General features: G+C 51.2%; 1 pseudogene; it reads left to right on the plus strand.

Moving 5' to 3' along the window:
- Positions 1-6,544: 6,544 nt before the first annotated feature.
- Positions 6,545-49,577, plus strand: LOC148137578 (uncharacterized; annotated as a pseudogene).
- Positions 49,578-71,370: the final 21,793 nt, after the last annotated feature.

Below are 71,370 nucleotides of genomic sequence, written 5' to 3' on the forward strand. Positions count from 1 at the left end.
GGAAGGAGGGGGCAGAAGGGGAGAAAGAGAAGGAGGTAAGTGGGGGAAAGGAGGGGGCAAGGAGAGGGGGGAAAGGAGAAGGGGGAAGGATAGGGGAAGGAGAAGGGGGGAGGAGGGGAGAAGGAGGGAAGAAGGGGAGGGAGAAGGAGAGGGGGAAGGAGAAGGGGTGGAAGGAGAAGGTGTAAGGAGAAGGGGGAAGGAGTGGGGGCGGAAAGGGGGGGGGAAGGACCTGGGGGGAAGGAGAATGGAGAAGGGGCAGGAAGGCGGGGGAAGTGGGGACGGAGGGGGAAGGAGGGGGAAGGAGAGAATGGATGGAGGGGGAAGAAGGGGAGAAATAGAAGGGGGGCAAGAGGGGGAAAGGAGGGGAGAAGGAGAGGGGGGAAGGAGGGGGGAGGAGAGGGGGGTGGAGGGGGGAGGAGGGGGGAAGGAGAGGGGAAATGGGGGAAGGGGGGAGGGCAGGGGGAAGTGGGGGTAGGAGATGGGTAGGAGAGGGGGTTGGACAGGGGTTAGGAGACGGGAGGAAGGAGGGGGGAAGAGGAAAGGGAGGAAGGAGGGAGAAGAAGGGGAGAAAGAGAAGGGGGTAAGAGGGGGAAGGAGAGGGGATAAATGAGAGGGGGAAAGGAGATACGGAGGGAGGGAGGGGGGAAGGAGGGGGGCAGGTGATAGAGAGGGAGGGAAGGAGAGGGGGAGGGAAGGAGAGAGGCGGTAAGGAGAGAGGGAGGAGAGGGGGATGGTGAATGGGGAAGGAGACTGGGGAAGGAGAAGGGGAAAGGAGAAGGGTGAAGGAGGGGGGAAGGAAAGGTGGGGAGGAGAGGGGGGAAGGATGGGGGGGAATGGGAGGAGGGAAGGGGGAAGGAGAAGGGTGGAAGGGGAAGGGGTTAAGGGGGGGTGGAGAGGGGGGAGGAGGGGGAGGAAGGAGAGGAAGGAGCGAAGGAGAGTGGGAGGAAAGGAGAGGGGGGAAGGTGAAGGAGGGGAGACAGAGAGAGCGGGAAGGAGAGGGGGGAAGTGGAGGTGAGAAGGAGTGGGGGGGAAGTAGGGGGAAGAAGGGGAGAATGAGAAGAGGGTAAGAGGGGGATGGAGGAGGGCAATGAGAGGGGGTAGGAGGAAGGAGAGGGGGAAGGGGAGGGAGTAGGGGAAGGAGACGGGGATGGGGAAGGGGAAGGGGAAGGAGGGGGAGGGGAGAAGTAGAGGGGTGTAAGCAGGGGGAAGGAGAAGGGTGGAAGGAGATGGGGGAAGGAGCGAGGGGAAGGAGAGAGGGGATGGAGGGGGGGAAGGAGGGGGGAAGGAGGGCAGGAAGATGTAGGGGAGGAGGGGGGAAAGTTGGGGAAAGGAGAGGGGAGGAAGAACAGAGGGAGGGAAGAACAGAGGGGGTAGGAGAGGGGGGTAGGTGAAGGAGAGGGGGAAGGAGAGAGGGGAAGGGGAGTGAGTGAGGGAAGGAGATGGGGAAGGGGGAAGGAGAAGGGGAAAGGAGAGGGGGGAATGAGAAGGGGGAAGGATAGGGGGAAAGGGGAAGGAGGAAGGGGAGGGGGAAGAAGCAGAGAAAGAGAAGAAGGTAAGAGGGGGAAAGGAGGTAGGCAAGGAGAGGGTGGGGGAAGGAGGGGGGCTGAAGGAGAGGGGGAAGGGAAGGAGGGGGCTAGAAGAGGGGGGTAAGTAGGGCGAAAGAGAAGGGGGAAGGTGAGAGTGGAAGGAGAGAGGAGAAGGGGGGAAGGGGGGAAGAGAGGGAGGAAGGAGGGTGCAGAAGGGGAGAAAGAGAAGGAGGTAAGTGGGGGAAAGGAGGGGGCAAGGAGAGGGGGGAAAGGAGAGAGAGTAAGAAGGGGAAGAAGGGGAGAAAGAGAAGGGAGGTAAGAGGGGGAAAGGAGGGGGTAGGAGGGGGAGGAAGGAGAGGGGGTGAAGAAGAGAGGGGGGAAGGAGAGGTGAGAAAGGAGAAGGGGGAAGGATGGGGGGAAGGAGAAGGGGGGAAGGTGGGGGGAGGAAAGGGGGGAGGAGGGGGGCTGAAGGAGAGGGGGAAGGGAAGGAGGGGGCTAGAAGAGTGGAGTAAGGAGGGCGAAAGAGAAGGGGGAAGGTGAGAGGGGGAAGGAAGGGGATGGAGAAATGGAGGAGAGGGGTGAAGGAGGGGGGAGAAGGGGGAAAGGAGAGAAAGAGATGGGGGTAAAAGGGGGAAGGAGGGGGGAGGGGATGGGAGGCAGGAGGGAGGGAGGGAGGGAAGGAGAGAGGGAGGGAAGGAGAGGGGTGGAAGGAGAGAGGGGGAGGAGGGGTCGAAGGAGAAGGAGGAAGGAGAAGGGGAAGGATGGGGAGAAGGAGAAGGGGGGAAAGTGGGAGGTGTGATGGAGAGGGAAAGGAGAGGGGGGAAGGAGAGCAGGGAGGAGGGCAGACGGAGAGGGGGGAGTACAGGGGGAAGGCGAGGGGGTAGGACAGTGGGAAGGGGGGGAAGATGGGGCGAAGGAGTGGTAAGAAGGGGAAAAAGATAAGGGGGTAACAGGGGGAAGGAGAAGGGGGAAGGAGACGGGGCAGGAGTGGAGGGAAGGAGAGGGGAAGAAGGGGAGGAAGGATAGAGGGAGGGAAGGAGACGGGGAAGGATGGGGGAAGGTGAAGGAGAGGGGGCAAGGAGAGGAGGAGTTAGAGAGGGGGAAGGAGAGGGGGAAGGGGAGGGGAGTAAGGAGAAGGGGAATGAGAAGGGGAAGGAGTGGGGGGCGTTGGAAAGGGGTGCAAAAGGAGAGGGGGGAAAGCGGGGGGAGAAGGAAGGAGGGGAAGAGGAAGGAGGGGAAGGAGACGGAGGGAAGGAGAGGGGAGAAGGGGAGGAAGGAGGGGGGAAGGGGGGGCAAGGAGAGGGTGGAAGGGGGCGAGAAGGAGAAGGGGGTAAGAAAGGGAAAGGAGGGGGCAAGGAAAGGAGGGGGAAGGAGAGGGGAAAGGTGAGGGCGGAAAGAGTGGGAAGGAGAGGGGGAGGAGTGGGGGATGGAGAGGGGGAGGAGGGGTTGAAGGAGAAGGGGGAAGACGGGGGAAGGTGAGGGGGTGGAGAGGGGGAAGGGGGAAGGAGAGCGTGGAGGACAGGGGGAAAGAGGGGGGATGGAGAGTGGGAAGGAGAGAGGAAAGGAGGGGGAAGAAGTGTAGAAAGAGAAGGGGGTAAGAGTGTGAAAGGAGGAGGACAGGGAGAGGGGGGATGGGGAAGGAGAGGGGGAAGGAGAGGGGGAAGGAGAGGGAGAGGAGGGGTAGAAGGGGGGAAGGAGAGGGGATAAGGAGGGGGAAGGAGAAGGGTAGAAGGAGAAGGGGGAAAGGAGAGAGGGGAAGTAGGGGAAGGAGGGGGAAAGGAGAGGGAGGAAGGAGGGGGAGGAGGCGGGAAGGAGAGGGAGGAAGGAGGGGGAAAAAGGGGAGAAAGAGAAGGGCGTAGGAGGCAGGAAGGAGAGGGGAGGAAGGAGAGACGGAGGGAAGGAGACGGGGGAAGGAGAGAGGGAGGGAAGGAGAGGGGGAAGGAATGGGGGATTGTAGAGGGGTGCGAAAGGAGATGGGGAAGGGGTAGGAAGTGGGGGGGTAGGAGGGGGGAAGGAGAGGGGAGAAGGAGGGGGAGAAGGAGGGGGGAAGATGGAGGGAAGGAGAGGGGAGAAGGGGGAGGAAGTGGGGAAAGAGAGGGGGTGAGTGGGGGGAAGAACAGGGGGACGGAGGGGGAAGAAATGTAGAAAGAGAAGGGGTTAAGAGGGTGAAAGGAGGAGGGCAAGGAGAGGAGGGATGGGGTAGTAGGGGGGTAGGAGAGGGGTGTAAGGAGGGGGAAGGAGAAGGGTGGATGGAGAAGGGGAAAGGAGAGAGAGGAAGGAGGGGGGAAGGAATGGGGGCTTGTTAAGGGGTGCGAAAGGAGAGGGGGAAGGGGCAGGAAGTAGAGAGGGGAAGGAGGGGGGAGAAAGTGGGGAAAGGAAATGGAGGGAAGGAGAGGGAAGAAGGGAGAGGAAGGAGGGTGGAAGGAGAGGGGGAAGGAGAGGGGGGATTGGGGGGAGGAGGGGAGAAGGAGGGGTAAGAAGGGGAGAAAGAGAAGGGGGTAAGAAGGGGAAAGGATGGGGAAGGAGAGGGAGAGGGGGAAGGTGAGGGGGGATGGAGGGGGGTAAGGAGAGGGCGTGGAGAGGGGGGAAGGAGAGGGGGAAGGAGAGGGGGAAGGAGAGGGAGAGGAGGGGTAGAAGGGGGGAAGGAGAGGGGAGAAGGAGGGGGAGAAGGAGGGGGGAAGATGGAGGGAAGGAGAGGGGAGAAGGGGGAGGAAGTGGGGAAAGAGAGGGGGTGAGTGGGGGGAAGAACAGGGGGACGGAGGGGGAAGAAATGTAGAAAGAGAAGGGGTTAAGAGGGTGAAAGGAGGAGGGCAAGGAGAGGAGGGATGGGGTAGTAGGGGGGTAGGAGAGGGGTGTAAGGAGGGGGAAGGAGAAGGGTGGATGGAGAAGGGGAAAGGAGAGAGAGGAAGGAGGGGGGAAGGAATGGGGGCTTGTTAAGGGGTGCGAAAGGAGAGGGGGAAGGGGCAGGAAGTAGAGAGGGGAAGGAGGGGGGAGAAAGTGGGGAAAGGAAATGGAGGGAAGGAGAGGGAAGAAGGGAGAGGAAGGAGGGTGGAAGGAGAGGGGGAAGGAGAGGGGGGATTGGGGGGAGGAGGGGAGAAGGAGGGGTAAGAAGGGGAGAAAGAGAAGGGGGTAAGAAGGGGAAAGGATGGGGAAGGAGAGGGAGAGGGGGAAGGTGAGGGGGGATGGAGGGGGGTAAGGAGAGGGCGTGGAGAGGGGGGAAGGAGAGGGGGAGGAGAGGGGAAGGAGAGCAGGGAGGAGGGGGGAGGGAGAGGGGGACGACGCAGGAAGGAGGGGAAAAGAGAGGGGGAGGACAGTGGGAAGGAGGGGGAAGGTGAGGGGAAGAAGGGGAGAAAGAGAAGGGGGTAAGGGGGAATGGAGGAGGGGAGGGGGTAGTAGAGGGGGTAAGGGGAGGCGGGAAGGAGAAGGGGAAGGTGTACGAGAGGGGGAAGGAGAGGGTGGAACGGGAATGATGGGGAAGGAGAAGGGAGAAGAGGAAGGAGAGGAGGGAAACAGAGAGGGGGGGAATGATGGGGGTAGGGGAAGGGTGGCAGGAGAGGGGGGATTGAGAGAGAAGGAAGAAGAAGAATGATAGAGGGAGGGAAGGAGAGGGGGGAAGGAGAAGGGAGAAGAGGAAGGAGAGGGGTAGGAGAGGGGGAAGGAGACGGGGAAGAGGAAGGAGAGGAGGGAAGGTGAGGATGGGAGGAGAGGAGGGAAGGAGAGAGGAGGAAGAAGAAGGTGGATAGAGGGAGGGGGAGGGGGGGAAGGAGATGGGAGGAGAGGGGGGAGGAGAGGGGTAAGGAAAGGGGAGGAAGAAGAAGGATAAAGGGAGGGAAGGAGAGAGGTGGGAAGGAGGGGAGAAAGTGAAGGAGAGGGGGGAGGTAGAGAGGGAGGGAAGGAGAAAGGGGGGAAGGTGAGAGGGGGAAGGAGAGGAGGGAAGGAGGGGGGAGGGGGGAAGGGGAGGGGGGAAGGGGAGGGGGAAGGGGAGGGGGAAGGGGAGGGGGGAGGGGAGGGGGGAAGGAGATGGGGAAGGGGAAGGGGGAAGGGGAGGGGGGAAGGAGAGGGGGAAGGAGAGGAGGGAAGGAGGGGGGAATGGGAGGGGGGGAAGGGGAGGGGGAAGGGAGAAGGAGAGGGGGAAAGGGAGGGGGGAAGGAGATGGGGAAGGGGAAGGGGGAAGGGGAGGGGCGAAGGAGAGGGGGGGAATGAGAGGGGGAAGGAGAAGTGGGAAGGGGAGGGGTGAAGGAGAGGGGGAGTAGGAGAGGTGGGAAGGGGGAAGGAGGAGGGAAGGATAGAGGGGGTAGGAGGGGGGAATGGGAGCGTGGAAGGGGAGGGGGAAGGAAAGGGGGGTAGGAGAGGTGGGAAGGGGGAAGGAGGGGGGAAGGAGAGGGGGGGTAGGAGAGGGGGAATGGGAGTGTGGAAGGGGAGGGGGAAGGAGAGAGGGGTAAAGAGAAGGGAGAAGGAAAGGGGGAAGGAGTGGGGGGATTGGAAAGGGGTGCGAAAGAAGAGAGGGAAGGAGGGGGGAGAAGGAAGGGGGGAAGGAGACGGAGGGCAGGAGAGGGGAGAAGGGGCAGTCAGGAGGCGGGAAGGAGTGGGGGAGGAGACAGGGAAGAGGAAGGAGAGGAGGGAAGAAGAGGGTGGGAGGAGGAGGGAAGGAGAGAGGAGGAAGAAGAAGAAGGATAGAGGGAGGGAAGGAGAGAGGTGGGAAGGAGGGGGGGAGGTGAAGGAGGGGGGAAGTAGAGAGGGAGGGAAGAAGAGGGTGGAAGGAGATGGGAGAAGGAGAGTGGGGAAGGTGAGGTGGGAAGGGGAGCGTGGAAGGGGAGGGGGAAGGATAGGGGGGTAAAGAGAAGGGGGAAGGAAAGGGGGAAGGAGGGGGAGATTGGAAAGGGGTGTGAAAGGAGAGAGGGAAGGAGGGGGGAGAAGGAAGGGGGGAAGGAGAGGGAGGGCAGGAGAGGGGAGAAGGGGCAGTAAGGAGGCGGGAAGGAGAGGGGGAAGGAGAGGAGGAGAAGGTGTAAAAAGAGGGGGGGAAGGAGGGTGAAGAAGGGGAGAAAGAGAAGGAGGTAAGAGGGGGAAAGGAGGGGGGGAGGGGGGAAGGTGAGGGGGGGCGTGGCCAGAGGGGGATGTGGAAGGAGGGGGAGAAGGAGAGGGGGAGGAAAGGAAAGGGGGGGAAGGAGAAGAAGTGGAAGGAGAACGAGCTGGGGGAAGGAAAGGGGGAATAGGGGAAGGAGGGGAAGGAGGGAAGGAGAGGGGGGAAGGAGAGGGGAGAAGGGGGAGGGACGGGTGAAGAGAGGGGGTGCGAAGGAGAGGAGGAACGGGGGAAGGAGAGGGGGAAGGGGGAATGAGAGGTAGAGGGGTAGGGAGGAAGGAGAGGGGGAAGCAGGGGGGAGGAGATGGGGAAGGAGGGGAAGGAGAAGGGGAAGGAGAGGGGAGAAAGAGAAGGGAGTAAGAGGGGAAAAGAGGGGTGAAGGAGAGGGGGAGGGGGAAGGACAGGGGGAAGGGGGAAAGGAGAGGTAGAGGGGTAGGGAGGAAGGAGAGGGGAAGGAAGGGGGGAGGAGATGGGGAAGGAGGGGGAAGGAGAGGGGAGAAAGAGAAGGGAGTAAGAGGGGAAAAGAGGGGTGAAAGAGAGGGGGAGGGGGAAGGAGAGGGAGAAGGGGAAAGGAGAGGTAGAGGGGTAGGGAGGAAGGAGAGGGGAAGGAAGGGGGGAGGAGATGGGGGAGGAGGGGGAAGGAGAGGGGAGAAAGAGAAGGGAGTAAGAGGGGGAAAGGAGGGGTGAAGGAGAGGGGGAGGGGGAAGGAGAGGTAGAGGGGTAGAGAGGAAGGAGAGGGGGAAGCAGGGGGGAGGAGACGGGGAAAGAGGGGTGAGGAGAGGGGAAGGAGAAGGGGGAAGGAGAGGGGAGAAAGAGAAGGGAGTAAGAGGGGGAAAGGAGGGGTGAAGGAGAGGGGGGAGGGGTGAAGGAGAAGGGGGGGGGAAGGACAGGGGGAAGGGGGAAAGGAGATGTAGAGGGGTAGAGATGAAGGAGAGGGGGAGGTGGGGAGGGGGAAGGAGAGGGGGAAGGAGTAGGAGAGGGGGGAAGGAGGGGCGGAAGGAGGGGGGAAGCAGAGGAGAGGAACGAGAGAGGGAGGGAAGGAGGGGGAGGAAGGTGAACGAAAGGGGGAAGGAGAGAGGGAGAGAAGGAGAGAGGGGGAAAGGAGAAGGGGAAAGGGGGGGAGGAGAGAGAGGTAGGGGGGAAGCAGAAGGGGTAGTGATGGAGGGAAGGAGACGGGGGAAGAAAGGGGAAAGGAGTGGGGGTGTTGGAGAGGGGTGCAAAAGGAGAGGAGGGAAAGGAGAGGGGTAGGGGGGGAAGGAGATGGAGTGAAGGAGGGGGGAGAAGGGGGAGGAAGGAGTGGAGGAGGAGAGGGGGAAGGAGAGAGGTGAGGAGAGGACGAAGGAGAGGGAGGGGGAGGGGGAGGGGGAAGGAGGGAAGGAGAGGGGACGGGTGGAATGAGAGGGGGGGAAGGAGGGAGGGAAGGAGAGGGGGCTTGTAGAGGGGTTCAAAAGGAGAGGGGGAAGGGGAAGGAAGTAGGGGGCGAAGGAGGGGGAAGGAGACGGAGGGAAGGAGAGGGGAGAAAGGGGAGGAAGGAGGGTGGATGAGAGGTGGCGGCGAGGGTGGAGTGTTGGGTAAGGGGGGGGCAGGAGAGGGGGAGGGAAGGAGAGGGGGGAAGGAGAAGAGGTTGAAGAAAACAGGGGGAAGGAGAGGGGGAGGGAGTTAGAGAGGGGAGGAGTGAAGGAGAAGGGGGTGGAGAGGGGGGAAGGAGAGGGGAGGGGAATGAGGGAAGGAGAGGCGAGGGGGTGGAAGGAGAGGGAGTTGGGGCTGGAGGGGGAAAGGGGAAGGATAGAGGGGGAAGGAGAGGGGAGGGAAGGAGAGGGGAGGGAAGGGAAAGAGAGGGGGGAAGGAAAGGGAGAGGTGTAGGGGGGAAGGAGAGGGGCACAGAGTAAGGAGGGAGGAAAGGTGGAGAAGGGGAAAGGAGAGGGGGAAGGGGAAGGGGAAGGAGGGGGTAGGGGAAAGGAGAGGGGGAAGGGGAAGGGGAAGGAGGGGGTAGGGGAAAGGAGAGGGGGAAAGGGGATGGGGAGGGCGAACGAGAGGGGGAAGGGGAAGGAGAGGGGGGTAGGAGCAGGAAGGAGAGGGGGAAGGGGGAAGCAGAGGGGAGGAAGAAGAGGAAGGAGAGAGTGAGGGAAGGAGATGGGAGGAATGTGAACGAGAGGGGGAAGGAGAGGGGGAGGGGGGAAGGAGAGGGAAAGGGGTAGGGAGAAGGAGAGGGAGAGGTGGAGAAGGAGAGGGGGATGGGGAAAGAGGGGGGATAGGTGGGGGAGTGGTACAGGGAAGAAGAGGGGGGAAGGGGATGGAGGGGGAGGGGGAAGGAGAGGGGGAAAAGTGGAAGGAGAGGGGTGAAGGAGGGGGAAGGAGAGGGGGGGAGGAGAGGGGGAAGGAGAAGGGGGAAGGAGAGGGGGAAGGAGAAGGGGGAAGGAGAGGGGGCCAAGGAGGGATGAGGAGAGGGAGAGGGGTAAGGAGAGGGAAAAGGGTAGGGGGAAGGAGAGGGAGAGGTGGGGGAGGGAGGTGGAGGAATGTGAACGAGACGGGGAATGAGAGGGGCGGAAGGAGAGGGGGAAGGAGAAGGGGGAAGGAGAAGAGGGTAGGGATTGGGGAAGGAGAAGAGGGAAGGAGAGGGGGTAGGGATGGGGGGAAAGAGAGGGGGAAGGAGAGGGGGCGAAGGAGGGGTGAGGAGTGGGGGAGGGGGGAAGAAGAGGGAGAGGGGTGGGGGGGAGGTGGGGAAGGAGAGGGATCGGGGAAAAGAGATGGAGGGGAGGGGGAAGGGGAAGAGGAAGGAGAGGGGCGAAGGAGGAGAAACGGGGAAGGAGAGGGGAGGTCAGAGAGGAAGGAGAGAGGGAGGGAAGGGTGGGATGGAGGGGGGAAGGAGAAGGGGGAAGGAGAGGGGGAAGGAGAAGGGGAAGGAATGGGGAAGGTGTGGGGGCATGGAGAGGGGTGCGGAAGGAGAGGGTGGAATGGAGAGGGAGAAGGAGATGGAGGAAAGGCGAAGGGGAGGGAGAGAGGGAGGGAAGGAGCGGGGGAAAGGAGAAAAGGTGGAAGAAGACGGGGAAGGAGAGGGGGAGGGAGTTGGAGAGGGGAGGGGGTGAAGGAGAAGGGGAAGGAGAGGGGGGAAGGAGAGGGGGAGGGGGGAAGGAGCGGGGGGAAGGAGCGGGCAAAGGAGAAAAGACGGGGAAGGAGAGGGGGAGGGAGTTGGAGAGGGGAGGGGGTGAAGGAGAGGGGGAAGGAGAGGGGGGAAGGAGAGGGGGAGGGGGGAAGGAGCGGGGGAAAGGAGAAAAGGTGGAAGAAGACGGGGAAGGAGAGGGGGAGGGAGTTGGAGAGCGGAGGGGGTGAAGGAGAGGGGGGAGGGGGGAAGGAGAGGGGGGAAGGAGCGGGGGGAAGGAGCGGGGGAAAGGAGAAAAGGTGGAAGAAGACGGGGAAGGAGAGGGGGAGGGAGTTGGAAAGGGGAGGGGGTGAAGGAGGGTGGAAAGGAGGGTGGGAAGGAGAGGGGGAGGGGAAGGAGAGGGGGGATGGAGAGGGGGAGAGGGGAAAGGAGAGGGGGAGGGAGTTGGAGGGGGGGAGAGGGGGAAGGAGGGTGGGAAGGAGAGGGGGAGAGGGGGAAGGAGCGGGGGGAAGGAGCGGGAGAAAGGAGAAAAGGTGGAAGAAGACGGGGAAGGAGAGGGGGAGGGAGTTGGAGAGGGGAGGGGGTGAAGGAGGGGGGGAGGAGGGGGGAAGGAGAGGGGGAGGGGGGAAGGAAGGGGGGAAGGAGAGGGGGAGAGGGGAAAGGAGAGGGGGAGGGAGAGGGGGAAGGAGGGTGGGAAGGAGAGGGGGAGAGGGGGAAGGAGAGGGGGAGAGGGGAAAGGAGAGGGGGAGGGGGAAGAAGAGGGGGAGGGGGAGGGGGGGAAGGAGAGGGGGAGGGAGTTGGAGGGGGCAGGGGGTGAAGGAGAGGGGGAAGGAGAGGGGGGAAGGAGAGGGGGAGAGGGGGAAGGAGAGGGGGAGAGGGAAGGAGAGTGGGAGGGGAAGGGGGGGAAGGAGAGGGGGCGAAGCAGAGGAGGGGAAGCAGAAGGAGAGGGGTGAAGGAGAAGGGGTGGTAGGAGATGGGAGAAGGGGGGGAGGGAAGGGAGAAGAAGCAGAGAGGGGGAAGGTGAAGGAGATGGTGAAGGAGAGAGAGGGATGGAAGAAGAGGGGTGAAGGGCGAAGGAGAGGGGGCGAAGGAGAGGGCGAGGAGGTGTGGAAGGAGAGGAGGAGGAGAGGGGTAGGAAAGGGGGGAAGGAGAGGAAGGAGAGGGGAGGACAGTGGGAAGGAGAGGGTGAAGGAGACAGGGAAGGAGGGGGAAGAAGGGGAGAAAGAGAAGGGGGTAAGGGGGAAAGGAGGGTGAAGGAGAGGGGTAGAAGGAGAAGGGGAAGGAAAGGGGAGAAGGAGAGGGGGAAGGAGAGGAGAGGAAGGAGAGGGCGGAAGAGAGGGGGAGGTGAAAGGGAAAGGGGGGGGAAGTAGAAGGGTGATGGAGAACGGGGAAGGAGAGGGGGGAAAGAGTGCGGGAGGAAGGAGAGGGGGAAGGAGAGGAAGGAGAGAGGGAGGGAATGAGAGAGGGGGGAATGGGGGGATGGAGGACGGGGAAGGAGAGGGGGAGGAGGAGTGGGGGGAGGAGTGGAGGTGTGGAAATGGGGGGAAAGGACAAGGCGGAAGGATTGGGGGGAGGAGTGAGGGGAAGGAGAGGGGGGAAGGAGAGGGGGGAAGTAGTGGGAGGAAGGAGACGGGGGAGGAGTTGGGACAGAATGAGAGAGGGGAGAAGGAGAGAGGGGAGGAGAGAGGGGAGGAAGGAGAGGAAGGAGAGAGGGTGGGAATGAGAGCGGGGGGATGGAGGGGGGATGCAGGAGGGGAGGCAGGGGAAGGAGAGGGGGGAAGGAGAAGGGGGAAGGAGAAGGGAGAAGGAGAGGGAGGGGAGGAGTGGGGGGGAAGGAGGGGGGAAGGATAGGGGAAGGAGGGGGAGGGGGAGGAGTGGGGGGGAGGATGGGTGAAGGATAGGGGAAGGAGACGGAGGGAAGGAGAGGGGGAAGGATGGGGGAAAGAGATGGAGGGAAGGAGAAGGTGGAAGGAGTTGGGGGGAGGAGTGGGGGTTTGGAGAGGGGTGCGAAAGGACAGGGTGGAATGGAGAGGGGGAAGGAGAAGGGGAAGGAGAGGAGGGAAGGAGAGGGAGATGGTGGGGGGTAGAAAAGGAGGAAGGAGACGGAGGGAACGAGAGGGGGAAGGTAAGGGGGAAGGAGAGAGGGGGAGGAGAGGGGAGAGGAGAGGGGGAAGGAGATGGAGGGAAGGAGAGGGGGAAGGAGAGGGGGAAGGAGACGGAGGGAAGGAGAGGGGGAGGAGAGGGGGAAGGAGATGGAGGGAAGGAGAAGGGGGGAAGGAGACAGGGAAAGGAGAGGGGGAAGGAAAGGGGGAAGGAGAGGGGGAAGGAGACGGAGGGAAGGAGAGGGGGAAGGAGATGGAGGGAAGGAGGAGGGAAGGAGGGGGGAAGGAGGATGGGAGGAGAGGAGGAAGGAGAGGGCCAAGGAGAGGGGGAGGAGGGGGTGAAGGAGAGGGGGGAAGGGGGGAAGCAGAGGGGGCAAGCGGAAGGATGGGGGAAGGAGAGGGGGAAGGAGAGGGGGAGAAGGAGACGGGGGAAGAAGACAGGGGGAAGAAGAAAGGGAGTGCAGAGGAGAGGGAGACAGGGGGAAGGAGGGGGATGGGGAGGAGAGGGGGAATAGGGAAGGAGGGGGATGGGGAGGAGAGGTGGAATGGGGAAGGAGGGGGATGGGGAGGAGAGGGGGAATGGGGAAGGAGGGGGAGGGGAGGAGAGGTGGAATGGGGAAGGAGGGGGAGGGGAGGAGAGGTGGAATGGGGAAGGAGGGGGAGGGGAGGAGAGGTGGACGGGGAAGGAGGGGCAAAAGGTGTGGGAAAAAAGAGGGGGAGGGGAGGAGAGGTGGAATGGGGAAGGAGAGGGGGAGGGTGTAAGGAGAGGGGAAGGAGAGTGGGAGGGGGCGGAGAGGGGATTGGGGAAGGAGGGGGGAAGGTGGGGAGGGGGTAGGGGGAAGGAGAGGAGGGCAGAAGGCGAGGGGGGAAGGAGGGGGGAAAGGAGAAGGGGGAAGGAAAGGGGGAAGGTGTGGGGGTGTTGGAGAGGCGTGCGAAAGGTGAGGGGGAAAGGAGAGGGGTAGGGGAGAGAAGGGGGAGGAAGGAGAGGGGAAGGAGATGTGGAAGGAGAGGGGGAGGGGGGAAGGTGAGGGAGGGGGGTTAGGGAGTGGAGGGGGAAGGAGACGGAGGGAAGGAGAGGGGGAAGGATAGGGGGAAGGAGAGGGGGAAGGAGAGGGGGAAGGAGAGGGGAAGGAGACGGAGGGAAGGAGAAGGGGGGAGGAGTTGGGGGGAGGAGTGGGGGTTTGGAGAGGGGTGCGAAAGGAGAGGGTGGAATGGAGAGGGGGAAGGAGAAGGGGAAGGAGAGGAGGGAAGGAAAGGGACATGGTGAGGGGGTAGAAAAGGAGAAGGAGACGGAGGGAACGAGAGGGGGAAGGTGAGGGGGAAGGAGAGAGGGGGAAGGAGAGGGGAGAGGAGAGGGGGAAGGAGACGGAGGGAAGGAGAGGGGGAAGGATAGGGGGAAGGAGAGGGGGAAGGAGAGGGGGAAGGAGAGGGGAAGGAGACGGAGGGAAGGAGAGGGGGAAGGATGGGGGAAGGAGACGGAGGGAAGGAGAAGGGGGGAGGAGTTGGGGGGAGGAGTGGGGGTTTGGAGAGGGGTGCGAAAGGAGAGGGTGGAATGGAGAGGGGGAAGGAGAAGGGGAAGGAGAGGAGGGAAGGAAAGGGACATGGTGAGGGGGTAGAAAAGGAGAAGGAGACAGAGGGAACGAGAGGGGGAAGGTGAGGGGGAAGGAGAGAGGGGGAGGAGAGGGGAGAGGAGAGGGGGAAGGAGACGGAGGGAAAGAGAAGGGGAAGGAGACGGAGGGAAGGAGAAGGGGAAGGAGAGGGGGAAGGAGACGGAGGGAAGGAGAGGGGGAAGGAGGGGGGAAGGAGACGGAGGGAAGGAGAAGGGGAAGGAGAGGGGGAAGGAGACGGAGGGAAGGAGAGGGGGAAGGAGGGGGGAAGGAGACGGAGGGAAGGAGAAGGGGGAAGGAGACAGGGAAAGGAGAGGGGGAAGGATGGGGGAGGAGAGTGGGAAGGAGATGGAGGGAAGGAGAAGGGGGAAGGAGACAGGGAAAGGAGAGGGGGAAGGATAGGGGGAGGAGAGGGGGAAGGAGATGGAGGGAAGGAGAAGGGGTGGAAGGAGAGGGGGAAGGAGAGGGGAAAGGAGAGGGGGAAGGAGAGGGGGAAGGAGACGGAGGGAAGGAGAGGGGGAAGGAGATGGAGGGAAGGAGAGGGGGAAGGAGGGAGGAAGGAGGATGGGAGGAGAGGAGGAAGGAGAGGGGCAAGGAGAGGGGGGGTGAAGGAGAGGGGGGAAGGGGGGAAGCAGAGGGGGCAAGCAGAAGGATGGGGGAAGGAGAAGGGGTGGTAGGAGTCGGGGAGAAGGAGACGGGGAGAAGGAGACGGGGAGAAGGAGACAGGGGGAAGAAGAGAGGGAGTGCAGAGGAGAGGGAGAGGGGGGGGAAGGAGGGGTGGAGAAGAGGGAAGGAAAGGGGGAAGGTGTGGGGTTGTTGGAGAGGCGTGCGAAAGGAGAGGGGGAAAGGAGAGGGGGAAGGGGGAGAAGGGGGAGGAAGGAGAGGGGAGGAGAGGTGGAAGGAGAGGGGGAGGGGGGAAGGTGAGGGAGGCAAGGAGTGGGAAGAAGGGGAGAAAGAGAAGGGAGTAAGATGGGGAAAGGAGGGGGGAAGGAGAGGGAGAGGGGGAAGGTGAGGGGGGAGGGTCCGGGAGGGGGAAGGAGAAAGGGGAATTAGAGAGGCAGAAAAGGAGAGGAGGCAAGGAGAAGAGGTGGAAGGAGACGGGTGGAAGGAGAGGGGGAGGGGGGAAGGAGGAGGGAAGGAGAGGGGTTTGGGGTGAAGGATGGGTGGGAGGAGAGGGGGGAAGGTGAGGGGGAGGGAGGAAGGAGGGGGAAAGGTGAGGGGGAGAGGGGAAGGAGGGGAAAGGTGAGGGGGAGGGGGGAAGGGGGAAGGGGAGGATGAAGGAGGGGGAGGGGGAAGGAGGGAAGGAGGGGGCAAGGAGAGGGGGTCAGCAGAGGGGGGAAGTGGAAGGAGAGGGGGAAGGAGAGGGAGGAAGGAGAAGGGGTGGAAGGAAACAGGGAGAAGGAGACAGGGAGGGGGTGAAGGAGTGGGGAAGTGGAAGGAGGGGGCAAAAGACAGGGAGTAGGGGAAGGAGGGGGTAGGGGGAAGGAGGTTGGGGGAAGAGGTGGGGGAAAAGAGGTTTGGGGAAGGAGATGGGGGAAGGAGATGGGGGAAGGAGATGGGGGAAGGAGATGGGGGAAGGGGAAGGAGGGGAGGGGGGAAGGGGAAGGGAAGGAGACGGGGATGGAGGGGGGAAATAGAAGGGGAAGGGGGATGGAAGGGGTAGGAGGGGGGAAGGAGTGGTGGGGCAGAAGGGGAAATGGAGAGGGGGAAAGGAGAAGAGGGAAAAAGAGGAGTGAAGGAGAAGGGGAAGGAAAGGGGGAAGGGGTGGGTGGAAGGAGTGGGGGAGTTGGAGAGGGGTGCGAAAGGAGAGGGGGAGGAAAGGGGGAAGAAGGGGAGAGAAGGAAGGGGGAAGGAGATGGAGGGTAGGAGAAGGGAGAAGGGAGAGGAAGGAGGGGATACGAGAGGGGAATGAGAGGGGGTCGGAGAGTGGGGAGGGGGTGGAAGGAGAGGGGGGAAGGAGAGGGAAGAAAGGGAGAAAGAGAAGGGCGTAAGGGGGGAAAGGAGGGTGTAAGGAGCGGGAGAGGGGGGAAGGTCAGTGGGGAGGAAGGGCCAGAGGGGGGAGGGGGAAGGAGAGGGGCAGGGGAGGAGGAGGGTGAGCAGGAAGGAGGGAAGGAGAGGGGGAAGCAGGGTAGATGCAGAAGGAGAGGGGGAAGGGGGGGAGGAGAGGGGAGGGAGAGGGGAGAAAGAGAAGGGAGTAATATGGGGAAGGAGGGGTGAAGGAGAGCGGAAGGGGAAGGAGTGGGGGAGTGGGGAGGAGAGGGGGAGGGGGGAGGAGGGGAGGGGAAGGAGGGAAGAAGAGGGGGAAGCAGGGGGGATGCAGAAGGAGAGGGGGAGGAGGGGGGAGGAGAGGGGAAGGAAAAGGGGGAAGGAGTGAGGAGAAAGAGAAGGGAGTAAGAGGGGAAAGGAGGGGTGAAGGAGAGGGGGAGGGTGAAGGAGAGTGGAGGGGGAAGGAGAGGGGGGAGGGGAAGGAGAGGGGGGCAGGAGAGAGGGAGGGAAGGAGATGGGGAAAGAGGGGGGATGGAGAAGGGGTGGAAGGAAACAGGGAGAAGGAGACAGGGAGGGGGTGAAGGAGTGGGGAAGCGGAAGGAGGGGGCGAAAGACGGGGGTAGGGGAAGGAGGGGGTAGGGGGAAGGAGGTTGGGGAAGAGGTGGGGGAAAAGAGGTTTGGGGAAGGAGATGGGGGAAGGAGATGGGGGAAGTAGATGGGGGAAGGAGATGGGGGAAGGAGGTTGGGGGAAGGAGATGGGGAAGGAGATGGGGAAGGAGATGGGGAAGGAGATGGGGAAGGAGATGGGGGAAAGAGATGGGGGAAGGAGATGGGGGAAGGAGATGGGGGAAGGAGATGGGGGAAGGAGATGGGGGAAGGAGATGGGGGAAGGAGATGGGGGAAGGAGATGGGGGAAGGAGATGGGGGAAGGAGATGGGGGAAGGAGATGGGGGAAGGAGATGGGGGAAGGAGATGGGGGAAGGAGATGGGGGTAGGAGATGGGGAAGGAGATGGGGGAAGGAGATGGGGGAAGGAGATGGGGGAAGGAGATGGGGGAAGGAGATGGGGGAAGGAGATGAGGGAAGGAGATGGGGGAAGGAGATGGGGGAAGGAGATGGGGGAAGGAGATGGGGGAAGGAGATGGGGAAGGAGGTGGGGGAAGGAGATGGGGGAAGGAGATGGGGGAAGGAGATGGGGGAAGGAGATGAGGGAAGGAGATGGGGGAAGGAGATGGGGGAAGGAGATGGGGGTAGGAGATGGGGGAAGGAGATGGGGGAAGGAGATGGGGGAAGGAGATGGGGGTAGGAGATGGGGGAAGGAGTTGGGGGAAGGAGATGGGGGAAGGAGACGGGGGAAGGAGACGGGGGAAGGAGACGGGGGAAGGAGACGGGGGAAGGAGACGGGGGAAGGAGACGGGGGTAGGAGACGGGGGAAGGAGTTGGGGGAAGGAGACGGGGGAAGGAGACGGGGGCCGATGGAGATGGTGATGTGGGGAAAGGAAATGGAAATGGGGAAAGGTGAAGTGGGAGAATTGGTGCAGGACAACAATAAGGTAATTTGGAGATTTGATGCGGGGCAGGCCATAATTCGAGAATACTGGTCGTGGAAGCCGACATGGGGGAATTGTTGCAGGGAAACACTAAATGGAAGAAGTGGTGCACAGTGGAACGAAATGAGAGAATTGAGAGACATTGCAGCAGGAAATGGGAGAATTAGAGTATGGCACCCCGAAATGGGGGGAGAATTGGTGGACGTCAGGAAATGAGAGGTTTGGTACACAATGCCATTACATTAGAAAATTGGGGTGGATTGCCAATGGGAGAATAGGGGCAGGGAATCAGTAAAAAGGAGAAATGTTGCAAGCATCAGGAAATAGGAGTTTCAGTTCAGCGCACCCCAAAATGACCAAATGTGAGGAGGGAACCAATCCGTGTAAGAAGTCTATCAGAGAACAGTTACATGGGCATCAATACTTGGAGACTTGCTCGAGAGAGTGTACACGTGAGAGAGGGATTGCGAGTGAGGGTGTGTGTATGAGTGAGAGTGTACACGTGAGAGAGGGATTGCGAGTGTGTGAGTGAGGGGGTGTGTGTGTGCGTGTATGAGAGAGAGTGTACATGTGCGAGTGAGAGAGAGTGTGCACATGCAGGACGTACACAGTTAATGGTAGTGCCCTGGGGAATGTTGTTGAACAGAGAGACCTCGGGGGGCAGGTACATAGTTCCTTGAATGTGGTGCCACAGGTAGGCAGGGTCACAGGGTGGTGAAGGAGGCATTTGGCAGGCTTGCCTTTATCGGGCAGAGCACTGAGCCCAGGAGTTGGGACGCCATGTTACAGCTGTACAAGACATTGGTGAGGCCACATTTGGAGGACTGCATACCATCCTGTTCACCCTGCTGTAGGAAGGAGGTTATTAAACTGCAAAGGGTGGGAAACAGATTGACAAGGATGTTCCCCCAACTGGAAGGCCTGAGTTATAAGGAGAGGCTGGGACATTTTCCCCTGGAGCACTGGAGGCTGAGGGGTGACTGTACAGAGGGTTATAAAATCATAAAGGGGATAGGTTTAAGGTGAGATGGGAAAGATTTAAAAGGGACCTGAGAGGCAACTTTTTAACTCAGTGTGGTGGTTATATGGAAGGAGAGGAAGTGATAGAGGTGAGTACAATTCCAACATTTAAAAGACATTAGTATAGGGGTGAGGGTAGGAAAAGTGAAAATGGGCCTGGCTCAGCTTAGGAAAACTGGTCAGCATGGACCAGTTAGGCCGAATGGCCTGTTTCCTTGCTGTGCTAATGATCTAGATGAAAGAAATGAGGACATTCTGACTAAGTTTGCAGATGATACAAAGATAGGTAGAGGGACAGGTAGCATTGAGGAGGTGGGGAGGCTGCAGAAGGATTTGGACAGGTTAGGAGAGTGGGCAAAGAAGTGGCAGATAGACGACAATGTGGGAAAGTGTGAGGTGGAGGAATAGAGGCAGAGAGGCATGGACTGTTTTCGAAATGGGGAGAAAATTCAGGAATCTGAAGTGCAGAGAGACTTGGGAGTTCCCGTCCAGGATTCTCTCAAGGTAAACCTGCAGGTTGAGTCAGTAGTTAGGAAGGCAAATGCAATGATGGCATTTATTTTGAGAGCGCTTCATTATAAAAGCAGGGATGTATTTCTGAGGCTCTATAAAGCTCGGGTCAGACCACATTTGGAGTATTTACACAGTTTTGGGCCCCATATCTCAGGAAGGATGTACTGACCCTGGAACGTGTTCAGGGGAGGTTCACGAGAACGGTCCCAGCGATGAAAAGCTTAACACATGAGGAATGTGTGAGGACTCTGGGTCTATACTCAATGGAGTTCAGAAGGATGAGGGGGTGGAGGATCTAATAGAAACTTACAGAATACTGAATGGCCTGGACAGAGCGGATGTTGGGAAGATGTTTCCATTTGGTCGGAGACTCTGGGACCCAATGGCACAGCCTTAGAGTAAAGGGAAGAGCTCTTAGTACAGAGATAAGGAGAAACTTGTTGAGCCAGAGAGTGGGGACTCTGTGGGATTCATTCCCACTGAAGGCTGGGAGGCCCAGCTCACTGAGTATATTTAAGACTGAGATCGATAGGTTCTTCATTGTCAATTCCAGAACCTGTTTACAGTGAAAGCCTGAGATAATGTCCCATTCCAGCAGTGTAAGGAGCGATTTACTCTGTATCTAACTCCATTCGCTACCCGCCCTGGAGATTTAAATGGGGACAGTTTAATGGGAGCTTTATTTTGTATGGAACCCTGTGCTCCCTCTGCCCTGGGAGTGTTTGCTGGGAACACTGTATAACCTCTGTGATATGGATCCTATGAAGATTGATGGGAGACAGTGTAAATGGAATTGTCAGGGTCCAATTCCTTCACGTGGATGAGAGAAGGTCTCCAATTGGAATTGTGAGAAAAATTGGTGCCCGTGGGACTGAAGGGTCAGTAACAGAATGAAGACACCATTGGCTCAGGGACAGGAGACAGGATAGAGGGTAATGAGGGTTTCAGACTGGAGGGAGCTACAGGCACATACAAGCTGGGAACTGTTTTCAGTAAAAGGCAATTGGTCCCAGGTCACTGCGGAGTGTAATAATCTGATGCCTTTCCCTCACTATCCCCCTCCAATCCCTGGGAAGATCTGCTCCCACACCATGTTCCATCCTAACTGCAGAGTGTGTTTACACGTTGATACATCGGAACTGGGCAGGGGTGCTTTTAAACCTGGGATCTTGCTGTGTAACTTATCTCCATTATGCTCTCGCTCCCCCTTTTAACTCATCTTTTCTCTCTTTTATCCCAAGGAACTTTTGTTTGGAAATCTGCAACGTGAAGATCCAAAATGTTCGAGGCCAGGAAAGAACAACCTCCAGAGGGGGAGCACGGGCCTGAGGCCTGAGGCCTGGTCAACAGGCTGCACCCCCTGGGGGTCCACGTGAGTTGTGTGTTTATTTACCCCGAGGTTTAATCTCCTCTGGGGGACTCTGAGTTTTAAGGGCCTCTGGGTAACTGGCTCCTGTCAGATTGTGGCCCTGTCATTTTTAAAACAGGTTTGAAGCCTGGGGCGAAAGTATGTCAATTCCCAGGATCTGAGAGGCAGGACTGCCCCAGGGGGGAATTAAAACCCAAATGATGTGACCCTCTCAAAAGATTTGTCATAGAGTCAGAGTAATGTGGGTTATCGAGAGGGCAGGATGAGAAAATTTGGCAGTGAGAGAAAGAGAGTGAGAGAAAGGTTTAAAAAATTGAGAGAACTGGGGAAACAGAAGGGGAGAGAGAGGGAGAGGCATTTTGAGATTGTGAAATCGCTGCAATGTTTGATTCTGGGGTGACAGGAAATAATTAAACTGAAGCAGCATCACAGAGGGGAGAAATGGTCAGAGTAATTAGCTGCTGCTGCATTGTTGCATGTGGGATCTTGCTGTGCACCAACTGCCCCAATACTACCATTGCAGGCAGTGAGTGTTTTAATCAGCTAACCCGTCATTTCAAAGTTTTTCCAAGGGTTTAGCATAAAAATGCAGCTCATTGCCCGATATATTTGTGTTTGGATGTTGCTGAGAGATTGTGTCACTGAGAGAGGAAAACCTGGCATCTTGCTGTGCACTCATTCTGTAATGATTTTCCTCCTTTCAACTAATGCTGTCTCTTTCCTCCCACGGGCCATTTGAAGATTCAAAGAGAGAAACTTTAGGATCAGGAGACCTTGGAACAACAGCTATCTCCAGAGGAGACACGGTCTGAGGCCTGAGGCCTGGTCGATAGGTTGCACTGTGTGGGCAGGATTCTGTGTTTATTTACCTCAAAGATTAATCTCCTTTTGTGGACACTTGGTTTTAGGGACCTCTGGTTAACTGGCTCCTGTCAGATTGTGGGCCTGTTGGTTTTAAAACAGCACCTGGACCATATCTCTCCAAACCCTTCGTATTCATCTACCCATCCAGATGCTTTAAAATGTTGCAATTGTACCAGCCTCTACCACTTCCTCTGTCAGCTCATTCCATACACGTACTACTCTGTGCGTGAAAAAGTTGCCCCTTAGATCTCTTTTATGTCTTTCCCCTCTCACCCTAAACCTATGCCTCTCATTCTGGACTCCCCCACCGCAGGGAAAAGACTTTGTCTATTTATCCTTTCCATACTCCTAATGGATGGGGGAAGGAGGGGCGAAAGGTGTGGGAAAGGATGGTAAAGGCTCCTTTACTCGAGGTCCCTGATCAAATCCGGTTCGTTGCACAACACCAGATCCAGAATTGCCTTCTCCCTGGTAGGCTCCAGTACAAGCTGTTCTAAGAATCCATCTCGGAGGCACTCCACAAACTCTCTTTCTTGGGGTCCAGTACCATCCTGATTCTCCCAGTCTACCTGCATGTTGAAATCCCCCATAACAACTGCAGTAATATCTTTGTGACAGGCCAATTTCAGCTCCTTATTCAACCTACACACTACATCGAGGCTACTGTTTGGGGGCCTGTAGATAACTCCCAACAGGGTATTTTTACCCTTAGAATTTCTCAGCTCTATCCATACTGACTCTACATCCCCTGATTCTAGGTCCCCCTGCGCAACGGACTGAATATCATTCCTTACCAACAGGGCCACCCCATCGCCTCTGCCAGTCAGTCTGTCCTTACGATGTACAGCACAGAAACAGACCCTTCAGTCCAACACATCTACACAGACCAGATATCCCAACCCAATCTAGTCCCACCTGCCAGCACCTGGACCATATCTCTCCAAACCCTTCGTATTCATCTACCCATCCAGATGCCTTTAAAATGTTGCAATTGTACCAGCCTCTACCACTTCCTCTGTCAGCTCATTCCATACACGTACCACTCTGTGCGTGAAAAAGTTGCCCCTTAGATCTCTTTTATATCTTTCCCCTCTCACCCTAAACCTATGCCTCTCATTCTGGACTCCCCCACCGCAGGGAAAAGACTTTGTCTATTTATCCTTTCCATACTCCTAATGATTTTGTAAACCTCTATAAGGTCACCCCATAATCTCCGACGCTCCAAGCAAAACAGCCCCAGCCTGTTCAGCCTCTCCCTATAGCTCAAATTCTCCAACCCTGACAACATCCTTGTAAATCTTTTCTGAACCATTTCAAGTTTCACAACATCTTTCCGATAGGAAGGAGACCAGAATTGCATGCGATATTCTAACAGTGGCCTAACCAATGTCCTGTACAACCGCAACATGACCTCCCAACTCCTGTACTCAATACTCTGACCAATAAAGGAAAGCATATCAAACGCCTTCTTCACTAGCCTAGCTACCTGCGACTCCACTTTCAAGGAGCTATGAACCTGCACTCCAAGGTCTCTTTGTTCAGCAACACTCCCTAGGACCTTACCATTAAGTGTATTAGTCCTGTTAAGATTTGCTTTCCCAAAATGCAGCACCTCACATTTATCTAAATAAAACTCCATCTGCCACTTCTCCGCCCATTGGCCTATCTGGTCCAGATCCTGTTGTAATCGGAGGTAACCCTCTTCGCTGTCCACTACACCTCCAATTTTGGTGTCATCTGCAAACTTACTAACTGTGCCTCACATCCAAATCAAATCAGAAAGTGCTGGAGGAAGTCAGTAGGTCTGGCAGGAGATGTGGACAGAAAAACAGTCCTGTGTGCATCTCCTTCAGAACCCATTGCCCGGGTGGTACAGTGTCCTGGGTGATAGCTTTATAACAGCTTCACCCCCAGGTGATCTTTGAAACAAACAGCAGTCTACTTGAATCCCTGGATTTTTCTGCAGGTGACATTTTTAACCAACCTGTTCAGACGTGTCATGTCCCACTTGTGAAGCAGGTGGGCCTTGAGAAGCCAGGCCTTGTTAGTTCAAGGGGAGTTCCTCAGGGTGGAGTCTCAGGGTCAACCATCTTCAGCTGCTTTGTCAATCACTTTCCCTTCAGAAGTGGGGTTGTTGGTTGACAATTGGACAATATTCAGCATCATTTTCAACTGCTCCGATACTGATGTAGCTCATATCCATATGTTCAGGTTGTAAGTTTGCTCACTGAGCTGGTAGGTTTGTTCTCATTGAGAACAATCTTACAACCTGAACCTCACCGTAGCTAAAACACCATATATCCATATGTAGCAAGACCTGGCCAGCATCTAAAATCTGTACAAGTGGCAAGTAACAGTCGTATCTGGCGAAGACCATGTTCAACAAGAGAATATCCGAGTATCCCTTGTTGGCATTCCACAGCAACATCATTGTTGAATCCTCCATGAGCAGCATTCCAGGGGTGTAATATTGACCAGAAACTGAACAGGACTAACCATATAACGACAGTTGATACAAGACGCAAAAAATCTTACAGCGCTCAACTCCCCTCCTGCCTGCCCACCTTACACGATGTAAGTCAGGTCTGTTACTGAATCCTCTCCACGTGCCTGGTTGAATGCTGCTTCAACAACACAAGAAGCTCATCAACATGTGGGACAAAACAGCTCTCTTGATTGCCAACGACCTTCCCCATTCCCTTTCTTCCCCATTGATGTACAGTAGCAGCAAAGGGGATCATCTCTTGTGTAACATCCTTCTGGATAGGGGGCTGTGCTGTCCACCAGTTGGCGAGGTACATCCCACAACAGGATTGCACCTCAGGACACACAATGTCTCAGAGATGTTGGGGAAAACAACCTGATGTATTCAGGAACATTCCTTTTTGCTTGTGATGGGACTTTTTGCATCTTTTGATGTGATTGGATCATTTGTTTGGGAGGAGGTGTAGAATAGAGGGAGGATATCTTTCTGAAATTGGATTTATTTGTTCTGAGATTTTACCCTGTATGCACAATGATAATATTTGAAAATCTTTTCACAGAGAAATAGACTGAAAGAATTGAAGATGAGTGAGTCAAATCAGACATGATATAAAGATCCAACAGAGTCACTAAATTCATTTGGACATAAAGGGAACATGTTTATCTGGTATGGCTGGAAGCAAAGATTTCAAAAAAACATTGTGAGTGGTAAAGACACACACACACACAGACGTACACACAGACGCACACACACAGACGCACACACAGACGCACGCACACACACACAGACGCACACACACACACACAGACGCACACACCCACACACACACATTCGCACGCACACACAGACGCACACACACACACACACAGACGCACACACAGACACACACAGACGCACACAGACACACACACACACAGACGCACACACCCACACACACACATTCGCACGCACACACACAGACGCACACACACACACACACAGACGCACACACAGACACACACAGACGCACACAGACACAGACACACACAGGCACACACGCAAACACACACACAGACACGCACAACAGTGTGAATGTTCCACTGAACTGACTGCAGAAATTATTTAACATTATCGAGTTAACATTCTTTAAAAATCCACAGACAGAGAAGCCATAACTATATTGTGTTTATGGGAAAGGATTCAACAGATTATCCAACTTGGAGATATGTGAGGAGATCAGCACCATGGAAATGTCTGGATTGTGAGAAGGATTGCAAATCCCCAGACCAGCTGGAGACTCACCGACACAGACATTCTGGGGAGAGACTGTTCCCCTGCTCTATGTGTGGGAAGGGATTTACTCTGTCATCCAGCTTCATGTAACACCAGTGGGTTCACACTGACAAGAGACCTTTCCCCTGACTGTGGGAGGTAAAAACTTTAAGATGTGTAAAGGTCTTAAATTCAATGGTCATAATTTAACACCTTAACCTCCCTCCACCTATTGCATTCCCAACGCCCCTCCCCCAAGTCCCTCCTCCCTACCTTTTATCTTATCCTGCTTTGCACACCCTCCTCATTCCTGAAGAAATGCTTATGACTGAAACGTCGATTCTCCTGCTCCTTTGATGCTGCCTGACCTGCTGCGCTTTTCCAGCAACACATTTTTCAGCTCTGATCTCCAGGCTCTGCAGTCCTCACTTTCTGCTAGTTGAATTTAATCTACTGCGAATCCTCTTGCAAAGATGCCTACCTTGAAGAAGCTCTCCTCCTCCCTCTACAAGGATCTCAGTGAGTCCCTCCTCTAACTGCACCCCCCCAGGTCATCTCCTCTGCCCTGAAGCTCTTCAGCCACGTCCTCAAACAGCAACACGATGCCTGGAGGAAGAGCGCTTCATCTTCCGCCTAGGAACCCTCCAACCACAAGGGATGAATGCAGATTTCTCCTGCTTCCTCATTTCCCCTCCCCCCACCTTATCTCAGTCCCAACCCTCAGACTCAGCACTGCCTTCTTGACCTGCAATCTTCTTCCCGACCTCTCCACTCCCACACCCTCTCTGGCCTATCACCATCACCTTAACCTCCTTCCACCTATCGCATTCCCAAAGCCCCTCCCCCAAGTCCCTCCTCCCTACCTTTTATCTTAGCCTGCTTGGCACACCCTCCTCATTCCTGAAGAAGGGCTTATGCCCGAAACGTCGATTCTCCTGTTCCTTGGATGCTGCCTGTCCTGCTGCGCTTTTCTAGCAACACATTTTTTAGCCATAATTTAACATCAACCTATGCCCATGGGGGAGAAGGTATTCAGCTGTTCCATGTGTGGGAAGGTATTCACTTGGGGATCCAGCCTAATGTCAGACAAACGTCTTCATCATCGGGAGAGAAGCGTTGTCTGCTCTGTTTGGGAAGGAATAAACTTCCCAGTTCAGCCTAATGTCAACCGTTGAATTGACACTGAAGAGAGACCAATCATCTGCTCTGTGTGTGAGAAGGGATTTATTAAATCAGCAAAGTTCAAATACACGAGCGTGGCCATACTAGAGAGAGAGAGAGAGACTGTACGCCTGCACTGAGTGTAGGAAGGGACTCACTTCGTCATCTGTACTCAGTGAGCACCAGCACATTCACACCTTTTCCCTGCTCCTTGTGTGGGAAGGGGTTCACTCGGTTCTCCAACCTCAGCAGCTATGGCTTTGTTCACATCAATGAGAGAACATGTCAATGCTCTGACTGTGAGAAGAGCTTTATGAGTAGCAATGATTTGATGAAACACCAACAAACACATTGTGGGGAGAGGCCGTTCACCTGCACTGTGTGTAGCAAGGGATTCAGTTATTCATCCCCACATGTGACGCCCTAGTTAAGGGGAATCAGTTTAGCTGAGTTGGCTGTATTGTTGGTTTACAGAGCAGTGTGATGTGAACAGCGTGGGTTCAATTCCCATTACCAGTTTGAGGTTACCATGAAGGACTCTTGTACTCAAATTCTTTCCTTGCCTCAGGTCTGAGGTCCCTCTGGTCAAATCGCCATGAGTCGCTTCTCTCTGTAATGAAGAGAGCAGCCCCTGTGGTCTGGGAAGACTATGGTGACACACACATTCCAGTGGGGTAACGTGACTGTATTCTGCTGTTATTGCATCCAGAACTGGACTGTGTTTATTCGGTCAGCAATAGTTTACTTCATTGGATGTGAATTATCTCTTTAATTGAACTGGTGTTTAATTGATCAGGTATTAATCACATCAAAAACACAGTTTTTCCCTCTGATTTCTCTCCGGTGAGATGAGACCGATAGATTACCATTTCCTGCCCTGTTCTTGGGTCTTTTATTCATTGCAAAGGCTTGATTTGTATTTATAAATGTATTTTCACACATTCAGGATTTCTGAATGTGCTTCATAACAACTGAAGTCCTTGTGAGGTGTAGTCACATTGGCCCAGTCCTCCCACTTAGAATTTAATGGCACCTGCACGAATTCTCCAATTATTGTTGCCCTGCATCAATTCCTTCCATTTAGTTGTTCCTTGATACACATCTTCAACGCACGGGTGCCCTGCTGAATTTCTTTTCATTCAGTAATGCACTGAACTGAATCTCCAATTTACCGATGCTTGTGACATTTCTTCTTTTTATTGATTCCCTGGCCCCGATTCCCCAATTTAGACATGCTGTGCTCCAATTTTCCAATATATTGGCACTCCCACCAATTTTCTAATGTAACGGCACTGTGCACCAGATCTCCCATTTATTGTTTCCACCAAATCTCCCATTTGCTCCTATCCCTGTACTAATTCTTCCATTTACTGATGCTCGAGCCCAATACCACGATTTCAGGGTGCGCTACTCTAATGCTCCCATTTCCTGTTACCATGCACCAATTCTCTAATTTAGCTCCACTGTGCACCAGCTCTCTCATTTACTGATGGCCCGCACCAATTCTCCAATTCAGTGTTGCTGAGCACCATTTCCCCCAATTACTGACGTCCTGAACAAGTTATACACTCCGTTTTGCCTTACACCAATCCTCACCCTGACTGATGCTCTCGCCCAGTTTGGAGGTGCCCTACTTTAAATCTCCCAAAAGATATGGCCCTGCCCCAATTCTCCCATTTAGTGCAACACAGCACAACTCACCCATTCAGTGCTGAACTGCAATCATTCACCCATTATCTGATGCCCTGTTGCAAATTCTCTCATTTCCATAAGCACTTTCCCAGTTTTTTCCATTTAGTAGTTTCTTGCAATGATTCTCCAATTTAGTGGAGAGCTGCCAGAATTCTTAAATTTAGGCATGGACATGTTGGACTGAAGGGTCTGTTTCCGTGCTGTACATCTCTAAGGCTGTAATTAGTGCTCCGCTTCCCTGCACCAATTCTCCCATTTACCAATCCTGCACTAATTCGGGAATTTCACCAACTCACCCATTGAGGATATCCTGCCCCAGTCCTCCCACTTAGAATTTAATGGCACCTGCATGAATTCTCCAATTATTGATGCCCTGGATCAATTCCTTCCATTCCACTTCTTCCACGTACAGATGACCTGCTGGGTTTGTTCTTCTTTTAGTGATGCACTGAACTGAATCTCCAATTTCCCGACGCTTGCAACATTTCTTCTTTTGATTGATTCCCTGCCCCTTATTCCGAATTTAGACATGCTCTGCTCCAATTTTCTAATATATTGGCACTCACACCAGTTTTCCAATGTAACGGTACTGTGCACTAGATCTCCCATTTGTTTTTTTCCCACCGAATCTCCCATTTATTGATTCCCACCAAATCTCCCATTTACTCATATCCCTGTACTAATCCTTCCATTTACTGATGCCCGAGCCCGATTTTACCATTTAAAGGTGCGCTACGCTAATTCTCCCATTTCCTGGTGCCACGCACCCATTCTCTAATTTAGCTCCACTGTGCACCAGGTCTTCCATTCAGTATTTCCCTGCAACAATTCTCCCATTTGTAGTCTGCTGCCAGAATTCTCTAATCTTGCTCTGCTCCAGGTATATTCCAAGTGTAAACAGCACCGGTGGCAAACTGACCCGCCTGTTGTCATCAGGAATAGATTCTTGTTGTACGTTTGAGACTGGTGTCATATTGTCACATTTGTATGTTGGGGCAGGAGAATTACCCTTTGGGTAGAGAACTGGCTCGAAGGTAGAAGACAGAGGGTGGTGGGGGAGGGTTGCTTTTCAGACTGGAGGCCTGTGACCAGCGGTGTGCCACAAGGATCGGTGCTGGGTCCACTGTTGTTTTGTCATTTATATAAATGATTTGGATGTGACCATAGGATGAATGGTTAGTAAGTTTGCAGATGACAGTAAAATTGGAGGTGTGGAGGACAGTGAAGATGGTAACCTCAGAGGACAACGGGATCTTGATCAGATGAGCCAATGGGCTGAGGAGTGGCAGATGGAGATTAATTTAGATAAATGTGAGGTGCTGCATTTTGGAAAGGCAAAAGAGAGCAGGACTTATACACTGAATGGTAAGGTACTAGGGGTGTTGCTGAACAAATAGACCTGAAGTGCAGCTTCATAGATCGTTGAAGGTGGACAGATATTTCGAGAGGAGAGTGAAGAAGGTGTTTGTCATTTTTGTCTTTATTGCTCAGTTAACTGTGTAAAGGAATTTGGAGGTCATGTTGCGGTATTGGTTCGGCCACAGTGTGCAATTCTGGACTCCCTCCTATTAGAATGGTGTTGTGAAACTTGAAAGGGTTTAGAAAAGATTTACAAGGATGTTGCCAAGGTTGGAGGGTTTGTGCTTTGAGTGCGAGCAGCAGCTAAGGTAAGACAGTTTGTTTTAAAATTACTTACCGGTAGCGGGCAGCGATGTTTTTTTTTCTCTCTCTTTTACAGAAAGAGCGGGAGCAGCAGGGGGAAGTGACGAAGACCGGAGGGGCAGCCGGGTAGGTTTTTTCCTATAAAAGCGCGCAGGAGAAGAACCCGAGGCACTACGAAGGTAGTGCCTCCCACCCGCCCTCCTCCTCTAACCTAAATAATAAGACCCGTTGTGGTAAGTAGGTAAGTGCTGCATTTTGCTTGTTGTATTCTTTAGACCCAGTTTTTTTTATATAAAAGGTTACTTTCAGAGGGATGGCAGTGAAGGCAGTGCAATGTTCCTCTTGCAACATGTTTGAGGTGAGGGATGCCATGGACGTCCCTGCTGATTACACTTGCAGGAAGTGCACCCATCTCCAGCTCCTCCAAGACCGCGTTAGGGAACTGGAGCTGGAGTTGGATGAACTTAGGATCATTCGGGAGGCAGAGGGGGTCATAGATCAGAGCTTTAGGGAAGTAGTAACTCCAAAGATGGCAGACAGATGGGTGACAGTGAGGGGGACTGGGAGGAAGCAGCCAGTGCAGGGACCCCCTGCGGCCGTTCCCCTCAAGAACAAGTATACCGTTTTGGATACTTGTGGGGGGGACGACTTACCAGAGGTAAGTAACGGGGCTCAGGCCTCTGGCACGGAGCCTGTCCCCGTTACTCAGAAGGGAAGGGTGGAGAAGAGCAGAGCAATAGTAATTGGGGCCTCAATAGTTCGGGGCACAGATAGGCGGTTTTGTGGGAACGAGAGAGACTCACGTTTGGTATGTTGCCTCCCAGGTGCAAGGGTACGTGACGTCTCTGATCGTGTTTTCCAGGTCCTTAAGGGGCAGGGGGAGCAGCCTGAAGTCGTGGTCCATATTGGCACCAATGACATAGGTAGGAGGAGCGCTGAGGATGTTAGGCAGGCTTTCAGGGAGCTAGGTTGGAAGCTCAGAGTTAGAACGAACAGAGTTGTTGTCTCCGGTTTGTTACCCGTGCCACGTGATAGAGAGTCAAGGAATAGGGAGAGAGAACAGTTAAATGTGTGGCTACAGGGATGGTGCAGGAGGGAGGGATTCCGGTATTTGGATAACTGGGGTTCTTTCTGGGGAAGGTGGGACCTCTATAAACAGGATGGTCTGCACCTGAACCAGAGGGGCACCAGTATCCTTGGTGGGAGGTTTGCTAGTGCTCTTGGGGGGGGTTTAAACTAACTCGGCAGGGGCATGGGAACCCAGATTGTAGCTTCAGGGTGCAGGGCCTGGAGTGTAGGGAGGTTAGGAACATGGCATCAAGTGTGTATACTTCAATGCAAGAAGTATACGAAATAAGGTAGGTGAACTTGCAGCGTGGGTTGGTACCTGGGACTTCGATGTTGTGGCTATTACGGAGACATGTGTTAGAATTAGAGGTAGGTGAGCACTTTGGGGACAGTGACCACAATTCGGTGACTTTTACTCTAGTGATGGAGAGGGATAAGTGTGCACTACTGGGCAAGAGTTATAGCTGGGGGCAGGGAAATTATGATGCGGTGAGGCATGACTTAGGATGTGTGGCCTGGAAAAGTAAGCTTCAAGGCAAGGGTGTAATTGATATGTGGAGCTTGTTCAAGGAGCAACTATTGAGTGTCCTTGATAAGTATGTACCCGTCAGGCAGGAAGGAAAGGGTCGTGTGAGGGAGCCGTGGTTTAATAAGGAATTGGAATCCCTTGTTAAATGGAAGAGGGCGGCCTATGTAAAGATGAGGCGTGAAGGTTCAATTGGGGCGATTGAGAGTTATAAGGTAGCCAGGAAGGACCTGAAGGGAGAGCTAAGAGCAGCAAGGAGGGGACATGAAAGGTCCTTAGTTGGTAGGATTAGGGAAAACCCTAAGGCTTTCTATAGGTATGTTAGGAATAGGTAGGGTAGGGTAGGAATAGGTCCAGTCAAGGATAGTAGTGGGAAGTTGCGTGTGGAGGCTGAAGAGATTGGGGAGACACTGAATGAATACTTTTCGTCAGTATTCACTCAGGAACAGGACATTGTTGTCGATGTGAGTACCGAGTCACAATTAAGTAGAATGGATGGCTTTGAGGTATGTCGAGAAGAGGTGTTGGAAATCCTGGAGAGGGTGAAAATAGATAAGTCCCCTGGGCCTGATGGCATTTATCCTAGGATTCTCTGGGAAGCAAGGGAGGAGATTGCAGAGCCATTGGCCTTGATTTTTATGTCCTCGTTGTCTACAGGAATAGTGCCAGAAGACTGGAGGATAGCAAATGTGGTTCCCTTGTTCAAGAAGGGGAGTAGGGATAACCCTAGTAACTATAGGCCGGTGAGTCTCACTTCTGTTGTGGGCAAAGTCTTAGAGAGAATTGTAAGGGATAGGATTTATGAACATCTGGATAGGAATAATGTGATCAAGGATAGTCAGCATGGTTTTGTGAAGGGCAGGTCGTGCCTCACAAAACTTATTGAATTCTTTGAGAAGGTGACTAAGGAGGTGGACGAGGGGAAAGCAGTAGATGTGGTGTATATGGATTTTAGTAAGGCGTTTGATAAGGTTCCCCATGGTAGGCTACTGCAAAAAATACGGAGGTATGGCATTGAGGGTGAGTTGGAGGTTTGGATTAGGAGTTGGCTGGCTGGAAGAAGACAGAGGGTAGTAGTTGATGGCAAAGGTTCATCTTGGAGTGCTGTCACTAGCGGTGTTCCGCAAGGATCTGTTTTGGGACCATTGCTGTTTGTCATTTTTATAAATGACCTGGAGGAGGGGTTAGAAGGTTGGGTGAGCAAGTTTGCAGATGATACGAAAGTCGGAGGAGTGGTAGACAGTGAGGAAGGATGTGGCAGGTTACAGCGGGATATTGATAAGCTGCAGAACTGGGCAGAAAGGTGGCAAATGGAGTTCAATGTAGCTAAATATGAGGTGATTCATTTTGGTAAGAGTAATAAAAAGATAGGGTACTGGGCTAATGGTCGGATACTTGGTAGAGTGGATGAGCAGAAAGATCTTGGTGTCCATGTACACAAATCTTTGAAAGTTGCCACCCAGGTAAACAGTGCGGTGAAGAAGGCATATGGCGTACTGGCTTTTATTGGTAGAGGAATTGAGTTCCGGAGTACTGAGGTAATGTTGCAGTTGTATAAGACTCTGGTGCGGCCGCATCTGCAGTATTGTGTGCAGTTTTGGTCGCCATACTATAGGAAGGATGTGAAGGCACTGGAACGGGTGCAGAGGAGGTTTACCAGGATGTTGCCTGGTATGGTAGGAAGATCGTATGAGGAAAGGCTGAGGCACTTGGGGCTGTTTTCATTGGAGAAAAGAAGGTTTAGGGGTGACTTGATAGAGGTGTACAAGATGATTAGGGGTTTAGATAGGGTCGACAGTGAGAATCTTTTTCCACGTATGGAGTCAGCTATTACAAGGGGGCATAGCTTTAAATTAAGGGGGGGTAGGTATAGGACAGATGTTAGGGGTAGATTCTTTACTCAGCGAGTCGTGAGTTCATGGAATGCCCTGCCAGTAGCAGTGGTGGACTCTCCGTCATTATGGGCATTTAAACGGGCATTGGATAGGCATATGGAGGGTAGTGGGCTAGTGTAGGTTAGGTGGGCTTGGATCGGCGCAACATCGAGGGCCAAAGGGCCTGTACTGCGCTGTATTCTTCTATGTTCTATGTTCTCTGTGCTGGAGGGTAACACTATGTAAGTTGAGCGTCAGTGGCTGAGGGGTAACCTCATAGAGGTTCACAAAATCATGACGGGCCTCAATAGGGTAAAAAGGCAAGGTGATTTTCCTGTGGTGGGGGAGTCCAGAAGCAGGTGGCATATGTTAAAGTTGAGAGGGGAAACATAAAAGGGACCGAAGGGGAACATTTTTCACGCAGAGGGCACTATGTGCATGAGCTGCCAGAGGAAGTAGTGGGGGCTGGTACAATTACAACATTTAAAAGGTGTCTGGGTGGGTGTAGGAATTAAAAAGGGTTCAGAGGAACATGGGCCAAATTCTGACAAATAGGATGAGATTTACATCGGATATCAGTTCGGCATGGATGTGTTGGACTGAATGATTTGTTTCTGAGCTTATATTGCTCTGAGTGGGTTGAGCTCCGGATTGTAGATTTATGAAGCAGAAAATAAAGTATGGTACAGAGTTAGACCGAGAAATCCTGCTGATCTCATCAGCTTTATCCTGTTTCCCTGATCCTCCTCCTTCAATCAATGCATTTTTCAGATCCTCATTCAGAATTCCTGGAGCTCTGTAACTGCCCTGGAACAATGTGTGGAAAGTCCTATTGCAGTCCACACGAGGTACCTTTCCCACTGCCCTGCTCCCACGGCCTGCAATGCTGCAGACTGAGCAGCCAACCCGAAGCACAATGATGAGCTCCTTCCGGCCCACGGCCCTCCTTCTCACTGAATGAAGACAATCACCAGAAGCAGAATCCAGCTCTTGTTGGAGCCTTGAATACCTGACTCTGTCTCACTGAGTGAAGATTGGACTCAGAAACAGAAATGAAATCAACTTCCTATCTGCATTGTGTCACTCTTTAAGATCTCTGTGTGTCTGAGTTCAGGTCATTTGATTGGAGACTGTGGATGGCGGGTCCCCAGTGAAATGGAAAGAATGGTGGAGGAACTCACTGAGGGACATCTCTCACAGTGAGAATCAGAAAGATGCTATTCCACATTGGAAGGGTTTAAGGTGAATTGATGGCTCAGAATAATGTTATACGGATGTTTGTAAAACTTAGGAACTCTGACTGTTTTGTGGCTGGAGTTTATTTTATCCTTGTGTAGATTTGACACATTAATCCTCCCTCCCCACTGTGGTGAAACGGTTAAAAATTATGTCCCAATACATGTGTGAATCTAACCGGAATGGAGGTGTTGCTTAGTCCCGTGTGAATCTTATTACACACCTCCCCGTGTGAATCTTCTTATCTGTATGTAACCAGAATGGAATGTGTTTTTTAGCCTTGCTCTGCTGTTCACATGAATGTTTACATCTGGAAAAGAGTATATCAGCTGGAAAAGTCTCCAGTTCGGTGAGTCTGCTCCGGGGTTACGTTTAACCGCCGAGCGTGGGTTGTTGGCAACCGCTCTACGAGAACTGACGGCTCCCAGTTCCGGTAACATGTAGAGTGAGTATAAGCCAGACCCGTTGTAAGTATGAGACCTGGTTGTGGCGACGCTGCGGGGAATAAAATGCTCATATTCTAGCAGACTCGCCTCTTGGTCGTTTGTTCTGTGTCAGACTACTCTCCTACGAACCTGACCTTGAGAATTTTTTAAAACACCCACCACTACAGAAGCTGTTGGAACTGTTCAGTGTTTACAGCGGCTTCTGTAATTATTTCAGTTTCCTGACGGGAGCAGTCTCTCACTTTTCGAACAAAACAAACCCATCCTTGTGCTGCAACCAATATTTCAATAAGAAATGGGAAGCAGCAGAGGGGAAAGCTTCCGAGATGCCGAGCAATGCTGCCCGGTTCCACACTGCAATTCACAGGAACCATCGCCAGGAAAAGCAAGGAGCAATCTGACAGACCCGTTTTACCGCAGAATGAAAGATTTATTTCCTTAATTTATCCCAGTGCTTTTCCTTTAGAAGGGAATTTACAAACCACAACCCTGCGATGGCCGGGAATCGAACCTGGGTCAACTGCTTGGAAGGCAGCTATGCTCCCCACTATCCCACCATCACCCTGCTAGCAGCTCCCTCCCCATTCCCAAACACACTTAACAAGGCCGTGATCATCACCAACTGGATTGGGGCTGAAATCCAAACAAGAAATTGCTGGGGAAGCTCAGCAGGTCTGACAGCACCAGAATCAGAAGCCTTCAGTTCTGAAGAACAATCCCTGGATCTGAAAGGTTCCCTCCCCACAGATGCTGCCAGACCTGCTGAGTTTCCCCAGCAATTTCTGTGCTGTCTCTCAGATCTGCAGCATCTTCAGCTCTTTGTTGGAAACAAAGCAAACGTTGAGCCACCGAAGGGGATATTGGGTCAGGTGATAGTCTCCCTCATCCATAGAGACAAATAGAGTCATCGGGATGAACAGCACTTAAACAGACCCTTCAGTCCGACTCATCCATGCCAACCAGATATCCTACACTAACCTAATTCCATTTGTCAGCACTTGGCTCATATCCCTCCAAACGCTTCCTATTCATATACCCATCCAGATGTCTTTGAAATTTACAATTGTACTGCCCTCCACCACTTCCTCTAGCAGCTCATTCCATCCACGTACCACCCTCTGTGTGAAAAGGTTGCCCCTTAGGTCTCTTTTGTATCTTTCCCCTCTCACCCTAAACCTATGCCCTCTCGTTCTGGGCTCCCCAACCCCAAGGAAAGGATTTGATCTATTTACCCTATCCATGCCCCTTGTGATTTTATAAACCTTTATAAGGTCGCCCCACAGCCTCCGACGTTCCAGGGAAAACTGCCCCAGCCTGTTCAGCCTCTCCTCATAGGTCAAATCCTCCAATCCCGCAATATCCTTTTAAAACTTTTCTGAACCAAGTTTCATAAAATTCTTGCAACATGTTGGAGACTAGAACTGTACACAATATTGCAAAGGTGGCCTCACCAACGTCCTGTACAGACCTCCCCACTCCTGTCCTCAGTACTCTGACCAATAAAGGAAAGCATACCAAAACCTTCTTCACTATCTTATCTACCTGTGAGTCCACTTTCAAGCTATGAACCTTCACTCCAAGGTGTCTTTGTTCAGCAACATTCCCTAAGTCCTTACTATTAAGCGTATAAGTGCTACTCTGAATTGTTTTCCCAAAATGCAGCACCTCACATTTATCTAAATTAAACTCCATCTGCCACTCATCAGCCTATTGGCCCATCTGATTAAGTTCCTGTTGTACTCTGAGGTAACCTTCTTTGCTGTCCACGACACCTCCAATTTTGGTGTCATCTGCAAACCTGCGAACTACACCTCCTTTGTTCACAATCAAATCATTTATATAAATGACAAAAAGTAGAGGACTCAGCACCGATCCTGTGACACTCCACTGGTCACAGACCTCCAGTCCGAAAAACAACTCTTCATCACCACCCTCTGTCTTCAACATTTAAGCCAGTCTTCTATAGAAATTGTTAATTCTCTCCGTAATTCATGAGATCGAACCTTGTTAACCAGTCTCCCATGAGGAACCTTGTCGAATGCCTAACCGAAGTCCATATAGATCACGTCCACTGCTCTGCCCTCATCAATCCACTATGTTCCTTCTTCAAAAAACTCAATCAAGTTCATGAGCCATGAATTTCCCACGCACAAAACCATGCAAACTATCTCTAATCAGTCCTTGCCTTTCCAAATATACATACATCCTGTCCCTCAGGATTCCCTCCAACATCTTGCCCACCACTGAGGTCAGGCTCACCAGTCTTTCGTTCCGTGGCTTGTCCTTATCACACTTCCTAAATAGTGGCACCACGTTAGCCAACCTACAGACTTCTGGCGCCTCACCTGTGACTAACAATGATACAAGTATCTCAGTAAGTGCTCCAGCAATCACTTCTCTAGCTTCCCACAGAGTTCGAGAGACACCTGATCAGGTCCTGGGGATTTATCCACTTTTATGCATTTCAAGACTCCAACACCTCCTCCTCTGTAATATGGACAGTTTTCAAGATGTCACCCTCTATTTCCCAACATTCAATATCTTCCATGTCCTTCTCCCCAGTGCAAACTAATGGAAAATACCTGTTTACTATCTCCCCCATCTCCAGTGTCTGCACACATAGGAGGCCTTGTTGATCTTTGACAGGCCTTATTTCGCTCCACCCCCAACTTCCCATTTTGTCCTTAATGTATTCATAAAAGCACTTTGGATTCTCCTTAACTCTATTTACCGAAGTTATCTCATGTGGTGCAGTGCAGCACTAAATAGGAGAATTGGCGTGGCGCGGTACTAAATGGGAGAACTCTGTGGGAAGCTAGGGAAGTGATTGCTGGGCCTCTTACTGCGATATTTGTATCATCACTAGTCACAGGTGAGGTGCCGGAAGGCTAGAGGTTGTCGAACATGGTGCCACTGTTTAAGAAGGGTGGGAAGGGCAAGCCAGGGAACTATAGACCAGTAAGCCTGACATCGGTGGTGGGCAAGTTGTTGGAGGCAATCCTGAGGGACAGGATGTGCATATTTGGAAAGGCAAGGACTGATTATTGATAGTCAGCATGGCTTTGTGCGTGGGAAATCATGGCTCACAAACTTGATTGAGTTTTTTGAAGAAGTAACAAAGAGGATTGATGAGGGCAGAGCGGTAGTTATGAACTGTATGGACTTCAGTAAGGCGTTTGACAAGGTTCCCCATGGGAGACTGATTAGCAAAGTTAGATCTCATGGAATACAGGAAGAATTAGTCATTTGTATACAGGCCTGCCTCAAAGGTCGAAGACAGTGGGTGGTGGTGGAGGGTTGTTTTTCAGACTGGAGGCCTGTGACCTTTCGAATGTCACAGGATCGGTTCTGGGTCCACTACATTTCGTCATTTATGTAAATGATTTGGATGTGAGCATAAGAGGTACAGTGAATAAGTTTGCAGATGGCACCAAAATTGGAGGGTGTAGTGGACAGCAAAGAAGGTTACCTTAGATCACAACAGGATCTTCTCAGTGGGCTGAGAAGCGGCAGATGGTGTTTAATTGAGATAAATGTGAGGTGCAGCATTTTGGGAAAGCAAATTTTAGCAGGACTTATGCACTTAATGGTACATTCCTTGGGAGTGTTGCTGAACAAAGAGACCTTGGAGTGCAGGTTCATAGCTCCTTGAAAGTGGAGTCGCAGGTAGAATAGGATAGTGAAGAAGGCGCTTGGTATACTTTCCTTTATTGGTCAGAGTATTGAGTACAGGGTTGGGAGATCATGTTGCAGCTGTACAGGACTTTCGTCAGGCCACTGTTGGAATATTGCGTGCATATCTGGTCTCCTTCCTATCGGAAAGCTGTTGTGAAACTTGAAAGGGTTCAGGAAAGATTTACAAAGATGTTGCTAGGATTGGACTACTTGAGTTATAGGGAGAGAGGTTGAATAGGCTGGACCTGTTTTCCCTGCAGCGCCTGAGGCAGAGGGGTGACCTTATGGAGATTTATAAAATCATGAGGAGCATGGATAGGATAAATAAACAAAGTCTCTTCCCTGGAGTGGGAAGGTCCATAATTAGAGGGCATAGTTTTATGGTGAGATGGAATGAGCTACCAGAGGATGTGGTGGAGACTGGTACAAGTGCAACATTTAAAAGGCATCTGGATGCGTATATGAATAGGAAAGGTTTGGGGGGATATGGATATGGTGATGGCAGGTGGGACTAGATGGGGTTGGGATATATGGTCACCATGGACGGGTTGGACCAAAGGGTCTGTTTTTGTGCTGTACATCTCTATGACTCTATGACAAGGGCAGCAGCTACTTGGGAACACCACCAGCTGCAAGTTGCCCTCCAAGTCACTCATCATTCTCACTTGGAAATATACCGGTATTCCTTCACAGTTATTGGGTCACAATCCTGGAAATCCCTCCCTATCGAGATTGTGGGTGAACCCACAGCAAGTGGACTGCAGCGATTCCAGAAGGCAGCTCAGCACCACCTTCTCAAGGGCAAATAGGGAAGGGCTATCAATGCTGGCCCAGCCAGAGACGGCCAGGTCCCACAAATGAATAAAAGACCCAGAGAATCTGACATGTTCGTGTGGGACCAATGTTCAATATTTTCAAACTGTAATGATATTGTCAGTCTCTCTTGTTTTTCCACATTTATAAAGCCAACATCAGTGCTGTGCTAACACAAACTGGCTGCCGGGAACACACCTAACATGTCTGACTGACTCATTTGGCTCTGGAATTCTGTCAGCAAGGGAGAGGGGGATGTGTCAAAAGCCGTTTCCATGTCTGAATCCTGTGTGGTTAGGCCCCACCCCTAAATCAAGTGTTTATCAAATCCCACTCTGACCTGCTGGGAGCTCAAATTGTGTGTTGTCTCCAAATAAAAGACAATACTGCATCTGCAAATAAACAAAGCTGTAGGATGTAACGTTGTGTGTTTGTTGGTGTCATTGTAGTTACACAGGATTGAAGATAAATTAGACAGTGCGAGATAGACAGCACTGTCACCAGAATGGTAGTGTCATTATAAAAGGAGTCGAGATTGTGGTGCTGGAAAAACACAGCAGCTCAGTCAGTATCCGAGGAGCAGGAAAATCGATGTTTCGGGCAAAAGCCCTTCATCAGGAATCCCTCGACTTCAACCTCCAACATCTGCAGTTCTCACTTCCGCCCCATTATAAAAGGGTATGAATATCTTCAGTGAATGGGGAAAACAGAGGGGGACGGTGTTCAAAGCAGGTGAGTGGGGAGTCACCTAAAGTAGGTAAGTTTATGACTTCAAGACATAATGGTCAGCATGGACGGGTTGGACCGAAGGGTCTGTTTCCATGCTGTACATCTCTATGACTCTATGACTATAAAAGGAAACTGATCACAGATCAATTAAAATGTCTCAGTGCAGACTAACAATAACCTGATACTTTTTCCTCATTGTCCCACACGAATTCCTGGTAAAATAGGGAACACATCATTTGTTGGTGGAACGAGCAGGTTAACTTCCTGTGATTTAACCTCTCTCCAATTCCCTTTCCAAGTTATCTCTGTCGAGTCAATGTTTAAATCTAACACTGTCCTGAACTGATGCCATTTGGAAATCTGAATCTCCTTCTGTCCCTTCCTGCCTGGTGCTCACTATGTGAGGGTCTGCCTGTTTCTCTCCCATCTTTCAGAACACATGGAAACCTCCACATACAGCAGTTGAATGCTGTGTGACTCAGCTCATTGTTGAGTTGGTCCATGGTGGGTAATTTCTCCCTTGATTTCTCCCCTCTCATATCCGGTTGTTCTGTACATAAATAACCCACTCCCCTCAATTCTATTCCAGTCTATAACACACTCTCGCATTTCTATTATTCTGTGTATAAACCAGCCCGACCACTTTGACTAATTCCAGTCTGTAACTCACTCTCGGGTCTCTGTTATTTTATGCACAAATCACCACCATACCCTCAGTTAGATTCCAAACTGTGACACAATCATGGGTTTCTGTTGTTCTATATACAAACCACCCTGAATTCCTCAATAGGATTCCAATATGTAACTCACTCCCATGTATCTGTGGTTGTTTACGTAGTCCATCTCAAACCCCTTGAATAGATTCCAGCCTGTAAGTAACTCCCAGCTATCAGTTATTCTACATATAACCCTCGTCAAAGCCCACAAGTAGATTCCAGTTTGTAACTTATAGTTGGATATCTGTTCTTCTTATAAATAAACCTCTTGATCCATCAATTCGATTCCAATCTGTAACTCACGCTTATTTATCTGTTATTCTAAATATAAACCATCCCAAAACCTTCGATTAGATTCCAGTCTGTAACACACTCCTGAGGATCTGTTATGCTACTTATAAACACCCCACACCCCTTGATTAAATTCCAATCTTTAACTGATTTCCATTTATCTACGACTCTCGACATAAACCACCTCAAATCCTCAGTCAGATTTTGTTTTGCAATTCGTAGCTCGGTATATTTAATTCTGTAGAAAAACTACCATGACCCAAATCGATTAGATCCAAGGTGTAACTCACTTCCATCAGTCTGTGCTTCCTGTTCTGAAACACCCCAAATGGTGCAAAAGGGGTAAGCACAGTGCAGGAAAACGGGTCAGCATGGAGCAGGTGGATCGAAGGGCCTGTTTCCGTGCTGTATGACTCTATAATTTCTATCATCTCGATAACTCACTCCTGAATAACTGTTACTCTGTATAAAAACCACATTGAACTATTCAGTTCGATTCCAGTCTGTAACACAGTCCTGGGTACCTGACACTCTGTGTATAAACCATCCGGATACACTTGATTAGATCCCTGCCTGCAACTCATTCCCAAGCATCAGTTACTGGGTGGATGAATCAAAACCCAAAGCTCGATTAGATTCAAGTCTGTAACTCATTCCCCGATATCTGTCATTATGTATACAACGTCTATACCCGAACCCCACATCACCCCACCCCCCCACCCCCCACCCCCCACTCCCCACCCCAACACCGATTAGATTCTTGTCTGTAACTCTCTTCTGAACTCTATGTTATTCCATATATAAATCGCCCAGAATTGAATTAGATTTCTGTCTGTAAACAATCCCTGGTACCTCTCTGTGTAAATCCCCACGGAACCCTCAATTAGGTTCCATGCTGTAACACACTCCTGGGTATCAGTTATTTGATATATAGACCTCCTGAACCCATACTGAGTGGAAGAGTGAGTGAGAACGAGTGAGAGAACGTAAGTGTGCATGTGTGTGGGTGTGCGAAACCGTGTGTGTATGAGAGTGTGTGTGTGTTTGAGCATGTATGTGTGAGTGTTTCTGTGTTACTGTTTGTTAACGCATGTGTTAGTGCGTGTGTAGGTGTCAGCTCATGTGTGAGATTGTGTCTGTATGTGAGAGAGAGTTAGGAGTTCCATCATAAAATCATTGACACTCAAACCTTTCACTCAGATGGACACACACACACACACACACACGCCCGGTCTCTCTCGTTCACACAGACATGCTCGCTTACAGTCAGGTCAGAAACACAGAGAGAGAGAGAGAGAGAAATAGGCACATTTGATGGAAATATAGAAATAGAAGATGGACATAGAGAGTTATATCTGGGAGTCACACGAGCAGCAAGAATATTCTGAGACAGAGCCTCAGCTAATAAACCCACCATCTGCCCAGTCCTCTGTGTCGGGCTGGGGGCTGGGGTCCGAGAATCTTACATGTTAGTGTGGGACCAATGTTCAATAGTCACAAACTGTACTGATGTTGCTCGTCTCTCTTGCTTTTCCCTCTTTGTAAAGTCCATACCAGTGCTGTGCTTACATGAATTGGCTGCCGGGAACATACTGGAGCAGATTGTGTACGGGAGAGAGTGATAGTGAGATTGTGTACGGGAGAGAGTGATAGTGAGATTGAGTATGGGAGAGAGTGAGATTGTCTATGAGAGAGTTGGCAAGATTGAGTATGAGAGAGAGTGACATTGTGATTGACAGAGAGACAGTGAGACTGTGCATGTGGGAGAGAAATAGTTTGTATATGAGAGGGAAACATGGTGAGACTGTGTATGAGAGAGGGTGAGAAACTGGGATTATGTATGAGACAGATGATGAGATTCTACATGAGAGAGAAAAATAGTGAGATTGTGCATGAGAGAGAGTATTGGGCTCTCAGTTATTCCACATGTAAAGCACCCCAACCCCTTTGATTATCTGTTACTCTATAAATGAACACCCCAATCCCCACGATAAGATTCCAATGTGTAACTAACTTTCATTTATTTGTTATTCTAAATATGAATCACCCCGATCATCCCTATAAGATTCCAGTCAGTAAATCACTGCTTTGTTATTTGTTATTCAATGTATAAACCTCCTCGAATCCTTCGATCACATTCCAGCCTGTGTCTCACTCTCAAGTATCTGTGATTCGATATATAAAAAGCCCAAACTCCTCAATTAGATTCGCTCCCCAGTATTGGTTAGTCAATATGTGACCCACACTGTACCATACGACTATACCCCGATCTGTAACTCACTCACTGGTACCTGCTCCTCTGTATAGAAAGTAGCCCAAATCCCTCAATTAGATTTCAGACTGAAACTCACTCCCTGTTGTGTTCTGAAATATATAAACTCGCTGAGACCATCGATGAAATTCCAGTCTCTAACTCAGTATAAACTAAACGGTTGAATATTAAATTGGGAGCAGGAACAGAGAAAGCTGGAGTTTAATTTCCGCTACATTCTGTTTCTCCAGAAACATTAATTTGATGGAGTGCAGCGGTTCAATAAGGCAGCTCCTTCCCACCTTCTCAAGAGCTGATGGGAATGGGGGATAAATGCTGGGCCCAGCCAGTGATGCTCACATCCCACAAACGAATGAAAACAACAATCCCTTTGCCTTCCTGATCACTCACTGCCCCTGCAGACTGAGTCTGCAGCCACAGCAAGGCTTCCTCACTTCCCTAGTCCCATGTCCTGGTAATAATTGGCAAATCATCCGAATATTTGATGACACCATCACGTTAGCTTTCTGTGATTTCTGTACATGGAACCAGAAAATAATGTGTAATACTGGAGGACAAGAGGACCTGACCCACGAATGCAGGGCCCTGGTGGCAAATGGAATTCAATGTAGCTAAGTGTGAGGTGATTCACTTTGGGAAGAATAACAAAAAGATGGGGTACTGGGCTAATGGTCGGATACTTGGTAGTGTGGATGAGCAGAGGGATCTTGGTGTCCATGTACACAGATCTCTGAAAGTTGCCACCCAGGTAAATAGTGCGGTGAGGAAGGCATATGGCGTACTGGCTTTTATTGGTAGAGGAATTGAGTTCCGGAGTCCTGAGGTCATGATGCAGTTGTATAAGTATCTGGTGCGGCCGCATCTGGAATATTGTGTGCAGTTTTGGTCGCCATACTATAGGAAGGATGTGGAGGCACTGGAACGGGTGCAGAGGAGGTTTACCAGGATGTTGCCTGGTATGGAAGGAAGATCGTATGAGGAAAGACTGAGACACTTGGGGCTGTTTTCATTAGAGAAAAGAAGGTTTAGGGGTGACTTGATTGAGGTGTACAAGATGATTAGGGGGTTAGATAGGGTTGACAGTGTGAACCTTTTCCCGCGTATGGAGTCGGGTATTACAAGGGGGCATAGCTTTAAATTAAGGGGGGGGGGTAGATATAGGACTGAAGTTAGGGGTAGGTTCTTCACTCAGCGAGTCGTAAGTTCATGGAATGCCCTGCCAGTAGCAGTGGTGGACTCTCCCTCTTTATGGGCATTTAAGCGGGCATTGGATAGGTATATGGAGGATAGTGGGTTAGTGTAGGTTAGGTGGGCTTGGATCGGCGCAACATCGAGGGCCAAAGGGCCTGTACTGCGTTGTATTCTTCTATGTTCTATGGTCACTCCCTCTCCCTCTCTCTCTCTCTCTCTCCCACACACAAACACATGCACACACGTACAGAGTTACTGAGGGGCAAGGAATGACAGAATAAAATGAGCATTTCCAAATATTAAAGCTCCGTTAAACAATCCCGGGAGTGGTTGATCGGGTCAGTGTGGAGAGAGAGAGAGAGCTTGACTCTGTATCTAACCCTGTGCTGGCCCTGCCCTTGGAGGGGTTGATGGGGATACAGTAAAGGCAGCTTCATTGTGTATCTAACCCCATCCTGTCCCTGCCCTGAGAGTGTTTGATGGGGACAGTTTGTAACATAGGAACAGGAGGAGGCCATTCAGCCCCTTGACCCTGTTCCATCAGTCAATGGCATCATGACTGATATGTGGCCTAACTCCACATTCCTTCCTTTGGCCCATATCCCTCAATGTCTTCGCTGAACAAAAATGTATCTCTCACTGATTTAACCTGAACAACTGATGCAGCTTTGCCCATTCACCCAGTCTATCAATATCCCTTTGTAATGTTAAGGTACCATCTGCACTGTCTACAATGCTGCCTAACTTTGTACCTAACCCCGTGCTGTCCCTATCCTGTGAGTGTTTGAGAGGTACAGTGCGGATGGATCTTTACTCTGTATCTCGCCTCATGTTATATCTGTCCTGGGAGTATTTGACGTGGACAGTATGGAGGAAGATTTACTCTGTATATAGCCCCATGTTGTCCCTGTCCTGGGAGTGTCTGATTTGGACAATATGGACAGATCTTGACTCTGTATCGAACCGCATTCTCCTCAGACTCTGGGAGATTCAGGTGGAGAAATTGCCGCTGGACACATACTCTGTATCTAACCTAGTGATGGAACTGCCCCGAGTGTGTTTGATGTGAACAGGATGGGGGAAGTGGGAGATTTGATCAGTACCTAACGCCACACTGAACATGGCCTGGGAATGTGAAAAGCTGCAGGGTACAGGGAGGTTTACTCTACATCTAACTGTATTCTCTACCTGCCCTGGAGATTTAAATGGGTACAGTTTAAATAAAACTTTACTTTGTCTGGAACCCTGTGCTCCCCCTGCCCTGGGAGTGTTTGCTGGGAACACTGTTTAACCTCTGTGATATGGATCCTATGAAGATTGATGGGAGACAGTGTAAATGGAATTGTCAGGGTCCAATTCCTTCACGTGGATGAGAGAAGGTCTCCAATTGGAATTGTGAGAAAAATTGATGCCCGTGGGACTGAAGAGTCAGTAACAGAATGAATACACCATTGGCTCAGAGACAGGAGACAGGATAGAGGGTAATGAGGGTTTCAGACTGGAGGCAGGTACAGGTACACACCAAGGGATTTGAGACACAATTTTTACACACAGAAGGTTTTGTGTGTGCGGAATGATTTGCCAAAGTCTGGTATACTCACAACATTGTTGAAAGGGTTGGAGGGGAGAGGCTGAACAGGCTGAGGCTGTTTTCCCTGCAGCATCGGAGGCTGAGGGGTGAACTGATACAGGTTTACAAAATTATGAGGAGCATGGATAGGGTAAATAGACAAAGTGTTTTTCCTGGGGTCGGGTGTCCAGAACTAGGGGCCATAGGTTTAGGGTGAGAGGGGAAAGCTATAAAAGATACTTAAGGGGCAACTGTTTCACCCACGGGGAGGTACGTGTATGGAATGAGCTGCCAAAGGAAGTGGTGGAAGCTGGTACAATTGCAACATTTAAGAGGCATTTGGATGGGTATATGAATAGGAAGGGTTTGGAGGGATATGGGCCAGGTACTGGCAGGTGGGACTAGATTGGGTTGGGATATCTGGTTGGCATGGACGGGTTGGACCGAAGGGTCCGTTTCCATGCTGTATATCTCTGTGGCTCTATTTAAATGGCATCTGGATGGGATGTAGACAGTGAGGGTTGGGAGGGGTAAGGGACAAATGTTGGCAAATATAGCTGGATTAATTTCGGTTATCTGGTCAGTAGGGACGAGCTGAAATGGAGGGTCTGTTTCTGTGCTCGGCACCTCCGAAATCCTGATGAAGACCTTTGCCCAAAATGTTGATTTTCCTGCTCTTCGGATGCTGCCTGACCTGCTGTGCTTTTCCAGCACCTCTCTGATCTAAGCTCTGAAATGCATTCTTTCAGAGTTCCATCAACCTCATCTCATGCCCTTCTCAAACAAGCGACTTCTCCTGCCTTCCGAAGGTACACAATGCCAACACACCAGGATGTCCCACCACATTAGGCAATGGGACCCGATGTGGGAACCTCACTGCCGATGTCAAATGCATCTTGAAAGCCATGAGGCAGGGTACCCCCAGCTTCTGCCACGACAGAACATTGGGACACAGGCAGATTTCAACCTCACACCTCCAAGGCTGAATCTGAGCTGAGGTGGCACCTATTGTTAAAGGTTTACCTGAGAATTTAGCTATTTTTACACACGGTTTACATATGAAAGGACAAAATCTAACATGGTATTTCGAACAGTATACAGACTGAACAGGCAATACACTTTTATTTTTAAATATGTCATTTCAGTGGCATCACCCTGTAATATTTTACTATAAATTCTGTGTCGTGTGATGCTCTGCTCCACAACCACCTGATGAAGGAACAGCGCTCCAAAAGCTAGTGCTATCAAATAAACCTGTTGGACTATAACCTGATGTTGTGTGATTGTTTAATTTTGTCCACCCCAGTCCAACACCGGCACCTCCAAATCTTTACTACATATTGTTTACACTAACTCACACGCAGTTCAGGTCAGTTTAGCACAACGACCCTGTTCCTCTTTTTGTGAGGTTCCCTGTGTATATTAACAGAGTTAATGGGCCCTGAGAGGATGAATACATTCTCTTTATCCTCTCAGTTTAAACAGTTGAACATATCAGTTTGAATGCAGTGGAAGAGGAGATTGTCTTTTTCTGTACAATTTCAGTGCAGAACGTTCAGCCATAAACTGTCTTTGCAAAAGTGGGGGTTGAATGCAATTCTCACTGAGCCACATTAATACAGCAAACACACAATTCCGAGTTACTGTTATCAATTGGTTAAGGAACTGGGATGAGAAAACCACTTGTGGTGGGGTGCCCTGGCTCAGTTTGTTAACTTGCCTACATCATAAACAGCCCACCAAGATTTCACATCGGAGTGGGGCCTGTGTATTTTACCAAATGCATGGTTGGTTCAAAATCTCCCAAGTCTGTGTTGCTCATCAGACAACCATGCGTCCTGTTTGAGTGTCAGCCTGATTTGGTGACCCTGATCTGCTCCCTGGTTTAGTTCCTCCAGGGGATATTGTTCCTTCCGAACTATTAATTCAATCTGCAGTTTCCTTCCTGTGTTTGACAAGAACTTCTGCTTCCACTCCTCCTTCATTACGCCTCGTTCATTTCCAGGTTGTTGGGAATAACGAGGTGAGCCAGGAGACATGGCAGACTTACCGGAGAATGTTGCAGTGATGGCGCAGACACCAAGAGCTGTTCACCCTAATTCTCTGCTGTCAACATCCATTCATTCCACACCAACAGGAAATACTTCATTGCACTCCTGTCGTTGTGGTTCGCACTGTGATTGCGGTTTCTTTTCTTGTGGATTATGAAGTCTATTTACATCTCGAAAGGATCATAATATTTGGAGGAAGGAATGACTCCTCACCTCAGGCATAAGGGCCAGACACATTATTCGGAGAATGTGAGCCCAATCCCACACATGCTACCGAGGGGGCAGAAAGCCTGTTAGCTGGGCCACTCTCAATTTGTCTCCGAATGTCAGACTTTTCAAAGGGCAGAAATGGGAAATGAGGAATATGGGCAGACCGAGAGTCCGAGAATGTGAAAGAGGGTCAGGTGCATGCACAGAGAAAGAAAGAAATATGGAGACGCATATTGAGGGAGATACTGAAAGAACCAATTCTCCAATCGACATGGCTGCTGACTGACAGAAACAAATAATTTTAAAAAACGGTAACTATTAAGCACAGCCTTTCACCAGCTCCGGGCAACGGAAGGATTCTTACAGCCAGCAAAGTCATTTTGGTAAATATCCTGACAAGGAAAACTGATCATTTTACCGAAAATATAATACAGAAATGTCGAAGTAACCTCGCTCTGCCGATATGAAGCATTAACTCTGTTTCTCTCCACTGTCCTACTGAGTTTTTCTATCAAATCTTGGTTTTGGTTCAGATTTCAAACATCTGCAGTCCTTTGTTTCATGTTATTCTTAACAACGTTTGAGACAAAAGCAATGACCTGACGGCTTCAGAAACTCGGTCCGAAATACTGTTAGCAAGATATCTTTGCAGAACACATCGCCCGTTCCCTGACCAGGAATCCCCCTTTCCCCCTCAGAGAGGGCACCAACTCCTAACCGTGAGATTAAAAGGGAAGGCGACAGAAGCTGTCGCATTTATTCTCAATGAAACCACTTATGCATTTCATTTTGGTTCATTTTCGCTGCACATTAGCTTCTTGTTGTCTTCGAGGTCTTTTTTAACACAATAGGAAAATACCATTCGGCCCATCGTGCAGTATGGCTCATCAGATCGTCATCTGTTTTCGATCCAGTGTCCAGCTTTGGCACGATACCTTCGGTGTTCTGATGTTTTGAACGCAAAATTCAGAAAAGGTTATCCCTGTGATCTTAAACGAGACAACACTGGGAGTGAGTTATACACCGTCATACTGAAGTGAAATCCCCTCGAGCAACCCATTCACATTTTCACCCATAGAGTGAGTCACAGACACACATGCCCGGAGGTGGGTGGGGGTGGGGGGGCAGAGGGTTCGGGATTATACCAGCTCCTTGTGCTTCAGTTCCAGTCTCCACCAACTTAAGACCAACTCCACCCCCCCACCCCCCTCGCTCCCCCACCCCCCCCCCCCCCCCCCACCCCACACACAGACACACACACGTTTCTCTGACAAGAGGCAGCTTTCGGTGCAACTAAAGCCAGTTTTACAGACAATGAGAGACGTTGCGATGAGCTGGAATTTAAAATGGACAATTGCCTCACATGCAACTTTCAAATTTGAAAACACACTGATCCAAAGTCTGCAGCTCCTCAAAATCTGTCACACATTGAGGTGCAATATTCCCAAATTCGGGACCCACTGATCCAATCCCTGCAGCACATTGCACACAAATCAGGAAGGATTCGATCCTCCAAAAGTCAGAGGCATTATCCATTATGTCACTGGGCCAACGGCAGCCGGAGGGACGACAGGTAGTCGATATGAAATGGAAACATGGACATTGGGGGAAACAGTATTCACAAGGTGAACAATCAGTAAATATAATTATCGTCGCTGCTCCACATCGGATGTCCCACTTGGTGAAGCAATGTCTCTCAATGGCCAAGGAAACATATTTGCCCTCAGGTCCCTGCTTCTGGGTCGCCTGCGCCTCTGCGGGAAGTTGCCATCATTTTATTCACAGTCACTCCGCGATTTTTTGATCCACTCCAGGGAAATATCTTTTCATACCTTGCGTCATGGCCTCTTCCAGTCAAGATCCTGAGCCAGCCCAGCGAGAAACCTCTGTTGGTTTGAATCCCGGGGATGGAGTATCAGACGGGATGAACAGCGCCTTTTAGTGGTGGAACCCCTTCACTACAATCTCACGCCTCAGACCGTGTCTCTGCCCGCGCCACCCTGTTCTGTACATTCCTGCATTACACCGACTGACCAACATCAGATTACTTTGAAACCCCAGGCGATAATATGAACCCCAGGCGAAAATTGAAGAGAGAAATTTTGTTGCCGAAGGTGGTTATGAAGGGATGGACAGGCACAAGGGTGTGTACAATTCAGGTCGCTCTGGATCCTGTCAGCATTACCGGGGGGCCCGTGCTGAGGAGTCAATGTTTGTATCGTCCAGACATGGATCCAGTTCCCATTCAGGGAATGAAGGTTTAATTCTCTTCATGTGAATTGTCAGAATGAAAACACATTCCCCGTTCCACACAGAAGACAGACCGGGATCCCTCCAGAATCAGCCCAGTGATTGCTTGAACCATGTAGAAGGACAATGACAGCGGACAGATACGATAGTGACCCCTTCAAATCTCCCTCCAATCATCTCACCTTCCTGAGTTGGAAATATGTTGGTGTTCCTTCAGTGTCTCTGGGTGTAAATCCAGGAAATCCCGCGCTTGCAGGATAATGGCTGTCCCTCCGTGTGAAGGAGTTCAATGGTTCACAAAAGCACCTCATCTCCTCCATCTCTGGGGGATTTAGGGATGGACAGCGAGTCCTATTCTATTGAGTGATATCTTTATCCCAGGAATGCGTTTCTAACAGTGGTAGCTTCCAATCGGACACCTGCAGGAGACCGGTAGTAAGTTGAGAAGTGGAGCAGGGAAGTGAAATTGACGTGAATGACAATGATGACTGGGAGGCATGAGGCAGGAAGTGAGTCTGGATCTGGTGGTGCAAGGCTCAGTGTCGCTGCTAATGGGTCAGCCTTTACTGCAAACTGTTTACAATGGCTCACACACCATTCCTGGTCAATTCATGGCAATGACACTGTTCCTCTTCGTGTGAGATTGCCTCTGTGTGTATTAAAGCCGTCAATACGCCCCAAGAGAATGAACAACGTCCCCCTTGTCCTGTCAGTTTAAACAGATACAAATATCTGTTTGAAGCCAATGCAAGAGAAGATTGCCCTTTTATGTGTCTTTGCATTGGAGAATGTTCAATCGTGAAATGTCTGGTTTTGCAAAAGCGGGGTTTGATTGCAAATCACACTGAGTAATATTGATACAGAAATGTATTTCCCAGTTACTGTGGTCATGTGGTTCAGGAACTGCACATATGGACGTCGCTTAGTTATTTAAACCCCCTCCTTGGTAAGCAGCTGACCATAGGGTCCAATCGCAGCTGCGCCGCTTGTTGTATTGAAAGCTCAAAGGTTCACCTTTTATTAAGTGTCGTGTTGCTGATGAAGTGACTCAGCTTCCTGTCTGAGTTCGAGCCTGTTATGGTTTGGCAAACCCGCTCCTTTTTCCTGGTTTAGTTCCAGCAGTGCATGTTGTCCTTCCTAACCAATAGGCCAACCTGGAGTTTCTTGTCGCTGTTCCAAAAGCACTCCTTCTTCTCCTCCACTTTTATTCTCCCTCCTTCATTCCAAGTTTGGTGGGAATAACGAGGTGAGGCAGGAGACACTGCAGGAAGGCCGTGGGATGTTGTGGTTATGGCACAGAAACCACGAGTGGATCACCCTCATTCTCTGCTGTGGCCATTCATTCATTTTACAGCATCAGGAATGCTTCCATGGTGTCGTTTATTTCTATTGGATTAGGAATGCAACTTTAATTTCGAAAGGGTTACAATATTTTGAGGACGAAATGGTTCCTTGTATCACATCCAAGTGGCTGGCGTATTATCCGTAGAATGTGAGCCAAGTTTTACAGACTCCTGCCAGCTTCCAGAAAACCTCTCAGCAGCTCCATTCTCAAACTATCCCTGAACGTCAGGCTTTTCATAGAGTAGGAATGGGAAATGAGGGATATTGGCAAATAAAGGGTCAAAGAATATGAGAAAGTGTGAGGTAGATACACAGAGATAAAGACAGAAAATTAGAGACCCATCTTGAGGTCGACAATGAAAGAACCCAATTCTCGGGTCGACATGGCTGCTAACTGGCAAACACAATTAGATTTTGATAACTATCCTCATTCGACAGATAAAACTGACCATTATCCCGGCATTGTGGTGCAGAAATGAAGAACTAATCTGGTTGTGTCGTTGTGAACCATTGTCTCTGTTTCTCCCCACAGATGTTGCCAGGACTAGTCAGTTTACACGGCAATTCTTGGTTCAGATTTCCAACATCTGCATTCTCTTGGTTTTCTGTTCAACTTTAAAACGGTTGGCACAAAACCGATGTCCTGCCAGCTTTGGAAAAGTGGTCAGAAATATCCTTCCCACGATGTGTGTGCAGAACAAAGCACGCATTCCTTGACCGGGAATAGAACCCGTGTCACGGCGGTGAGAGCGCCAAATGCTGGCTACTAGACTACAAGGGAAGGCAGAAGGCGCCCTTGTATTTATTCAGAATGAAAACACTTTTGCCTTTTCATTTCTGATCAGTCTTGCTGCAGATTAGGTCCTCCTTGCCTTCGAGCTTTCACAGAGTGGCAAGAGACCGTTCGGCCCATCGTGCATTGCAGTTCATCAGGTATCCATGTATTCCAGTCCCAGTTTCTAGTTTTGGCTCAAAATGTTGTGTACTAATGTTTCCAGAGCAAATGCGAATGCGATTCTCACTGTGAATGTAAACGACAGGACAATGGGACTGAGGTCTGACATGGTCACACTGTGCTGTAACCACCTTGAGGAACTGACCCTCATTGTCACCCACAGAGGGAGACACACAGAAACATATCCCGAGAGGAACAGATGTCTCAGGATCATACCAGCTCCTTGTGCTTCACTTCCGCTCTCTGCCCCACACAACAGCTTCTCTGGCAAAGGCAGCTTTAGGTTGAACACTCGCCAGTTTGACAGGCAATGAGAGATGTTGAGCTGAGCTGGAATTTAAAATGGGCAATAGACCTAAATGTAAGTTTTACATTCGACAAGACACTGATCCAAACCATTCAGATCCTCAGAACCTGACAAAACAGGACCAGCCATACACCTGTCTGACATTGAGCTGTGATGGACCCAAAAGCAACATTCAATTTAAATACACACTGATCCAATCCCTGCAGCTCGAAAGAACCGAAGAAAATAGCAACTGACAACATGCAATTGGCTGGACTAACACGTTACACTCGAGACATGTAGGATGTAAACCTACAGTCGTCTGATTCAAAGTCAGATGTTTTATCTATTGCTTCACTGGCAGGATTTGCACAGGCACACGCTGGACACCTTTCCATATGTGATGTGAACATGGAGATCTGGGAAACAACATTCATAAGGTGATCAGCCAGCAAAGATAATCCACTTTGTGTAACAGGGCCTTTCAATGGCAAAGCAAATACATTGGTCCTCAGGTGCCTGCTTCTGTGTCGCCTGTTCTTCTGCAGGACGTCTCCAGCATTTTATTCACAGTCACTGCGCTATCTTATGATGCACTCCACTGAAATGTACTTTCATACTTGGATTTAGTGTCACTTCCAGTCAAGGTCCTGAACGAATTCAGCGAGAAACCTCTGGTCATTTCCAGCATGGAATTTGGAATCAGACGATTTGAACGAAGGCTTTATTGGGGCCGCTCCATCACCGCAGATCAACGCCTCAAAACGAGCCGCTGTTAGTATCAAACTGTTCTGTACCTTCATGCAGTAAATCAGGTTAGCACAGCTCTGCTTTCTTCACATTGAAACCAAGGCAGCAATATGAATTGTTTGGAAACTTAGAGAGAGAAACATTGCTGCTGAAGATGATGATGACGTGAAGATCATGCACAGAGTCTGGACAGATCAGGTCACAAATGTTACTGTCAGCTTCAGTAGGGTCCCTGGTTCGGAGCCTGAGTTTGCAATGCCCAGACCGGGATACAATTCCCAGTCAGGAAATGAAGGTTTATTTCTCTTCTTGTGAGTTATCTTATTGAGAACTAACTCCTGTTTCTTCCCAGAACACAGACCCAGACCAACCCAGTCATTGTTTGCATCTATCTAGAAGGACAATAGCAACAGATACACGAGAGAACTGTAACCACAAATCACCCATCTCGGATCTCGCCTTTCTGAGTTGGAAATATCTCGCTGCTCCTCCAGTGCTTTTGGGTCGAGATCCTGGAACTCCCTCCCTATCAGTATCTTGGCTGTACCTTGAGTTCTGCCAGGGTTCTGTCAAGTAACTCAACATCTCAATTAAATGGCGTCCTACGCCACGAATGAGTTTCGAACAGGGTGATTAGATTCACTATCGCGTGGAAACAGGCCTTTCGGCCCAACACTGTCTCTCCAGAGAGTAACCCACCCACCCAGATCCATTTCCTTCTGGCTAATGCACCCAGTACTTTTAGCAATTCAGCATGACCAATTCACCCTAAACTACACATGTTTGGACTGCGGAAGGAAGCCCACGCAGACACGGGGAGAATGTGCAAACTCCATACAGACAGTTGCCGGAGGCTGGAATTGAACTTGAGACCCTAGTGCTGTGAGGCCGCACTGTTAACCACTGAGCCCCCGTGCGACCCCTACGGTTTCAAGGTGGATACCTGCAAGTGATCGAGAGAAGTGAGTCAGTGGAGCAGGGTGATTGAAATAAAATGAAAGGTAAAGACGCTGGAAGGCTTGAATCAGTGAGTGAGAGAGGAGCTGGTGGAGCAAGGCTCAATGTTAGAACTAAAAGCTCAGCCTATACTGCCCACTGATGGTACTGACTCACACAACACCCCTGATCCATTCACCACAATGACCCTGTCCTCTTGGTGTGATATTCCCTCTCTGCATATTAACGCAGTTCATGGGCTCCAGGAGGGTGAACGCATCCTCTCTATCCTGTCACTTTAATGAAGATGGAGGTATCAGTTTGAACCCAACGCAAGAAGAGATTGCCTCTTTCTGTGCATTTTCACTGGGGAATGTCCAGCTGTGAACTATTCTTTTCTGTATAAGAGGAGGCTGATTTAAATTCTCACCGAGCAACTTTAAACCCAAACAAATGTCCGAGTTACTATGATGGAATAGTTAATGAACTGCAGATATGGATTTGAAGAGCAGTGTCTGCGCTGTCGCTGTGGATTAATTCGTTAAAGCGCCTGGTAATAACCAGACCAGTACGGTATCAAATCCTGGCGCTGCATGTCCTGTATATTGAAGGTTCGTTGCTTAACCATCTCGTAAATGCCATTTTGTTGACCCACCATACCGAAAGAGACGGCTCAGCATCCTTCCCGTGTTTGAGCTCAGCCCATTGGTATTTCATGTTACCACGTCCTGCCGCCGCCTGTGGTCCCATCAGTCAATGCTCTATCTTTCTAATTCCACTTTTATTCTCCCTCCTTCATTCCCACTTTGTTGGGAATAACGAGGTGAGGCAGGAGACACTGCAGATATCCCAGCAATGTTGTGGTAATGGCACACACACTGCAAGATGATACCCCTCGTTTTCTGCTGTCACCATTCATTCGTTCAATTGAAGCAAAGGCTTCACTTAAATCGTATAATTGGGGTGAAATTGTTTCTGTTTGGTGGATTATGAATTCTATTAAGAATTGTAAAAGCTCATAATATTTTGAGTGAAGAAATGTCACCTTACCGCAGGCCTAAGTGACATACCCTCTACCCGGAGAATGCGAGTACAGTCCTACACTCTCTGGCCAGGGGCAGGGAGAGCCCATTAGTAGGTTACTCTCAAATTATCGCCGAATGTCAGACTTTTCAAAGAGCAGAAATGGGAAATAGGGATATTGATAGACAGAGAGTGGGAGCATGTGGAAGAGAGTGAGGTGGATACGCAGAGGAAATGATAGATAAGTAGGGACGCATATTGAGGGAGAGCCTGAAAATAGAAACTCTCCATTTAAAATGGGTGCTCACTGACAGAAAGGGGAAGGAAAAAGAACAATTGAAGGCCCGCGTTTCACCAGCTCAAGGGAACGGAATCAGCATCACAACCGGAAACGTCGGTTGACATTCAGAAAGTTGACATTTCTCGGCTAATGTAATATTCTGATAAATGTGCTGGTTTGCTAAGTAAAACTGACAATTACTCTAGCATTAAAACAATAAAATGCATAACTAGTCTGGTTCTGTCGATCTGAAACATTAAACCTGTTTATCTCCACAGATGCTACCAAGTCTGCCGAGTTTCTCTGTCAATTTCCCTTTCGGATTCAGAATTCCAGCATTCGCAGTGCTTTGCTTAAAGTTACTCTGCATTAAGTATGGGACTACACTTGATCAATTGTCAGCTCCATACTTCATTCCCTGCTTCGGGAAAGCTGTCCCCACGATTAATGGTACGAGGAAAACTCCACTTGCTACAACAGTGAGAAAACTGAATCCTCACCAGTAGGCTAACAGGGAAAGCGAAAAGAAAAGGCACTGTGTGTTTTCATCATGAAACCGCTTTTGTCTTTTCATCTGTGATCATTTTAGTTGCAGATTAGTTTCTCCCTTTCTTCCGATTTTTACAGCGTGATAAAGACCTTTCGGCCCATCTGCAGTGCGGGTCATTGGATTTCCATCTATTCCAGTCCCAGTTCCCACAAACCTGCGTTTCTGATGTTACCAGGGCGAATCTAAATGGGATTCTCCCTGTGAGCTTAAATGACACAACAATGGGACTGAAGCTGGACATGGTCACATTATGTTGTATCACCGCCGAGGGACTCAACCTCATATTTACCCACAGAGGGAAACAAACAGAGGGCTCAGGATTAGTCCCGCTCCATATGCTTCACATCCGCCAGTTTCTCCGACCAGCTCACCGCAGCTGGGCAAAGAGGTCTGCAGCACAGAAAATGCCCTTCGGGCCATCAAGTCTGCACCAGTCGAAGACTGGCCCCTGACTGTTTTCATCTCGTTTTCCAACGGTAGGCTCGTAGCTTCAACAAAGTTGGGATGGAATTGTTCAACTCATAGTGTCACAACTTTCTCTGGGGATTTCTGCGGGTTGTACCCTGAAAGGCAGAGGGTTGCGGATTGCCACCATTCCCAACCTGTCTGGAATGTCTTTTTTCCCTTCTCCTGTGGTTTGTATGTGAAAGAAGAAGATAGGGTGTAATCTCCCTTTTTATTTGTTGACATTACTGAATCACAACCGGTAGGATTCCAGGCTGTGAGGGGAAGGCCAAATGAATTTCAAGCCCATTGCCTTAAACACGCATCGACCACTACAGAACCACACTTTCCAGGTGTCTCTCATTGTGGAGCTGAGGAAGAGTGAATCATTATTGGGTTTGTTTGAATCCAATCACTTCACAGTTTGCAAAAGCGTTAGATTTTGATGCATGGTGGGTCTGGTTGTATCATCCTGATAGATGAAACGGACATTAATTTAAAACCAAGAACAGGAATTGCAAGATCTTACAGCAGATCTTACAGCATCTATGCAGAGAAAATCAGAGACAACATTTCAAAATTTCATCAGAACTCGGTAACCTCCCACAGGTACTGCCAAACCCGTTAGATTCGACAGCAGTTTCTGTTTTTGCTTCAGATTCCAAGAATCCACAGTTCGTTACATTACCCACGGAAGCAATGCAGAAACTTCTTTGTGGTTCGTCACACGAAAGGGTTCCGTTTGGAGAACATTTTCATGACCCCACTCGACACACGAAACTGTGCAGCATCTAAAACAGATGCAGCAGAATAACCATCGCTGTCGTCCTGGGGGCTCCTGAACCAGGAACCTTTCATTTAACAGCAGAATGCGCTGAAACTTCCAACCTAACACCTTGCACGATCCTCTAAAGCAGGCTGTGACTGACTTCCCACTTCAGTCTGCCCTTCCCAGAACGCCAACTGTCCTCTACCAGTTTTACTTAACCAGAATATAGACTGAGACATTCATTATGGCGGCATGGGAACAGTCTGACCCCACCCACTACAGACACAGCCAAGGCACTGGGAACCAGCTCTCCTCCAACCGGGACCATCTCCCTTCGAGCCTCCCAGTGTCTTGTGTGGTCCCGAGTTATTTCATTGATCTAGAGTCCAGATGAGGTTTGTATTCCTCATGTACAGGAAGGAGAATTCTTTCAAAGTCTCCGATCAGTTCATGTGGCGTCCTCTGAAAGAAGGGGAAGGTGTCTGGACTGTTTCTGCTCAGCCCGACAGTTCGCCCTTCTTCATTCTCCTCAGCTTCCATTTCCCAAAGAGTTCCTGAATATTCACAAAGCTGGAAACTATGTTATAAAGGTTGCGCCTTTAACATTTGTGCACCTGCCAACTGACAATATTTTCCCCAAATCTCTTCACAATCCTCTGTCTTACACCGTGTCCAGGGATGAGAAGTCCCGTTTTGTGGAGAGATTCCCGAGGCTGGTGAGTTTCTCTTTGGAGTAAAGATGGTTAACCGATCCCACTCCCGTCATTATAATTTCCTGCGGCTGTTTATAATGACGGGAGTGGGAACCGTGGGCATGGGCACTTTGATGAGCAGGGGGAAGTGTTGCTACTGACCAGAGGCAGTGAACAGAGGACTGGGATGAAAGGAATCGAATGAAAAGCAGCACTTCTGCGCAGTACGTTCAAAGAATACTGCAGAAGCTCGATGGGTCTGGCAGTATCTGTGAAAAGAGAAACCGAAATAACGGTTTGAGTGTGGCACATTTCTGATTAAGAACTCGAGCAGCCTATGTCTAATCAAATAACTGGCCTGCTGAAATTTGAGTGAGAATGTACCCTGTAGGAAGTTGCTCAGGATTCGATTCTGGCTGGGGACACGACAACAAGTTACAAACCCATCGCCTTAACCACGCTGCCACGAATCCCCTGACCTACAACCAGCTTCATATATCTTCTAGAATGGAGAGCTGTAACCTGAAACACCAGTATTTGGCTTGTCCTGTTGTTTTAAAAAATTCTCAAGGTCAAGGACCAGGCTCGCAGGAAAGTAGTCTGACACAGAATAAACAGCCAAGAGGCGAGTCTGCTAGAATATAGTTTTATTCCCCGCAGCGTCGCCACAACCAGGTCTCATACTTACAACGGGTCTGGCTTATACTCACTCTACATGTTACCGGAACTGGGAGCCGTCAGTTCTCGTAGAGCGGTTGCCAACAACCCACGCTCGGCGGTTAAACGTAACCCCGGAGCAGACTCACCGAACTGGAGACTTTTCCAGCTGATATACCCTTTTCCAGATATAAACATTCATGTGAACAGCAGAGCAAGGCTAAAAAACACATTCCATTCTGGTTACATACAGATAAGAAGATTCACACGGGAAGGTGTATAACAAGATTCACACGGGACTAAGCGACACCTTCCATTTTCGGTTAGATTCACACATGTATTGGGACACAATTTTAACCCTTTCACCACATTCCACTGCTTGGCCCAATACATGTGTTGCATAATGATTCACACATGTATTGGGACATAATTTTACACCACATTCCACTGCTTGACCCAATACATGTGTTACATTATGCCCATATGTATTCTTTCTAACAAGCGCCTACGTACACGCCAAATATACAAGCAAGTCAGGACATTACTGCATGTTAAAATCACCAGGACCGCTACCAGGATCGACAAGGGTGGGAACAGGAATGTCCCCGCAGTGGAGGACATACCACTCAATATGTCCCACCAATGATGAGCTGACTCCACGTCCACTACACGGGCAGCATGTACTACCTCCTGTCCATGTATAAAGGTAGACACCGTAACCTTGGTGACATTGGTTTGATGCTTTCGTAATATCTGCTTAAGCTCCTCGGATCGGTCCAATGCCCGCTTAAACCGATCCAGGGAAATGTTCCAGGGATTCCTCAGCACTTTCCACTGCACCTTGGTAAAGTGGCGAGCACTGCTATAAGTGGTCAACAAATAGGTGTGATTCTACCAGTGCCACTGATAGACATTTGAGAGGCATCCCGAGAACGGTGCTGAGGGAAGCATAGGATGTGGATTATTGGTAGCCACACAGAGCGTGTGTGGCCCAATCTGCCACATCATGTCCCTTGGAGTCTCAACAGTCCATTCGCACAGGGCCGTTCCCTTAGTCAAGCAAGGGTCCCGATACCTGTCCATCAGTAGGCAAGTTTTCCCCTGATCAGTCTGTTCACAAGCGGACAGATCATAGGTAATATTGGTATCTGGGCTAAACCACTGTCCCCTTGTCTTCAGAAAATAATATCCAGAAGATGTAATCACTGGTAATACATAATATCGACAGACCGTAACAGTGTGGGTTACATTCATGGTAACAAAGTATCCGTTACACATAGTTGCGTTACACCATGTTCGCTCTGGATGGGTTATCATCCACAATTTCTCAGATACATTCCATATTCCCCTCCACGCTTGTACATTGGGGGATGTTACCACACGCAAAAAGCGTTCTTTCTGTATTTGAGCATGCAACATTTGAATATGACAGGCAGTCCAATTTAACTGAGCCGTAATGTTCTCAAACAGTTCCTGAGTGGCGCCCCAGACATCCAGTTCCCATTGCAGAGATCGTATCATTATTTCAGCTGTCTCTCCTTGAGTCATCATTACGGATGGCATCCACCTTCCAATAGTATGTAGTCCTTGTGAGGTGGCCTGTCCCGTGTTAGATAATTTAGTACGGGTTACCTCAGAGTCAATGGCATTCGAGATACCCATAACAGTTCCTGCGCCTCCCAGCAGGGTGTCGTACCACGCTCGTCGCCGCCTCTTGGTATGACACTCGGGTATGAGGGGCAACTGTACCCGCCAATGAACATCAGTGTGCAGTACCGCCCGGGCCATCTGTTGACAAGTTGACATAATAGGGGCCAACTGTGTTCGATGCGACCGCACGCCCCCCGTGGCACCCCTCTTCGGTGCTGGCCCGCCCCGCGTGGGGTTTAATAACGCCTCAGACGGGGCGTTCGTCGAGGGCAGTACCATTATTAACCACATGAATCGATGACGATTCCGAATATCGGTGGCATTGCGCAGCCACAGATCTTCCCCCCCGAGCTGTGACGCTCCAATGAGTCCCCGTTGTCCCGCATGTCTGGGTGCGTCGGTCCCACAAACACGTCTTGACTTGGGCATTTACCACCAGGGTGCAATTAGGCGGTATGAACGATATGTCATATTTTTCCCCATCCCGGCGCATGTAGCACTGTGCACACGTGTACAATTGACAGTCGCTGGTGAGAGTCAGAACAACGCACTGCTGACCGGGTTCACATGTAAAGTCGTCCTGCGTCCGTCGCTGGCTACTGGCCTCCCACCGCACCTCATGGCGGGCGACCGGTACCAGCGTCCAGGCCGTGATACCGATGCCCTGGAGTGGCCATCCGATCGCGAACATCGCCAATAGGAGTCGCAATCCCCATGACCACCCCATGTTCAAGGCGGAGGGTCAGCCTGCGGGTGCATAGCAATTACAACATTATTTAGGTCTCACGTAAGTAGCACTGGTTCGCCGGGACGTTTGCCCAGGTCGGGTCTCCGGGGTACATAATGGTGACCAGACTGTCCTTCCCCTGTGCTATGATTTCGGCCGGCCTGGGGGGGCCGGTCGTCTGGCGCACCCATACCTTGGCCCCCTTAGTGTCAGTAGACCCAAATCCCCCCGTCCCACGCTCAGTAACCGTAACGGGAGCTCCCATCTCTTCCACCGTTGTAAGGTTACATGGCTTAATGACCAATTGCGCTATTCTGTCCCCCTTCTGTATCACGTAAGGTTCAGCGGTGATGTTGACCAGGATCACCCCCAACTCCCCTTGGTAGTCTGCGTCAATTACGCCTGCCATCACATCAATCCCCTTTAGTGACAGTCCCGACCGCGGGAGGATATGCCCATAGGTTCCAGGGGGACAAATCAACCCTAACCCGGTCTTAATCACCGTAGGTTTCTGTTGGATCAAAGTCTGGGCAGTTAGTGCTCGTAGGTCCAGTCCAGCCGAAGCCGGCGTGGCCCTTACGGGAATATCAGCTTCCTCAGCGAACTTCCACATTTTAATAGGCTGAGTCTTTGGGGTATCACATACTCGCATCATCCTATTCAAGGGTGTTACCCCATTTCCTAATGGGCGGTTATTAATTTGTTTCACCACCCGAATTAGTTGCTTCCTCCAACCCGTTAAGTCATTGCAACCTCCTGCTTTTCGTAGTGAGGACTTCAGAAGCCCATTCATTCGTTCTATAAGTCCCGCAGCTTGTGGGTGATAGGGTACATGATAAACCCATTCCACGTGGTTATCGTGACACCACTGTTTTACCGCCCTTCCTGTGAAATGGGAGCCATTGTCACTCTGGACCTGTATGGGCAATCCATAAAATTGTTCAATCAAATCTAAACATCGCAAGGTAGCCTGTTGATTGTTGTGACGACAGGGATGGGCTACCAAAACCCCAGACATAGTGTCCACAGCTGTACATATGTGGTTACATCCTTGTGAGGAGGGTAAGGGACCCACAAAGTCCATTTGCCAGCTCTGTCCCGGACCATCCCCCCGATGGATATGTCCCATCATGTGTTGGGGCACTCCCTGCCGCTGATGTTGACACTGCTCACACTGGTTTACTGCAGTCTTAACATCATCTACCATAAGATCTATTCCTCGGTCTCGAGCCCAGTGCAAGGTTCCTTGCACTCCCGCTTCCAAATAATCCTTAATTGTGGCGGATATTTCTTTATGTCCGCCGGGAATCCTATACTGTCTAAGACTTATTACGCGATCGGCGATCGGGATGGGGAAGGGGTCCATCTTAACATTTCCTACTAACACCGTCCTACAGCGCAAAGCCATTTTCGTGATTCCAAATTCAAACTTCCCTTGTTGGAGGTGAAGTGTTAAACCGGCCAGAATGTCCATTCCCAGGATCCATTCTCTAACCGGTGTAATGATAATTGAATAAGTTTTAATGGGCATTGTACCTATCTTTAGGGGCAATTGTACTGTTCTTCCTTCAATCAGATTACCTCCCAGCCCAACCAGCGTGACTGGGGTTCCTTTAAACTTATGGGGCGTCCCATAGATTAAGGTGGCCTCCGCCCCTGTGTCCACTAGAGCCATAACGGTTTGGACGGATTTGCGCCAATAGATAGTCAATGATACATGAGGTCGAATGTTGTCTGCTGACCATTGGCTCGTTCGTGGGCAAACCCTTGGGGCTTGGCCCGATTCCTATTGTTCCTCCCATTCATCTTCCCCAGACAGCACTGGGTAAAGACGTTTGCCTCGCCCTTCTTTGTTCTTGCCTTTCTTACTAGGTTTCCGGCCACGCCTATCCACTTTATAACACTCTCGGAGGGGAGGCCGTACCTCCTCCTCCTCCTCGTCCTCCGAGGATTCCCACCGCTGGGAAGTGGAAGTTCTACCCCTTCGAGGCTCATTAACAACCGGACCCCGTGTCTGACATTTTTGTGTTAGTAATTCCACTAGGTCTTCCATAGTGGGTCGGGACTCCGTCTCTACCCGGGACACCTTCAGTCCCTTTCGTCTGCATAAGTCTTTTAATTCCGGTGTAGGTAGGCCATCAATCTCCGATGCTGGGACCTGCGCCCGTATCAAAGCTTGCCACAAAGCACGCCGTGAGGGGCCTTGGTTACTTCCTTGATTAGGGTTTACTTTTCCCCCTGCTCGAGCCTCAGGGTGACGCCCCTCCGTGCCCCCCTGAGAAGCACGGGTTGTGGGTCCCCAATCCCCCAAACCACCCATCTCCCTCATCATACTACGGGCATCTCCTAGGGTTTCTCCCCGTCCACTCAACATTATGGTTAATAACAGTGGTTTATAATGGGGGGGGGGGGGGGGCAGTCTTCACTAGATGGTCTCTAGTCTGTCTACTAACATTTGTGTTATCTACCTCGTCCAGCACTCCCAGCAACAGGGCATCCCGCACACACAAACGGGTTAGCCTCTGAACCCCTTCCTTAATCGTTGTCCAAGTTCCTTCCAAGGGGGGCCAATCGGACGGGAAGGGATACTGTTCGGCCACTGCCCTGGCATACATCCCAAATAGGGTCCCCATAATGCGATCTATTACCATATCCTTGGCTTGGTTGCGGTACCCCAGGTCTATGGCAGCATCCTTTGCTAATCCACCAAACTTGGGAGCATCCTGATAGTCTACCTGCACTTGTTGCCCCCCTTCCTCGAGGAGCCGAATTAGCCATAGCTCTAACGGCTCCCCAGGATTACGTCGGGTTTTCTGGGTGATAAACAGCACCTCATCGGTAGTGAAGTCTTCCGTTAATTCAGAGAATTCTGCGGGAGGCTGAGCCCGCGGTAATTCATGCATAATTGCCTCCCCTTGTTCATTCCGTATAGGGTTTCCTTTCTCATCTAACATTACCTCCCGTTGCACTGGGAGACGTCTCTGAACCTGCTTTCTCCTAACCACTGGTTTAGCTTGGAGTACGGGTGGGTCCTCTTCGTACTGATCATCTAAATCTCCCCAAATGTTCCCATCCCAATGATCGATATCCCACCGATCCCCGTTATTTAACTGGGCTACAAATGCCCGTACTTGTACCGGGTCCGGGGTTCGAGGGACCTTCCTTTTCTCTTTCCGTTTCTTAGCAGACAAATACATAATAGTTCGTCCTGCTAGTTCAGTTAATGCTGTCAATTCAGCTTTTAACTTCATAATTTCCTGCCTCAACATAGAGGCATCTCCCGAACTGAGTCCCTGCTCATGTTTCAGGAGGGCTAATTCTGCTTCAGCTTTTTGGCGCTTGTCTGACTGTTGTCTACAAGCCGCCGCACAGGCCCACATCCTCCGCTGTACCCCAGGCAATGGGTTCTTCGGCAGGACTGGGATCCTCTCAAGGGTGGACAGCAGCGACCCTGGGGTTCCTACGCCCTCGGCCTCCCAGTCCTCCGGTCGCCCCCCACCATTTCTCAAACAAACTGCCACGCCATGCCACGGCCCATGCCATCCCGGGACGGTCAGGACCTCCACAGTTTGTTCCTCTGGTTTCTTAGCCTTTTTCCAAAACATTGTTCTGTATCAAAATCTTTCCTCAATTGCGATTGATCCTGCCGACTACGCCAAAATGTTTTAAAAAATTCTCAAGGTCAAGGACCAGGCTCGCAGGAAAGTAGTCTGACACAGAACAAACAGCCAAGAGGCGAGTCTGCTAGAATATAAGTGTTTTATTCCCCACAGTGTCACCACAACCAGGTCTCGTACTTACAACGGGTCTGGCTTATACTCACTCTACATGTTACCAAAACTGGGAGCCGTCAGTTCTCGTAGAGCGGTTGCCAACAACCCACGCTCGGCGGTTAAACGTAACCCCGGAGCAGACTCACCGAACTGGAGACTTTTCCAGCTGATATACTCTTTTCCAGATATAAACATTCATGTGAACAGCAGAGCAAGGCTAAAAAACACATTCCATTCTGGTTACATACAGATAAGAAGATTCACACGTGAAGGTGTATAACAAGATTCACACGGGACTAAGCGACACCTTCCATTTTCGGTTAGATTCACACATGTATTGGGACACAATTTTAACCCTTTCACCACACCTGTCCGCAGCATGACCCCAGTATTCGCTGTCACCCTCTCTTGGTTCAGAACGGAGGAGGATGCTGGGAGATCAAGTTGAATGACACACACATTGTGAGAGGTCAAGTGGATGGGAAGGATCCATTATCATGTGCAGAGAGCTTCATAAACACAGCAGTGCACCGAGTGTCCTTGTGTTTGACTAACACTTACACCGCCAGCTGAATTAAAGCCATTGAAGTGCTCTTGAAGAATACTCTCCATTGGCAAATCTAATGTACAAAATCAGGTCTAATTGGTTAATCAGATGTCAACATATGAAATGTTTTCAAATGCTCACAGCTGGCAGTAGAGAGTGTAGATGTACCTTCAGGGGTTCATTCTGCTCTGATTTACACCCAGGATAATGTGGGACCAGAGGGCCTCATCACAGCGGAAGGGGTCAAACATTGAAGACTCTGATGGGGAGGATATTCTCTCTGTGAGAGGGTAGCAAGTCAGTGGAATTCTTTCCAACAGAGGCCCGTCAAGGCTAGGTATTTTCAAAGCTGAGAATGACAGACGTTTAATCAATTCGCAATCAAGGGCCAGGGAGATAAGGCTGAGAAGGGGAGTTGAGGATTAAACAAATCAGCCGTGATCTCATTGTAAACTCGCCGACTTGATCGGCGAAAATGCTTCCAACCGATCTAATATCTTTGCTGTCACTTGGAAGATGCTAAACACCGCTGTAAACGAAGGAAAGCACAAAGTTAGGAAGAGATGACTGCAGTCAAACGGAGTCAAAATTATTTATTGCTCGGAAAATCAAACTGTCAATTTGCTAACGTGGGCGGTAGAGTTGATCAAGGGAGCTGTTGATTTGAGTGTTCTTGGATATGAAAAAAAAAGGTCAGTGTCATTTGTTTTCTGGCAAAATACATGGCCTTTCCTGATGCTCACAATGAAAGAGATGGTTTCCAAGAAAATACAGAGACTAAGTCGCCTGTAAACTAACCGATGACCAAGATATGGCTCGCGTTGTTCTATGGGACATATGTGATTTATTGATTATTGTTCTCCAAACTTCCTTTACACTGGAACCGGGAGTGGGAGCGGGGAAATTAAACCCACCCATGATTATTGCCATCTTTTATCACTCACACACTATTTATTTCTTGTATGTTTTATCTCCCATTGTGGTTCCTGCGAATGGGCTTGTAAACTGCATCTGCTGGCGAGTTCTTTCCTCACTGTTCCTCATCTGTATCCAAACACGTTCTGCTCCTTATCTCCTGAATGAAGGTAATCTCTAACCATTGTATAAGTGTCACCAAAACCTCGGCATTTCACACGCCTCTGTATGTCATCTCCCAATATTAATTAATACTTTACTGTGTTGCAGTTATGCATAATATAAGAAAAACGAAATAGAGACTGGTGGACCTGGGTTTCCAACGCACGTTATTGCAGCTAAACCGCAGGTTACTGCCCACAACACGATCACGCAAACACGCACCAAATTATCAGGCAACACAGAATAAGCTCAGCATGAGAGGACATGTCAGGAACAGCACCAGAAACACAACAGAAATATGTCTCTGCGCTACTATGTTGGATGTATTTCTCAATGAGCCATCGAGAGTTACATGTGTTCCATCAGGAGTGACGTCACACCCGGAAGTAACCAGTGTCACAGATGGTCATGTGATCCAAGTTCCAAGCCCCGGAATCCGAGACACTCAGTGCCCTGTGGATAGCTACAACGAACAGCCGTCCGTGGCGGGTATGGGTTAGTTGAACTTTATGAATGCAGCTCGCTCGTTGTCGGCCTGTTTCTCCTTTATAGTGTTTCATGCAGTCGCTGCATGGAATCTATACAACCACGTTTGTACATGATGGGGATTGGGTGTTGTGTTCTGGTGAGTTTTGTCTGAGCGAGGCTGTCGGTTTATGTGCTGTTGTAACCCAGTGTGTTCAGAGGAGTCTGACTGGCAGTTCCCAGCAATTTACTTTAATAAAGGGGACCATGCTTTTCAAATTGCCTGGTGGCATATCCTTGTTGCGAATTTCGTGTGCCAGACATCTGGGAATGAAGTCGTGGGGATATCCATTCTTGGCAAAGAAATTGTGTGGCAGTCCGGAATTGTCCCGACCAGCTGTCCCGAGTAGCAATCCGTACAGACGGCAAGGTTTGGGAGAACAGCTCAATAGTAATAGGACAGGGCAAACAGAAGGCAGCCAGAGAGTTTCTAGAAGCAGGGTACTCATCCGCGGATCCCATCAATAAGCAGATTCATCTGGACCCAGTCTGTAACCCCAAACACCGGAAGGAGCGGGAATGAAACCAAATCAATTCCAACTGCCACAGGACAGCAGCGCTTCACAACAGGCTCTGCAGCCCTGAGCATGTCACCCAGAAATGTGAGGAAAATGCTGCAAACCATCTTCCCAGCTCCGCCAAACATTCCAACAACAACTCCAGGAGGCACACGAGATCAACACCTTTCTGCTCCAAAACGCAGCAGAGTATTGTACCCTGAACCCCCGGGAGCAAGGTGAGGATGGCAACCCGTACACGGCCAGGAACGGCAGTGAGAGCGAGGGCAACAGCTGCCATTGTCGGATGGACAGCCACAAACACTCCCTTTGAACAGTACTTTGTCCATATGAAAGTCTGTGCAGTACAACCCGGGGCCCAAACAGCCTGCGCTGGGGTTTCATATTCCAGACAATTTACGGTTGGTCACCGTTTTCCCTGAAAGTGAGTGAAGATTGATATTTCATTGCTGGTGTGAAACCAGGTCCTTCACTGAATCTGCTCGCCGGTTTTTGTTGCTGTGGTGAAACGGTGGGCAATCACGGGGTGAAACGTTGTTCTAGCTCTCTGGTTTCCTTCATTCCTGTCCTGGTCAGGGAGGCTGGGGATTGGTCCTCTCCATCAGAGGGAGGTACCAGCGCATTGTTGACCCAATTTAATCAAGAATGTCATTGGTCATCTTCACTTCCCATGGTTCATTGCTGTTCTGTTTTGTTGTATGTGACTTGAGCACTTTCTGGGACTTGACAATGCATTAAAGCTGCAGTATGTTTGGAAGCACGGTTTGGGAATTGTCTCGCTGCCATTTGTGTGAGCAGTACATGACATAGACGACTCGCACTACCTCAAAGTCAGCATGCCAGTGTGTCTGGCAATGGTTCCGCCTTTTCTGGTTTGCTTCCGTTCCACACTAAGAGCTGTCAGTTTTTGGATTCGCTGGAGTGCTGAGGGGGTAACACAATTTGTGTGGTATTTTTCTTCAGGCCAAACTCCACCCTCCAGGAAAAACAGCCAAACGCTCTGAGTAACAAACAGCACGCGTTTTTTTTAGTAAATGGTCTATTCAAGCTGGTATCAGCTTCTGGAGCGTCTCAGAGTTGCCAAGCACAGAAACCAGACCCTACTATCTAACTTGCCACTGCTAAACAGGTAACCGAAATTAATCTAACCAATATTTGCCAAAATTTGTCCCACATCTCTCCGAACCCTTGCCGGCCAATATACCCATTGAGATGCCTTTGAAATGTTGTGAGCGCACCAGTCTCTGCCACTAAATATGGCAATTCATTCTGTACACACGGAAATGTCTGTACAAAGCAAGTGTCCCTCACATCCCCTTTAAATGTTACTGTTCTCACAATAAACCAATATTATCTCGCGTTGAACTCATGTGCCTTGTGAAAAATTACTCCCTGACTCTTTTCTCTGTCCGCCTGCTTCATGACTTTATAAAATTCTGGAAGGCCATTCCTCAGCCCTGAAGCTCCAGGGAAAACTGTCGAAGCCTATTCAGCTTCGTGCTATTGTCCAAACAGTGCAAACCTTGCAAACCCTTTCAAATACTTTCTAAATTGCACCATGTTCGTTACTGAATGCGCGATATGTTAGTGCCTGAAGTGAAGCGACGATGAAACACTAGGAATGACAATTTTGACGCCCCGACCGCGTGGCCGAGTGGTCTAAGGCAATGGATTTAAGTTCCGCTCTCTATCGAGTCGTGGGTTCGAATCCCCATCGCTATGAAGCTCGTGGCTGTTCCACTGCAGGCAGTTCACCATCACAGAACCTGTGCAAGTCCAACGTGCAGCTGCTCAGGTCTCTGATCCAGACTGACTCTGAAAACAGCCCTTTCTGTCGGAGCCCCCTCACCACTCTGCTGTGGGAGCCCCCTTCCCGCTCTGCTGTCGGAGCCCCCTCACCGCTCTGCTGTGGGAGCCCCCTCACCACTCTGCTGTGGGAGCCCCCTCACCACTCTGCTGTCGGAGCCCCCTCACCACTCTGCTGTGGGAGCCCCCTCACCGCTCTGCTGTGGGAGCCCCCTCACCGCTCTGCTGTGGGAGCCCCCTCACCACTCTGCTGTGGGAGCCCCCTCACCACTCTGCTGTCGGAGCCCCCTCACCACTCTGCTGTGGGAGCCCCCTCACCGCTCTGCTGTCGGAGCCCCCTCACCGCTCTGCTGTGGGAGCCCCCTCACCGCTCTGCTGTCGGAGCCCCCTCACCACTCTGCTGTGGGAGCCTCCTCACCACTCTGCTGTGGGAGCCCCCTCACCACTCTGCTGTGGGAGCACCCTCCCATTCTGCTGTGGGAGCCCCCTCACCGCTCTGCTGTGGGAGCCCCCTCACCGCTCTGCTGTGGGAGCCCCCTCCCACTCTGCTGTGGGAGCCCCCTCACCGCTCTGCTGTGGGAGCCCCCTCACCGCTCTGCTCTCGGAGCCCCCTCACCACTCTGCTTTGGGAGCCCCCTCACCACTCTGCTGTGGGAGCCCCCTCACCACTCTGCTGTGGGAGCCCCCTCACCGCTCTGCTGTCGGAGCCTCCTCACCACTCTGCTGTCGGAGCCCCCTCACCGCTCTGCTGTCGGAGCCCCCTCACCGCTCTGCTGTCGGAGCCCCCTCACCGCTCTGCTGCCGGAGCCCCCTCACCGCTCTGCTGTGGGAGCCCCCTCACCGCTCTGCTGTCGGAGCCCCCTCACCGCTCTGCTGTGGGAGCCTCCTCACCACTCTGCTGTGGGAGCCCCCTCACCACTCTGCTGTGGGAGCCCCCTCACCACTCTGCTGTCGGAGCCCCCTCACCACTCTGCTGTGGGAGCCTCCTCACCACTCTGCTGTGGGAGCCCCCTCACCGCTCTGCTGTCGGAGCCCCCTCACCGCTCTGCTGCCGGAGCCCCCTCACCGCTCTGCTGTGGAAGCCCCCTCACCGCTCTGCTGTGGGAGCCCCCACACCGCTCTGCTGTCGGAGCCCCCTCACCGCTCTGCTGTCGGAGCCCCCTCACCACTCTGCTGTGGGAGCCCCCTCACCACTCTGCTGTGGGAGCCCCCTCACCACTCTGCTGTCGGAGCCCCCTCACCGCTCTGCTGTCGGAGCCCCCTCACCACTCTGCTGTCGGAGCCCCCTCACCACTCTGCTGTCGGAGCCCCCTCACCGCTCTGCTGTCGGAGCCTCCTCACCACTCTGCTGTCGGAGCCCCCTCACCGCTCTGCTGTGGGAGCCCCCTCACCACTCTGCTGTGGGAGCCCCCTCACCGCTCTGCTGTCGGAGCCCCCTCACCGCTCTGCTGTGGGAGCCCCCTCACCGCTCTGCTGTGGGAGCCCCCTCACCGCTCTGCTGTCGGAGCCCCCTCACCGCTCTGCTGTGGGAGCCTCCTCACCACTCTGCTGTGGGAGCCTCCTCACCACTCTGCTGTGGGAGCCCCCTCACCACTCTGCTGTGGGAGCCCCCTCACCACTCTGCTGTCGGAGCCCCCTCACCACTCTGCTGTGGGAGCCTCCTCACCACTCTGCTGTGGGAGCCCCCTCACCGCTCTGCTGTCGGAGCCCCCTCACCGCTCTGCTGCCGGAGCCCCCTCACCGCTCTGCTGTGGAAGCCCCCTCACCGCTCTGCTGTGGGAGCCCCCACACCGCTCTGCTGTCGGAGCCCCCTCACCGCTCTGCTGTCGGAGCCCCCTCACCACTCTGCTGTGGGAGCCCCCTCACCACTCTGCTGTGGGAGCCCCCTCACCACTCTGCTGTGGGAGCCCCCTCACCACTCTGCTGTCGGAGCCCCCTCACCGCTCTGCTGTCGGAGCCCCCTCACCACTCTGCTGTGGGAGCCCCCTCACCACTCTGCTGTCGGAGCCCCCTCACCACTCTGCTGTGGGAGCCCCCTCACCGCTCTGCTGTCGGAGCCCCCTCACCACTCTGCTGTGGGAGCCTCCTCACCACTCTGCTGTGGGAGCCCCCTCACCACTCTGCTGTGGGAGCCCCCTCACTGCTCTGCTGTCGGAGCCCCCTCACCGCTCTGCTG

The sequence above is a fragment of the Chiloscyllium plagiosum genome, unplaced genomic scaffold (genome assembly GCF_037043375.1).
Source record: "Chiloscyllium plagiosum isolate Xiang-an unplaced genomic scaffold, Cpla_swu_hap1 HiC_scaffold_42, whole genome shotgun sequence".
Taxonomy (NCBI): Eukaryota; Metazoa; Chordata; class Chondrichthyes; order Orectolobiformes; family Hemiscylliidae; genus Chiloscyllium; species Chiloscyllium plagiosum.